This window comes from Heterodontus francisci, chromosome 26 (genome assembly GCF_036365525.1).
Source record: "Heterodontus francisci isolate sHetFra1 chromosome 26, sHetFra1.hap1, whole genome shotgun sequence".
NCBI classification, from domain to species: Eukaryota; Metazoa; Chordata; class Chondrichthyes; order Heterodontiformes; family Heterodontidae; genus Heterodontus; species Heterodontus francisci.
Window position 1 is genome coordinate 14,393,041 of NC_090396.1, and position 72,089 is coordinate 14,465,129.

Consider the following 72,089-nt stretch of genomic DNA (forward strand, 5'->3'; position numbering starts at 1 on the left):
AATTTCATTGTTCATGGCACAGGCCACCAAATAATAACATCACATTGGGGCGGGCAATAAACAAAGAAATAACTAATGCCTGTAAAAATGGTACGGCAATTATCACGGGGGATTTTAATCTACATGTAGATTGGTCGAACCAGCTCAGTCAGGGTCGCCTTGAGGAGGAATTCATTGAGTGTATCCGTGATAGTTTTCTTGAACAGTATGTAATGGAACCGACGAGGGAGCAAGCTATCCTAGATCTAGTCCTGTGTAATGAGACAGGAATAATTAATAACCTCATAGTTAGGGATCCTCTTGGAAGGAGTGATCACAGTATGGTTGAATTTAGAATACAGATGGAGAGTGTGAAGATAAAATCCAATACCAGGGTCCTGCGCTTGAACAAGGGGGACTACAATAGAATGAGGGAGGACTTGGCTAAAGTGGACTGGAAACAAAGATCTTACGGTGGGACAGTTGATGAGCAGTGGAGGACTTTCAAAGCAATTTTTCAAAGTGCTCAGCAAAAGTATATTCCAGTGAAAAGGAAGGACTGGAAGAAAAGGGGTAATCTGCCATGGGTGTCTAAGGAAATAAGGGAGGCTATCAAATTGAAAGAGAAGGCATACAAAGTGGCCAAAAGCAGCATGAAACTAGAAGATTGGGAAAACTTTAAAGGTCAACAGAAAGCCACAAAAAGAGCTATAAAGAAAAGTAAGATAGAACATGAGAAAAAACTAGCACAGAATATAAAGACAGATAGCAAAAGTTTCTATATATATATAAAACGAAAAAGAGTGGCTAAAGTAAATGTTGGTCCTTTAGAGGATGAGAAGGGGAATTTAGTTATGGGATATGATGAAATGGCCGAGGCATTGAACAGGTATTTTGTATCGGTCTTCACAGTGGAGGACATTAATAACATGCCAGTAATTGACAAAGAGACGAACGTAGGTGAGGACCTGGAAACAATCATTATTATGGAAGAGGTAGTGTTGGGCAAGCTAATGGAGCTAAGCATTGATAAGTCTCCTGGCCCTGATGGAATGCATCCCAGGGTACTAAAAGAGATGGCGGGAGAAATAGCAGGTGCACTGACAGTAATTTTCCAAAATTCGCTGGACTCTGGGGTAGTCCCAGCTGATTGGAAAACAGCAGATGTGACGCCACTGTTTAAAAAGGGAGGTAGACAAAAGATGGGGAACTATAGACCGGTTAGCTCAACCTCTGTAGTGGGGAAGATGCTTGAGTCTATTATCAAGGAAGAAATAGCAGGGCATCTCGATAGAAATTGTCCCGTTGGGCAGACACAGCATGGGTTCATGAAGGGCAGGTCATGCTTTACAAATCTTTTGGAATTCTATGATGACATTACGAGCAAGGTGGACAGTGGGGACCCATTGGATGTGGTGTACCTAGATTTCCAAAAGGCCTTCGACAAGGTGCCGCACAAGAGGCTTCTGCATAAGATAAGGATGCATGGCGTTAGGGGTAAAGTATTAGCATGGATAGAGGATTGGTTGACTAACAGGAAGCAGAGAGTGGGGATAAATGAGTGCTATTCTGGTTGGCAATCAGTCACTAGTGGTGTGCCTCAGGGATCGGTGTTGGGACCGCAATTATTTACAATTTATATAGATGATTTGGAATTGGGGACCACGTGTAGGGTGTCAAAGTTTGCAGATGACACTAAGATGAGTGGCAGAGCAAAGTGTGCAGATGACTGTGAAACTTTGCAGAGGAACATAGATACATTGAGTGAGTGGGCAAAGGTCTGGCAGATGGAATACAATGTTAATAAATGTGAAGTCATTCATTTCGGTAGGAGTAACAGTAAAAAGGATTATTACTTGAATGGTAAAAAGTTGCAGCATGCAGAGGGCCCTAGGTGTCCTTGTGCATGAATCGCAGAAGGTTGGTCTGCAGGTACAGCAAGTAATTAGGAAGGCAAATGGAATTTTGTCCTTCATTGCTAAAGGGATTGAGTTTAAAAGCAGAGAGGTTATGTTGCAGCTGTATAAGGTACTGGTGAGGCCGCACCTGGAGTACTGTGTGCAGTTTTGGTCTCCTTACTTGAGAAAGGATATACTGGCACTGGAGAGGGTGCAGAGGAGATTCACTAGGTTGATTCCGGAGTTGAGGGGGTTGGCTTATGAGGAGAGACTGAGTAGATTGGGATTATATTCATTGGAATTCAGAAGAATGAGGGGGGATCTTATAGAAACATATAAAATCATGAAGGGAATAGATAAGATACAAGTAGAGAGGATGTTTCCACTGGCAGGTGGAGCTAGAACAAGAGGGCATAGCCTCAAGATTAGAGGGAGCAGATTTAGGACTGAATTAAGAAGGAACTTCTTCACCCAGAGGGTTGTTAATCTATGGGATTCCTTGCCCAGTGAAGTAGTAGACGCTTCTTCAGTAAATGTCTTTAAAGCTAAGGTAGATATCTTTTTGAACAATAAAGGAATTAAGGGATACGGTGGGAGTGCGGGTAAGTGGATCTGAGTCCACGAAAAGATCAGCCATGATCTTATTGAATGGCGGAGCAGGCTCGAGGGGCTGGACGGCCTAATCCTGCTCCTAGTTCTTATGATCTTATGATCTTATGTGGCTGTCTCTGGCCAGCATTTATTGCCCATCCCTAATTGCCCTTCAAAGGTGATGGTGAGCCGCCTTCTTGAACTATTATAGTCCATGTGGTGTATGTACACCCACAGTGTTGTTCGGGAGGCAGAATTCCCAGCCTCTGACCTGCTCTGGCAGCCACAGTATTTATGCGGCTGGTCCAGTTCTGTTTCAGGTCAATGGTAACCCCCAGGATGTTGATATTGGGGGATTCAGCGATGGTAATGCCGTTGAACATTAAGGGGAGATGGTTAGATTCTCTCTTGTTTGAGATGGTCATTGCCTGGCACTTGTGTGACATGACTGTTACTTGCCACTTATCAATCTAAGACCAAATGTTGTCCAGGTCTTGCTACATGTGGGCATGGACTGCTTCAGTATCTGAGGAGTTGTGAATGGTACTAAACACTGTGCAATCATCAGTGAACATCCCCACTTCTGACCTTTTAATGGAGGGAAGGTTATTGATGAAGCAGCTGAAGATGGTTGGTCCTAGGACACTACCCTGAGGAACTCCTGCAGTGATGTCCTGGAGCTGAGATGATTGGCCTCCAACAACCACAACCATCATCCTTTGTGCTAGGTTTGACCAGCGGAGAGTTATCCCCCTGAATCCCATTGACTTCAATTTTGCTTGGGCTCCTTGATGCCACATTTGGTCAAATGCTGCCTTGATGTCAGGGCAATTACTATCACCTCACATTTGGATTTCAGCTCTTTTGTCCATGTTTGGACCAGGCTGTAATGAGGTCTGGTGCCGAGTGGCCCAGGTGGAACACAAACGGAACATCGGTGAGCAGGTTATTGGTGAGGGCCACTTGATAACACTGTCGCCGACACCTTCCATCACTTTACTGATGATTGAGAGTTGACTGATAGGATAGTAATTGGCCGGGTTGGACTTGTCCTGTTTTTTGTGTACAGGACATACCTGGGCAATTTTCCACATTGCCAGATAGTTGCCAGTGTTGTAGTTGGACTGGAACAGCTTGGCTAGGGGCATGGCTAGCTCTGGAGCACAGGTCTTCAGTACTACAGCCAGGATGTTGTCAGGGCCCATAGCCTTTACTGTTTGTAGTGCACGCAGCCATTTCTTGATATCATGTGGAATGAATAAAATTGGTTGAAGACTGGTATCTGTGATGCTGGGGACCTCAGGGGGAGAGTGAGGTGGATCATCAACTCGGTACCTCTTGCTGGAGAGTGCAGCACAGATTTACTCGAATGTTACCAGGATCCAAGGGTTATATTGAAGAGAGAGTACATAAACCAGGCTTACATTCCCTGGAATATAAAAGGCTAAGGGATGTTTTGATTTAGATTTTTTAGCAATGTGAAAGGAATTGACAGGGTAGATAGAGAGAAGCTTTTTCTGCTGGTGGACAAGTCTAGGACAAGGGGGTCATGACCTGCACATCAGAGCCAGGCTGTTCAGGAGAGATGTTAGGAAACACTTCTTCATGCAAAGGGTGGTAGGAGTGTAGAATTCTCTTCCACCAAAAGCAGTAGATACTAGATCAATTGTTAATTTTCAATCGGAGATTCATAGGTTTTTAGTAGCCGAGAGTGTGAAAGGACTTGGAGCCAAGGCAGGTGGACAGAGTTAAGATACAGATCAGCCATGATCTCATTGCATGTAGGAATAGGCTCAAGGGGCTGAATGGCCTCTCAGTATAAACTTTTAGCTCAATTATGCAGCATTGTAGATGCTGGCACGAGGCAGGAAATTAACTCATGGATTTATGGGACCTGTGTCCAGGGGTCAAGGCCAAATATGAGCCATTCGTAAAACCCAGTACGATGCAGAAAATCTGCATACAATCACTGGATTAGTTTAACTTAAGTGCAGCGTATTGTGATATGAGTTGCTTTATTATTAACGCGGTGTGTAATCAATCTACCGACCTATTACTTTATGCATTTTACTAGAGGGTTGTAATTTAATAGAGTGGGGGTGGGGAGTGGGGTGGTGGGTGGTGGAGAGGCGAGGAGGGGCTGAATGTTCCGGAAATTCTTAGTCCAGCGCTGATTGGATCTTGGGCGCTGAGAAACAAGAAGAGAGAGGTTTGTTGACCCAGATTTTTCATGTTGCAACTGGTAATGATATTTCATTAGCTGATTTTCTCCTGAACTCCACTCCTTTTACCTGAGCAGTGTTAAGGTGCAGGCTCTCGCGACACACCCAGGTTATGTCCTCTGCGGAAGCTCCATTACAATCTGCTTAAGACAGGTAGGAACTGTGATTTAGATCTATTAGGACAAATGGATTTTACTTTCCACAATGTAGGTAAACGTCTACTCCCTCACACCGATGGGATTAAGCTACGTACATGCCTAGTTTCGTGATCTGAGTGCAGATTTTAACATGCGTTGCATTTATCAGGAGTGAGGTCTGTCAGTGTACCTTTGATCTATTGTTGTATTAATTTCGATCTCTCTCCAGTTGGAAATGATTTATTCACCATGGCGGAACTTTGAGAGTTGTGGAATTTAAATTCTCTGCTCTCCTTGTCAACAGTTGGGCTCTCCAGGCTAGTACTGGGATACAATCTCCGTTTAAGTACAGTCTGTATGAAGTCCTCTATGCATGTTAGGAAGCAGCAGCACAGAAGGTGAGTCAGGAAGCAGTGATTTGTTGGGTTTTAAGAGGGTGTCGATTGTCCGATGAAAGGTAGACTGAGTGGGTTGTTGTCCTGGTTAGCATTGGACATGGTGTCACACAAAGCTCAGTGAAAACCTCATAATTCCCACTGTGGATGTCAACTGAAATTTTCAAGACAAGAGATTGATAGATTATTGGTCTGGGAGAGCATCAAGGAATATGGAACAAAGTTGAAGAAATGGGGTTAAGTACAGATCAGCCATGATCTAATTGAATGACCGAACAGCTCGAGGGGCTGAATGGCCTTCTTATTCTCACCTTCCTGTTCTCTCCTTCCTGCTCTCCTGCCTATTCTGTCACTCCTGCTCTCTTCCTCCTGCCTTCTCTTTACCAGGTAATGCCCAGTGACCAGTGATCAGGAGTGGGACCTCTGGCTCCTGTTTCCCCTAGCCCAGGGGCGTGGATATACTGTCAGCTGACTCAGGACCCATTGATTGACTTGTATTCCCTTGGGTTTAGAAGGTTCAGGGGTGAACTGATCAAGGCATTTGAAATGTTAAAAGAATTTGATAGGGTAGATTGAGAGAAACTATTTTCTCTGTTGAGGGAAGTCCAGGACAAGAGGGCATAACCTTCAAATTACAGCCAGGCAATTTTAGGGATGATCTCAGGAAGCACTTCTTTACACAAAACGTAGTAGAGATCTGGAACTCTCTCCCCCAAACAGCTGTTGAGGCTGGGAATAAATTGAAAATGTCAAAACTGAGATAGATAGATTTTTGTTGAGTCGGGGAATCAAGGGATATGGAGCTAAGGTGGGTAAATGGAATTGATCAGTCTTGATCTAACAGAATGGAGAAATAGGTTCAATGGCCTAATCCTGTTCCTAGATCTCTATGACACAGCACAGCCCAGCAATCAAGGGAGCTGGAGAGATTTGAGCTGCTCAGAGGTTGGGTGGGGAAGTGGGGGGAGGGGGGGGGAATGATTCATTTTTGAGCCTGTGCCTGATACAGGCAATCCCTGCTGCCGTGACTAGTCTCTGTCTCCCCCAGTATATTACAGGTGCTTCATCCTGACTTGGTCTTTGCCTTTTGTCACTCTGTAGAGACAGCAGCCGAGTCTGATCTCGAAGAGCTCAGAATATGGCAGAAAGAGAGGAAGCAGGAACAGCCAATGCGGGCACTGAAACCAACTTGCCCGAAAAGCTGGCTTTGGAAAACTTCACGAGTGGGCCAGAAAGCGAGAGAGTTTGCCAGAGTCAAAAAGCAGCTGAGAAAAGCAGCAAACTCTTGTCCGGGCTCCTGGCCATGAACATTGTGTTCCTAGGGACTGCTTTCCTCCTGAGTGCCATCTTCAACCAATCGTCTGTACCAAGAACCCACATCCTCATCTTCCTGATGGCCCTCAGTGCCCTGGCCATGTGCTGGATGTTGTGTCACCAAACTGCTACCTGCTCCGTCCCTCATCAAGACCTGCACGCTGGTGCCATCTGGCTACGGGGTGAGTGAAGAGATTTTGCTTGTAAAGCTTTTGCGGTTTAAAATACGGAGACCTGGTTTGGCCCAGGATTAATGGAGATGCTTTCAGTTTGAGGGGTAGACCTGGGTGGAGGAAGGAAAGGGCGGGAGGAATAGGAAGGAAGAGAGGAATAGGAAAGAAAGCCCAGTAAGGAGGATCAGAAGCCGGTAACAGAAGCTGTAGGCATTTCTTTGTTCTGCCGTGAATGTAGGGGAATCCCCAGCAGGTTCCATTAGGGTGGCAGGATTTCTGTGCCATATTCCCCTTTCTTTGATCTGCCAGGCCGATTCTCAATGCCGAGGCAGTGCGAACCTACCCAGTGAGTTAGTCCAAGCTTTGGCCAGTGACTATAGACACCATGTCATGCAGACCACAGGGTTGCCAACCCAGGCGGGACATATTCTTGGAGATTTCGTCATATAACCTTCCAATCACCTCACCCCCACATTGGTCACCTAACACATCCATCTTCATGATGTCCACACCCTCCCTCACACCAACTGAAAAGTGAACAACCTCTCCTTTACCCAATTAGACGGCTTTTGGCCATCAGTCAAACTGCCTTTCGTCCCATCACCAATATTTTTAGAACTAATAAGTGAAAGTGTTCAAAGAAACTGAAAAAAACTTTTTTTTAGTGCATTTATAATTTTCCTCCTGGGTTGCTGGAAGCCGTGTCCAGGAGATTAATCTTTACATGGTGCAGACTCCTGAACACTTGGCAACACTAACAGACCAGGAAGGTCCCAGCTCTGACTCAGGTGGCCACCTCATATGCCTGAAAAACTCGGTGTTTTAAAATTGCAGTGGAGTGGCCATGGAGCAGATATTTCACTCGCTCCCTCTGCCTCTGCTTGAGTGGGGAGTTTAAACTCTTCCTGTAATAACCCTTGTGATGGCAGTCTAAGTCAATAGACTGCTATTCCATTCATCCATGGTTCAGGTCTCAGTACGCCTGGTTGCTCCAATCTGCATTTACTTTTGTTCAGGTGAGAGTCCTTTCTTACTGGGTGCTTTTGGTCTCCCATTGTCACACAGTGTCTCCAAGCTGAGACAGTGAGCGACTATCCTGCTCCCAAATCTCTGCTATTCTGAAACGAATGGCTGAGAAGTGAGAGCAATTTAGGAGAAATCTTCAACTTTGTCCTGATTTCAAATCCACCCTGACAAATGGAATGCAAGTATCTGTGAAGCTGCGATGAAGCTGTGTGAGATTAATTTGGAAAATCTTAATCCAGTTTACAATCAACATGACTGCCCCTTAATTTGTATTGGTAACCTGGCAATCTCAGGAAAGGCACACAGAAAGATTGGTTAGTGCCGGCCATGGTTCAGTTGTAGCATTCTCACTTCTGAGTAAGAAGGTTGTGTGGTCAAGACCCACTTCAGAGACCTGAGCACGTAATTTAGGCTGATACTCCATTGCAGTATTGAGGGAGTGCTGCACTGTCAGAGGTGCCATCTTGAAAATGAGATATTAAACCAAGGCTAGGCCTACCCTTTCAGCTCAACAACAACAAAAACCTGCATTTGTATATCACCTTTAATGTAATAAAATGTCCCAGGCACTACACAGGAGCATGGTCAAGCAAAATGTGTCACTGAGCCACATAATGAGATATTAGGCTAGATGACCAAAAGCCTGGCCAAGATAGTAGGTTTTAACGACAGGCGGAGAGCTTTAGGGATGAAATTCCAGAGTCTAGGGCCCAGGCAGCTGAAGGCAGAATTAGAGGAGTGCAGCTATCTTGGACGGTTGTAGGAGTGGAGATTACAGAGATAGGGTAGGGGTGAGGCCATGGAGGGATTTGAAAACAAGGATCAGAATTTTAAAATCGAGTTGTGACTGAACCGGGAACCAATGTAAGTCAGCGAGCACTGGGGTGATGGGTGAACGGGATTCTGTGTGAGCTTGGATACAGGTGGTGGAATTTTGGATGAGCTCGAGTTTCTGTAGGGTGCAAGTTGGGAGGCTGCCAGGGAGAGTATTACAGTAGTCAAGTCTAGAGGTAACAAAGGCATGGATGAGGGTTTCAGCAGCAGATGAGCTGCAGCAGGGGCGGAGTCAGGTGATCTTACGAAGGTGGAGGTAAGCAGTCTTGATGATGGTTAGAGGAGTGAACAGGATTTACTATGGGTTAGGACACAGGCAGCAAATTGACGTAAAACATGGCACTATACAAAGAAGGGCATGGGAGTTCTCCCAGTTGTCCTGGCCAATATTTATCAATCAACATCACCAAAACAGATTATCTGATCATTATCACATTGGTGTTTGTGGGATCTTGCTGTGTGCAGATTGGCTGCAGTGTTTCCTACATTACAGCAGTGACTACACTTCAAAAAGTAATTCATCGTCTGTAAAGTGCTATGAGCTGTCCTGAGGATGTGAAAGTCGCTATGCAAATAAAAGTTCTTTTCTTCCTAATGAAAAAATACTATTGTTGGGCCTCACTGATGTAGCCATGGCTAAGATATGCCTGGCATGGACTCCTTCTGTGCTGTAATGACTTTACTGACCCTGTTCTCCCTGCTGACACTGCATAAGTCAGTTATGTTTTCGATCTGATTTCAGGGGCAATGTTGCTGTTTGGGATCTGCAGTGTTCTGCTTGACATTTTCAAGACTGGATTCTATCTTCAGTACAGTAATGCTGCCAACACATTGAAGATTGTTTATCCCATTGTGGAAGCGGTCTTCATCAGTGCACAGGTGAGGCCCTGATCAGTTCCATTGACAGTGTTGGAGCACTCAACCATTGCTTTCTCCAGCTCACAGCAAAACTTCTCCTGTGCTGTGTTAACCATGCAGCTCTCACATGTTCCTTTCACTTGTCAAATAATAGTTTTCTTAACATGTATATATATTTTAATAAGACAACTGGGAGACTACTTTGTATAAACCAAAATGCACAGGTTAATGTTTGGATTGATGATGATTGGTGTTTGGTTGGATGGGTCAATATGTTGGATAGGTTGGTGTTTGTTTGGATGGATTGATAAATCGGATAGGTTTGTGCTCGATTGAATGGGTCTATAGATTGATTAGGTTGATGTTTGATTGGATGGGTCTAGTGTTACAAATATGCTTCCATTTTTTGTTAAATTCTTTGAGGATATTTAAATGGTAATTCGATTTTGGAAGGCTGAAGATTTCATCGATGCTGGACGTTGTTTTGTTGTTGACCGTTCACTGAAAGGACACAGAGATGTTGTGCTTGAAAACAACCTTTACTGGATGTCACATGCCTTATGATAAATAAACAACAGAAACCTTGGTGACCTGGTGAAGATGTTTATAGAGAAGTGACATGTCAAGATTTATGAGTGGTCAGGAGATTCTGACTTGCTGTTTGGTTTCGCTTCTGAGATATTGTTTTGGTTCAGCTGTGGTGTGGACTGTGTTTGAAAAGCAGTTGAAGATCAACCTGCCAAGGACTAAACCCCAGCTTATCTTCCCTGCACCTCTCTAAGAGACCCTGAGTGGTCCAGTGCGTCAGCTCCTTTTTCTTCCTGTCTTTGAAAAAACCCTGCAAAACCAGAGTGTGATAGCAGAAGCCCCTGATTGTGCAATTCTCCTGGAAAGCCTACTAGACTATTTCTCAACATCTCCAGAATGAACTGCTTCTGAAAAGATCCCAGTGATCCTTCACCATATACCTGAATAGCAGACCAAAAAGGACATCAGACATCCTGCCATGTCTTCTCATTTTTCTTACAGAATTAGCAAGTATTTGACCAAACTATTCCTATTTTTGTAACAGAGCTCTGCAGAGTGAATTTCTTTATTTTTTTCAGTGTGTGTGTGAGTGTGTGGGGGAATTTTAAAAGGGAACTTTCATATTTCAATCTGTGTGTTAATACTTTGATTCGTTAGTGGATACATCTTGTTTAATAACAAACTGATAATTTTGTTGTTTATTAAAGAAACCTGGTTGTTGTATTTTGTTCTGGGATAAAGAGTAGAGTGTATGATTGACCGCATCGGTAACTGGGTAAACATTTAAATATATGTTGTGACCTGTGGAGAATTGGAACTAGAAAAGACAGCGCACTCCTCCCACCTCAGTCGTAACACTATAGATTGGATAGGTTGGTGTTTGATTGGATGCATCTATAGATTGGATAGGTTGGTGTTTGATTGGATGGGTCTATAGATTGGATAGGCTGGTATTTGAATGGATGGGTCTATAGATTGGATTGGTTGTTATTTGATTGGATGGGGCTATAGATTGGCTAGGTTGGTGTGTCATTGGATGGATCTATAGATTGGATAGGTTGGCGTTTGATTGGATGTGTCTTTAGATCGGAGCGATTGGTGTTTGTTTGGATGGGTCTACAAATTGGAGAGATTGGTGTTTGTTTGAATGGATCAATAGATCAGATAGGTTGGTGTTTGATTGGCTGGGTCTATAGATTGGATAGGTTGGTATTTGATTGGATGGGTCTATAGATTGGCGAGATTGGTGTCTGGATGGATCAATAGATCAGATAGGTTGGTGTTTAATTGAATGGGTCTATAGATTGGAAAGGTTGGTGTTTGATTGTATGGGTCTATTGATTGGATAGGTTGGTGTTTGGATGGGTCTATCGATTGGAAAGGTTGATGTTTGATTGGCTGGGTCTATAGATTGGATAGGTTGGTATTTGATTGGATGGGTCTATCGATTGGCTAAATTGGTGTTTGTTGTATAAGTCTTATCAATTGGATAAGTTGATGTTTGATTGGCAGATGTGAGAATTGGATACACATTTACATAAAAAGCACACTGCTCCAAGATTTCAGTCCATTCTGATGGCAATCATTTTTCCTATATTTGTGCATGAGACAAGTGTGGTAAAAATTCACCAGCTGAGGAATTTTGACCGAATGTGTGTGTGGATACACGGGAACCCATCAGGAAAATGTTAGGCTTTATCAAATGGAAAAATACTAATTTACTGCTTTCCTATCATCTCCTGTCTTGAAGTTGCTGACTCATGCTGAGGTTTAGCACTCACAACGCCCCACAAGATTGCCCAACAGGCCACTGCACAGATGTGACCCCAACTAGTGAGTGTCAACAGGCTTTTGATTACAGAGTATTAAAGTATTTACAACACAGAAACAGTCCATTCAGCCCAAGTGATCCATCCCAGTAGTTCCAGACAAAGAACAAAGAACAAAGAAAATTACAGCACAGGAACAGGCCCTTCGGCCCTCCAAGCCTGCGCCGATCCAAATCCTCTATCTAAACCTGTCGCCTATTTTCTAAGGGTCTGTATCTCTTTACTTCCTGCCCATTCATGTATCTGTCTAGATACATCTTAAAAGACGCTATCGTGTTCGCATCTACCACCTCCGCTGGCAACGCGTTCCAGGCACCCACCACCCTCTGCGTAAAGAACTTTCCACGCATATCCCCCCAAACTTTTCCCCTCTCACTTTGAACTCGTGACCCCTAGTATTTGAATCCCCCACTCTGGGAAAAAGCCTCTTGCTATCCACCCTGTCTACACCTGTCATGATTTTGTACACCTCAATCAGGTCCCCCCTCAACCTCCGCCTTTCTAATGAAAATAATCCTAATCTACTCAACCTCTCTTCATAGCTAGCGCCCTCCATACCAGGCAACATCCTGGTGAACCTCCTCTGCACCCTCTCCAAAGCATCCACATCCTTTTGGTAATGTGGCGACCAGAAATGCACGCAGTATTCCAAATGTGGCCAAACCAAAGTCCTATACAACTGTAACATGACCTGCCAACTCTTGTACTCAATACCCCGTCCGATGAAGGAAAGCATGCCTTATGCCTTCTTGACCACTCTATTGACCTGCGTTGCCACCTTCAGGGAACAATGGACCTGAACACCCAAATCTCTCTGTACATCAATTTTCCCCAGGACTTTTCCATTTACTGTATAGTTCACTCTTGAATTGGATCTTCCAAAATGCATCACCTCGCATTTGCCCTGATTGAACTCCATCTGCCATTTCTCTGCCCAACTCTCCAGTCTATCTATATTCTGCTGTATTCTCTGACAGTCCCCTTCACTATCTGCTACTCCACCAATCTTAGTGTCGTCTGCAAACTTGCTAATCAGACCACCTATACTTTCCTCCAAATCATTTATGTATATCACAAACAACAGTGGTCCCAGCACGGATCCCTGTGGAACACCACTGGTCACACGTCTCCATTTTGAGAAACTCCCTTCCACTGCTACTCTCTGTCTCCTGTTGCCCAGCCAGTTCTTTATCCATCTAGCTAGTACACCCTGGATCCCATGCAACTTCACTTTCTCCATCAGCCTACCATGGGAAACCTTATCAAACGCCTTACTGAAGTCCATGTATATGACATCTACAGCCCTTCCCTCATCAATCAACTTTGTCACTTCCTCAAAGAATTCTATTAAGTTGGTAAGACATGACCTTCCCTGCACAAAACCATGTTGCCTATCACTGATAAACCCATTTTCTTCCAAATGGGAATAGATCCTATCCCTCAGTATCTTCTCCAGCAGCTTCCCTACCACTGACGTCAGGCTCACCGGTCTATAATTACCTGGATTATCCCTGCTACCCTTCTTAAACAAGGGGACAACATTAGCAATTCTCCAGTCCTCCGGGACCTCACCCGTGTTTAAGGATGCTGCAAAGATATCTGTTAAGGCCCCAGCTATTTCCTTTCACGCTTCCCTCAGTAACCTGGGATAGATCCCATCCGGACCTGGGGACTTGTCCACCTAAATGCCTTTTAGAATACCCAACACTTCCTCCCTCCTTATGCCGACTTGACCTAGAGTAATCAAACATCTGTCCCTAACCTCAACATCCGTCATGTCCCTCTCCTCGGTGAATACCGATGCAAAGTACTCGTTTAGAATCTCACCCATTTTCTCTGACTCCACGCATAACTTTCCTCCTTTGTCCTTGCATGGACCAATCCTTTCTCTAGTTACCCTCTTGCTCCTTATATATGAATAAAAGGCTTTGGGATTTTCCTTAACCCTGTTTGCTAAAGATATTTCATGACCCCTTTTAGCCCTCTTAATTCCTCGTTTCAGATTGGTCCTGCAATCCCGATATTCTTTCAAAGCTTCGTCTTTCTTCAGCTGCCTAGACCTTATGTATTCTTCCTTTTTCCTCTTTGCTAGTCTCACAATTTCACCTGTCATCCATGGTTCCCTGATCTTGCCATTTCTATCCCTCATTTTCACAGGAACATGTCTCTCCTGCACGCTAATCAACCTCTCTTTAAAAGCCTCCCACATATCAAATGTGGATTTACCTTCAAACAGCTGCTCCCAATCTACATTCCCCAGCTCCTGCCGAATTTTGGTATAGTTGGCCTTCCCCCAATTTAGCACTCTTCCTTTAGGACCACTCTCATCTTTGTCCATGAGTATTCTAAAACTTACGGAATTGTGATCACTATTCCCAAAGTAGTCCCCTACTGAAACTTCAACCACCTGGCCGGGCTCATTCCCCAACATCAAGTCCAGTATGGCCCCTTCCCGAGTTGGACTATTTACATACTGCTCTAGAAAACCCTCCTGGATGCTCCTTACAAATTCTGCCCCATCTCGACCTCTAACACTAACTGAATCCCAGTCAATGTTGGGAAAATTAAAATCTCCTATCACCACCACCCTGTTGCTCCTACATCTTTCCATAATCTGTTTACATATTTGTACCTCTATCTCACGCTCGCTGTTGGGAGGCCTGTAGTACAGCCCCAACATTGTTACCGCACCCTTCCTATTTCTGAGTTCTGCCCATATTGCCTCACAGCTCGAGTCCTCCATAGTGCCTTCCTTCAGCACAGCTGTGATATCCTCTTTGATCAGTAATGCAACTCCTCCACCCCTTTTACCTCCCTCTCTATCCCACCTGAAGCATCGGTATCCTGGGATATTTAGTTGCCAATCATGCCCTTCCCTCAACCAAGTCTCAGTAATAGCAATAACATCATACTCCCAGGTACTAATCCAAGCCCTAAGTTCATCTGCCTTACCTACTACACTTCTTGCATTAAAACAAATGCACCTCAGACCACCAGTCCCTTTGCTTTCATCATCTGCTCCCTGCCTACTCTTTCCCTTAGTCACGCTGACTTCATTATCTAGTTCCTTACAGGCTTTAGTTACTACCTCCTTACTCTCCACTGACCTCCTCATTTGGTTCCCATCCCCCTGCCACATTAGTTTAAACCCTCCCCAACAGCATTAGCAAAAGCACCCCCAAGGACATTGGTTCCAGTCCGGCCCAGGTGTAGACCGTCCAATTTGTAATAGTCCCACCTCCCCCAGAACCGGTCCCAATGTCCCAAAAATCTGAACCCCTCCCTCCTGCACCATCTCTCAAGCCACGCATTCATCCTGACTATTCTTTCATTTCTACTCTGACTATCACGTGGCACTGGTAGCAATCCTGAGATTACTACCTCTGAGGTCCTACTTTTTAACTTGGCTCCTAACTCCCTAAATTCTGCTTGTAGGACCTCATCCCGTTTTTTACCTATATCATTGGTGCCTATGTGCACAACGACAACTGGCTGTTCACCCTCCCCCTTCAGAATGTTCTGCAGCCGATCTGAGACATCCCTGACCCGTGCACCTGGGAGGCAACATACCATTCGGGAGTCTCGTTTTCGACCACAGAACCGCCTATCTACTCCCCTTACAATCGAATCCCCTATGACTATAGCCCTTCCACTCTTTTTCCCGCCCTTCTGAACAGCAGAGCCAGCCACGGTGCCATGAACCTGGCTACTGCTGCCTTCCCCTGGTGAGCCATCTCCCTCAACAGTATCCAAAACAGTATACCTGTTGTGGAGGGAGATGACCGCAGGGGACACCTGCGCTGCCTTCCTGCTCTTTCTCTGCCTTTTGGTCACCCAGTCCCTTTCTCCCTCAGCAACCCTAATCTGCGGTGTGACCAATTCGCTAAACGTGCTGTCCACGACCTCCTCAGCATCGCGGATGCTCCAAAGTGAGTCCATCCGCAGCTCCAGAGCTGTCATGCGGTCTAACAAGAGCTGCAGCTGGACACACTTCCTGCATGTGAAGGAGTCAGGGACATCAGCCGTGTCCCTGAGCTCCCACATTGAGCAAGAGGAGCATAACACAGGTCTGAGATCTCCTGCCATTTTTAATCTTAAGCTTAACTTAGTCTGAAACTTAGATAAATGAAAAAGGAACGAAAAGTTTTTACCAATCACACGATAAAAAACAAAGTAGAAAAAGCCTTTCCTTATCTACACACCACCGAGTCCTTTTTTTTTGGTTAGCCTCCTCCCACCCTTCTTCATCTAACCCCATCAACATATCCTTCTATTCATTTCTCCTTCATGTACTTATCTAGCTTCCCCTTAAATGCATCCATGTTTTTCATCTCAACTACACCCTAGCATAGTGAGGATTTATTAGTGACTATCTTCTTTTATGGCCCCTTGTTCTGGTCTCTCCCACAAGTGGAAACATCTCTCTATTTACCCTATGAAACCCATCTTAATTTTAAAGATCCTGCTCTTCTCTTTTCTCATGAAAAGCCTTCCAGCCTTTTCAATCTTTCCTGAGAGGTTATAACTATTATAACTATCATTCTAGTAAATCATTTTTGTACCTTCTCCACTGCCTCTATTTGCATTTTATAATATGGAGACTGGAACTGTTCACAGTATTCCAAGTATTGTCTAAACAAGGTTCTATACATAGTTTAACATAACTTCTCTGCTTTTCAATTCTATTCCTCTAGAAATGATCCCCAGTGCTTTGTTTGCTTTCTTAATGGCTTTATTAACCTGCATCACTACTTTTAGTGATTTGTGTATTTCTACCCCCAGATTCCTGTTCTTCTACCACATTTAGACACTTACTTTCTAAGCAGTCTATAACCTCCTTAGTTTTCCTGCCAAAATGTGCCACCTCACATTCATCTATAGTGAAATTAATTTGTCAATGACACACCCATTCTGCAAGTTTCTTAAAGTCTTCCTGTATTTTGTCACAGTTCTTCTCTGTATTAACGACACTCCCGGCCATGCCCCAATTTGGTGCCAGCCACAAATTTTGAAATGGGGAAGTAGCAGTTACCATAGCAACCCTGATGTTATCCTCACCCAATTTCCACATGGACACATTCCAGCAGGAGATCAGGGGATAGGGATCAGGACTGGAAAAGCTGTTTGCTTTATTTTAAGCTGGGGCATTCAGGACAACAGCAACAACCCCCAGAAGCTGAGCTAACCTTGCTCAGCACAGAGACGTTGCTAAACCGCAGCAAGGAAATGTAGGCCAGATTTTCCTGGGAAGTCACAGGAATACTGGATTATCTCCACCCCTTCTGTCATCCAATTTGACCCCTGCACACAGATGGAAGGAAATTAGAACTTCCTTCAGTCACGGTTACAAATAGCCACATAAAGACAAGGGAGAACTTCAGGAGCTGAACTTCATTAGCTGTTCATTCAAGAACATCTATTGAATCCCATTACAGAATGGTTAATTTTTGCTGTTATTATTTTCAGACCTACTTATTGTGGTTTCGCTCAAAGGATTGCTTCCATACACACCGTCATATCACCAGGTAGGAACTGCTCTTTAATTTCTATGATTGATATTTCAAATGAAAAACGTGCTGCCCCAATGGATTGGAACACAGTCCTTTCACTCCTGGGGCCCACAACAATGGAATGGAGGGACCCCTCTCTCTGTTGACTGTAAGGGTCTCATATAAAATGATCTGTGCAGGTTCAGCTAGTTATATTGGACAATATATCAATAGGCATTGAATTAGCAATCTCATCACTAGAGGTCACTGAGTGGCCGGTGTGATGCATCACTAAGTTCCTAATGGCTGAATTCCCTTTCCTACCAGCTACTGGAACTATTTCCTCAATCACTCCCCAGCACTGTCCCTTTCTGCCGAATACTAAGCATCCAAAACTGGCCTCACACAGGTATCCAAAATTAAAATTAATGGTCGGTAAAGCATGGGTTACACATAAGCATTTCCCCTTTACAACACCTTTACCCCAAGAGGTGAGGCATCACAGTAGGATCGTCCAATTAAACAATTCACTCTATATCTCTAACAACAACAACTTGCATATATATAGCATCTTTTACTGAGTAAAATGTTCTAAAGTAGTTGTCAAAAATTGACACCGAGGCTAAGAATGACCCATTAGGACAGGTGACCAAAAGCTTGGTGAAAGAGGTAAAGGAGAAAAGAGATTTGGCAAGGCAGAGAGATTTAAGGAGGGAATTCCTGGGCTTAAGACTTAGACAGCTGAAGGCATGGCTGCCAATGGCGGAAGTGAAGAAAATGGGGGACACATATGAGGCCAGAATTAAAAGAGTGCTGCAATCTCAGATGGTTGTAGGGCTGCAGGAGATTACAGAGATACTGAGGGGCATGGTGAGTCTGATCCCTGAATCAGACACTTCCTGAAGATGGTGTCCACTGTGACAGCCTCACCTATATAGAATTGGCCTGAACAAGCACAGGGGATCTCAAAGAATCTCAATCACCTATCTCCTCTGTTGTTAAATAGTCATTTAGTAGTACAGAACTTGAGCATTGCTGAAAATAGAGACATATTGTCGAAGCTTTTCATCTTGCACTCAAAATGACAATCACAAGATTAACCATTGAAAGGGAAAGCAACAACTTATACTGCACGATAAGAGAGTGCTGATTGGTTGGAAAGTGAACTCTGATCTAGGCACAGCTCTCGCAAACATCTTTGTTGCGTTCCATGAGAAACGTGTCTTTGAGAGACTGACACTTAACCACCTACCTCTTGCATATTTCCGTTATGTAAATGATGTGTTTGCTATATTTGAATCTGTATTTGCATGCAATAATTTCCTTACACGTCTTAAAGAGCTCCATCCTGCACTTAAATTTACCTTTGAATTGGAGCAGTCAAATGAGCTCCCTTTCCTTGATGTTTTTCTTTCTTTTCTTTTGGGCCTCCTTATCTCGAGAGACAATGGATACGCGCCTGGAGGTGGTCAGTGGTTTGTGAAGCAGCGCCTGGAGTGGCTATAAAGGCCAATTCTGGAGTGACAGGCTCTTCCACAGGTGCTGCAGAGAAATTTGTTTGTTGGGGCTGTTGCACAGTTGGCTCTCCCCTTGCGCCTCTGTCTTTTTTCCTGCCAACTACTAAGTCTCTTCGACTCGCCACAATTTAGCCCTGTCTTTATGGCTGCCCGCCAGCTCTGGCGAATGCTGGCAACTGACTCCCACGACTTGTGATCAATGTCACACGATTTCATGTCGCGTTTGCAGACGTCTTTATAACGGAGACATGGACGGCCTTGATGTACTAGTTGAGAAATCTGCTATGGGGTTCTCTACCATGGTCTACTATAAACCTACCTTCACTGGTCAATACATGCGTTGGGATTCTTACAGTTCCACATTGGTCCTTACATTGGTTATTCTTGCGATTGACCTGATGAGTGCAAGATGAAAAGCTTCGACAACATGTCTCTATTTTCAGCAATACTATTGTTAAACGTTGACATGGCCTCTGCTTTAGTCACTAACTTGCATAGTGTGTTCCACAGCCTCACAAACCTCTGTGTAAAAAAAAAAGTTTCTCCTGCTCCCTATCTTAAATCTGTTGCATTTAACCTTTGACCTACACCCTCTCATTCTAAACTCCACCAGCACTGAAAACAGCCTGTTTTGATCAGTGACCATTATTCTTCCCACATGCCCCTCACTAAAAGTAGCTCTTCAGGATTCAGTCATGCTAGCTTACTAACTTACATGTAGTTAAGGTTAATGCAGCATGATGTCCACTTTCTCCCAGGCGGTTGTAAAGGGGAAATGTTTATGTGTAACCCATGCTTTATTGACCATTAATTTTAATCCCTTTCATTTTGGATGCCTGTGTGGGGCAGTTGTGGATGCTTAGTTTTAGGCAGAAAGGGACAGTGCTGGGGAGCGATGGAGGAGATAGTTACAGTAGCTGGTAGGAGAGGGAATTCAGCTCTTGGGAATTTAGTGATGCATCCCAGTGAACTGGTTCCTTAATGCCCTCTGTCTACGAGGCACGCTGAGTAAATAAATCTCTTATAATTCCTTGGCTCTGCCTTTAATGAGGGTCTCCTGGACAGTGGGCATCAGGTTCCTAACAGACAAGAGTCTCACAGAAAAGCAACAAAAAACCTTGACCTCCAGCTTGTCGGAGTTGATGTTATTCCCATACAGGCTATCAATGGGATTGCCAACTCGGGACTCCTGGAGGTTTCATCAAATGACCCCCTGCCTCCAAACACCCCACTCAATCAAACAGCTTTATCCTCAAATCATATATTTTTAGAACTAGTAAACAAGATGTTCAAAAGATGAAAAAAAAAACACAATATTTTTAATGCCCATATGATTTTTCTCCTGAGTGTTGCTTGCAACAGTGTCCAGGAGATGAATCTTTCCTTCTTGGAGACTCTTGGACAATCCTGGAGTGTTGATAACCCGAGTCAACAAAAGGCTGGCCAACGATGGGCCGAATGGCCTCTTTCTGTGCCATAATGACTCTCTGAAATCTTCATAAATGCTGACAACCCAAACCAGCCCTGGATTTGGGCCTATGACACTTGGTTACACTGGAAGTGCAGTAGCGCCTGACCTGCAGGCGTACCCAACATCCCATCAGTTGTATGGGGAATTCTCGAATACATTCACCTCAAGCTCCTTGCCTCTTTAACTCTGTTGTAGGTGTGGGCTGATGCTGACCGTAGCCACAGACTTGGTGCTGTGGATGACTGCAGTGACTGATGATTCTATTCACATGGAGTTGGATGTTGAAGAGCACAATGGGAGCAGCACACACCTTAGAGGTATTTTTGCTGTCCAGCTGTATGGGCAAACATCCCATAATACTCCAGCTCCTTACTTTGCATTTTTCAGTTTCTTTTGCAAAACAAGAGAATGGTTTTTCATCCAGTTGGTTACTTTATTAGGACAGGAGATCATGTGGAAGGTGGAAAGAGAGGGCACAATGCTTCTCTACTGGGAGAATTGAGGCAGAATAATAAAAAAGAGTTACTTTTATTGGGCATCTTCACCCACAGCTTCATTGCAACATAGGCAGGGAAGCAGTTCCCAGACTACTGTCTGTGAGGAAAGATAGAACCTACATTGATATAGCGCCTTTCACAACCTCAGGATGCCCCAAAGCCCTTTATAGACAATTATGTACTTTTGAAGTGTAATTCCTGTTGTAATGTAGGAAACGTGGCAGCCAATTTGTGCACAGAAAGATCCCACAAATAGCAATGAAATAATGACCATAATTTTAATGATATTGGTTGAGAGATAAATATTTGCCAGAATATTAGGGAGCAGTCCCCTGCTCTTCTTCGAACAGTACCATGGGATCTTTTACATCTAACTGAGGGGGCAGACAGGATCATGGATTAATGCCTCATCTAAAAGACAGCACCTCTGCCAGTGTAGCATTCCCTCAGTACTGTACTGGGGGCATCAGCCTGGATTATAGTTTCCAGTCTCTAGAGTAGGACATGAGCACACAACCTACTGACTCAGAGGTGAAATTGCTACTCGCTGAGCCAATGTTGACAACATTTGCTATGGTGGATGGGTGGTCGATGAGGAGCGAGCAATAGAGAGAAAATCAGAGCATCTTCTCCCTTCAAAGTAAAATAAAAGGCAGAACAGGACCACCCCATGGCTGACCAACAGCTCAGTAGCGCCCCCTAAATAACTTGGACACTGTGCAGGAGATGCACACCTCACCCCACCTAAATGTTAGAACTCAGAAACCTATGATGGCTGACCCATAGACCACTGGCCAAATGGGCAAGTTCCATGGTGAGCTTCAGGGTCTCCATTACTCCCCAGAGATAGTATCCTGCGTCAACAGCAAGATTGCAAGACTGAAAGACTCATTCCCCAACATAGTGTACTCTGTGTACAGTATGTGCTACACAATGGGACAAAATACCATATCGACACACAGATATGCTGCCCCACATATAAGCTACACCCAAACCATAAGCCTCCCCAACCTGAAAAATATCTGAACTCATGTATAAGCTGCAGCCTCAACACACACTGATTTTGTTTAACAATGGAGGCCTTTTTGCAGGTTAATACTGCAATATCAAATGGCACATTGTACTGAGTGAGTAATTACAATAACATACTCCAATAAATTACAACTATCAGCAAACACTGAACAGGCTGGGGTTCATTTCCCTAGAAAAGAGAAGGCTGAGGTGTGACTAGATAGAGGTCTTTAAAATTATGAAGGGATTTGATAGGGTATTCGTAGAGAAGACTTGTGGGGAAGGCCAAAACTAGGGGCCGTATTACAGTAAAGACAGAAAATGCTGGAAGTACTCAGCAGGTCTGGCAGCATCTGTGGCGAGAGAAATTGAGTTAACGTTTCAGGTTCATGACCTTTTGTCAGAACTGTAAAATGTTAGAGACGTAACAGGGTTTAAGCAAATCCAGAGGCAGGGAGAGGGGGGTGGGGAGAACAGAAGGGAAGGTCTGTGATAGGGTGTAAGGCAGGAGAGATAAATATCAAAAAGGATAATGTTGTAAGGCACTATTTTAGATAATCACTAATAAATCCAATAAAGAATTCGAGAGAAACCTCTTTACTCAGAAAGTGGTTATAATATGGAACATGCTACCACGGGGAGCAATTGAAGCAAATAACAGATGCAGTTGAGGGGAAGCTAGAGAAACACAAGAGGGAGAAAAGAATTGGATACATTAATAAGGTGAGATGAAGTGAAGTGGGAGACTCCTGTGCAGCATAAATAGTGGCACAGAGCAGTTAGTGTTTCTGTGCTGTAAATTCTATGTAAGTCAATGCCTTCCAGCAAAAAGTGGGTACAATATTATTCAACTCATCAAATTTGCTTTATCATTATAGGTGACCTGAATATTACAGGCTACAGCTGTCATAGTGAGCTGTGTACCATTTTTCGAAAGGGCGTTGTTATCATGTACCCTTTTAACATAGAGTACTGCCTCATCTCCTCTACCATGCTCTACATCATGTGGACAAACATTGGAAGGACCATAGACCACCACGTAACTCATGCAAGATACAAGTTCAGAGGTTATGGCCTTGTTTTGGGACTACTACTAGGGTTAGTGGCGATAATTGCTGGATTGTGTATCTTTATCCTTTATCAGATAGAGACTGCAATTGATTCTTCAAAGCCCCAACCCTTTGTGCGGTTCTACATTTTCCACATTGTCTTGCTCTCGGTCATGTCTCTCTGCTCTGTAGCTGGTACAGCTGTCCACAGGTGGGAGGAGAGAGATGTCGACACCAGGGAGAACCCGACTCGCAGTCTGGATGTGGTTTTGCTGCAGGTCGCTGCTCTTGGCCAGTTATGCATCTCGTATTTCTCCATCGTGGCTATTGCGTCCACCCATCTCAGGCAGCCTGTGGATGTTCTCAATCTCACTTACTCCGTCTTCATAATCATCGAACATGTGCTGCAGAACCTCTTCATTATCGAGGGTTTACATAGACAACATGCCGCAGAGGAGCTATGCTTAAACTCTGGGGGGTTATATGAAAAGGACTCCACCACTGACCCTCAGAACATCAATGGGCAGGAATCATTTCCCTTAGAGATAGTCCATGGTGTCCATGAACCTACCACAGCAACACTAAAAACAAATACTGATGGACGAGATGAGCTGAGAGATGCTGATGGAACAAGGAACTGTTCTTTCCACCTGGACCTGAAGAGAACTTCCCAAATGTCTCTACAAACGGCTAACAAACTCAACTGGAAACGAAAGTTCCTGAAGGAGATCTCTGTTTTTATGATCATGTCTAACCTAATAGTAAGTTACCTTTGGTATCTTTTATCACAATTTTCCTACTTTCCCCTCTTCTCCTTGGCTAGCTGATACTTCCACAGGTTCTGGCAGCATCCCCAATACTTCATTAAATGATCATTTCTGCGAGGTGGCATGACAACAGGCTCCATCCTGCCCTCACCCTGTGACTACACTCAGCAGGCAGTCACTGCAGAAACTCAGCCTTACTCTCTCCTCCTTAGCTCAGGGCACCGAGGCCAATTGCAGCATCTCTATCACCACAATGGCTGGGATAAGCTACCTGGATCAGTCAGGAATTGAATCTTCCTGCTTGTGTGAAGAGACACCAAGTATCTGTCCAAAAGATCATTAGGAACTAGAACCTTTCTGGCTGCCAGAAGCATCAGGGACAAGTAGGAATATAGGAACAGGAGAGGCCACTGAGCCACTTGAGTTTATTCCTCTATTCTATTAGATCATGGCTGATATATACCTCTGCTGCATTTACCTGTTTTTGACCCATATCCCTCCATAACCTTACCTAACAAAAAAATCTATCGATCACACTTCCGAAATCTCCAAGTATCTTCCAGCCTCCACAGTTTTTTGGGGGAGACAGTTCCAGATTTCCACTCTCCCTTTGTGTGGAAAACTGTTTCCTGGTTTCACTCTTAAATGGTCGAGCTCTAATTTTGAGGTTATGCCCCTTGTTCTGGATTCTCCCACTCGAGAAAGTAATTTCTCGGTATCTAACCTATCAAAGCATTTTCTGATTTTGAACACCTCAGTTAGATCACCCCTTAATCTTTTAAACTCAAGTGACTACAAGCCAAGATTATGTAGTGTTTCCTCACAATTTCACCCATTAAGCCCCAGTATTATTCTGATGAATCTGCTCTGTTAATGCAATGCAAGTAAATAGCCCAAGCGGCAATTCCTCAGAGGTAAGGAGGGACATTGGAAATGTTCCAGATTAACACACTGCCTGAGATGTAAAGCTTGGCCCTTGCAGCATTGTGTGGATAAAATGGTAGCACTGTTGCCTCTAAATCAGAGGATTGTGGGTTCAAGGCCCACTCCAGATTCCTGAGCCCGTAATCTAGGCTGACTGTCTAAGGGAGTGCTGCACTGTCGGAGGCGCTGTCTTTTGGATGCAACGTTAACGCGAGGCCCTGCCTGCTCTCTCGGATGGATGGAAATGATCCCCTGAATCTCTTTCAAAGAAGAGCAGGAGCGTTTTCTGGTGATTTGGCTGATATTTATCCCTCCACCAACGTCACTAAAACAGATTAACGGGTCATTTATCTTTTGGTGGGGGGGGGAGGGGGGGTAATAGTAACCTAAGACTGGATCAACCACCCGATTAACTTCCTATTGGAGTCGATCAAAATTAAATCTGGCAGAGAATAAACAGGCGGCCAATTAGATCCCATTAGTTTCCTGCCGGTCAAGTTAAAATGACCACCACGGCATTTGTGGGATCATGCTGTGTATAAATTGGCTTCCGTGTTTACCTCTAAAACAACAGGGACTATATTTCAAATGCAGTCCATTGGTTATGAAGCACTTCAGGATGTCCTGAGGATGTGAAATCCAAACTCTTTCCACATCAGTCCAATGCCCTTTAAGAATTAGCAAAACTATCTAAACATCCAAACAATAAGCCCAAGGCACACAATGAATGATCAGGGCAGTTTGAACTGACTTCGATATCATTACAGAAGTTTAAGGTGTTGAACAAGCTCATTTGGCCCACCATTACTGGGCTGGCTGTTTGCTACAGCCAGCAGAAGATAATCTCACTGCCCTTCTCTCCAAACAGTCCCGGATCTTTCTCTGCTTCAAATATTTAATCATTATTCCTCAAAAGATGAAACGGTCTCTCTTTCAATACTCCCTGTGGCAAAGCAATCCTTTCCTCCATCAGCCCTCGGTGGAACGAGATTTCTCCTAACCTCTCCTCGCTCTGTGACCATTATATTCATGTCCCTTCATCACTGACTCCCCAACCGGAGGGAATAATCTTTCCCTGTTCACTCTGTCCAAACCCTTCATAATTTTCAAATCTCAATTAAATCTCCTCATCTTTCTCTGTTTCAGTGGAAACTCGTGAATCTTCACTGTACTCTCTCAATGGATTTAATGTGCTTTCAATAATGGTTTGCCAAGCACTGCACACAGTCCTCTAATTGGCCTAACCAATGCTTTTGAACAAATTTATCAGTACATCTTTATTCTTGCACTCAATGCCCCTATTTATAAAGCCCAAAATACTGTTGGTACTTAAGGGTTTATCACAGACTTTCACTATGTATTTCACCTCCTGGGTCTCTCTGTTCAGCTCCAGCCTTCTATATTTTTCTCCTGAGTCTATGCTCCCATTGTTGCTTTCCTTTTCTCCAAACTGGGAGTTCTGGATGTTGGCAATGTGCAACTAACTCAGTAACAGCATGGGTTAGAGACACAGTAAATGTTCCTCTACACTGTCCCATCAAACATTTCCGAAGCAGGTACAACACAGGATAGATATACAGCAAATATCCCTCTACATTGTCCCTGGTCACACTGTTTCAGCGTACAGACTTGGTTACACAGTCCAGGAGTAGAGATGCACTGCAATGTCATAGTCTGCAACTGCTTGGTTTATTTGTGCATAACCCGGTATATTTCTAGTCCTACAATAAATGATTTCAGTTTGTGCCTGATAGCAGATGTGACCACACAGGGTGAGTGACTGAATTTTGTTCTTTTCCAGCTCTGGATTATGCCTGCATTTGGAGCTCATCCCCAGTTTGAAAATGGCCTTGAGAGACAGTTCTATGGCTTTTCTGTCTGGTTTGCCATCCTGAATTTTGGGCTCCCACTGGGAGTTTTTTACCGGATGCATTCTGCTGGCAATCTACTGGAAATCTGTCTCACTGCCTGATTCGTCACTCTCGCTTACTGAAGGGCAAATCGCTGCATGATACTTCACTCTGTTCCTGAAGAGTAAATCACTGCCTCATACTTCAATCTCCATTACTGAAGAGTAATTCACTGCAGATTCTTCACCCTGTCACTGAAGAATAAAACACTGTCTGATTTATCACTCCCTGTTACTGAAGAGCATTCACAAGTTCTCAGATACTGAAGCAGTCCATGTAAAAATGCAGCAAGACCTGGACAATATCCAGGCTTGGGCAGATAAGTGGCAAGTAACATTTGCACCACACAAGTGCCAGGCAATGACCATCTCCAACAAGACAGAATCATACCATCTCCCCTTGACATTCAATGGCACTGAATCCCCCACTATCAACATCCTGGGGATTACCATTGTCCAGAAACTGAATTGGAGTCACCATATACATATCGTGGCTACAAGAGCAGGTCAGAGGCTAGGAATCCTGCAGCGAGTAACTCGCCTCCTGACTCCCCAAAGCCTGCCCACCGTCGACAAGGCATAAGTCAGGAATGTGATGGAATACTCTCCACTTGCCTGGATGGGTGCAGCTCCAACAACATTCAAGAAGCCCGACAGCATCCAGGACAAAGCAGCCCGCTTGATTGGCACCCCATTCACAAACATTCACTCCCTCCACCACCGACGTACAGTGGCAGCAGTGTGTACCATCTACAAGATGCACTGCAGCAATGCACCAAGGCTCATTAGACAGCACCTTCCAAACCTGCGACCTCTGCCAACTAGAAGGACAAGGGCAGCAAATACATGGGAGCACCACCACCTGAAAGTTCCCCTGCAAGCCACACACCATCCTGACTTGGAACTATATCACCGTTCCTTCACTGCCGCTGGGTCAAAATCCTGGAACTCCCTTCCGAACAGCACTGTTAGTGTACCTACCCCACTTGGACTGCAGCGGTTCAAGAAGGCAGCTCACCACCACCTTCTCAAGGTCAATTTAGGGATGGGCAATAAATGCTGGCATAGCCAGGAACGAATAAAAAAAAAATCAGTGTCTGATTCTTCACTCCCTGTTACTGAAGCGCAAATCACCACCTGATTTTTCATGCCCTGTTACTGAAGAGTAAATCCCTGCCTGATTCTTCACTCTGTCACTGAAGAATAAATCACTGTCTGATTCTTCACTCTCTGTTACTGACGAGTAAATGATTGCCTCACACTTCAATCTCCATTACTGATGATTAAATCACTGCCTGATTCTTCACTCTCTTGCTGAAAAGTAAATCATTGTCTCATTCTTCGCTCTCTGTTACTGAAGAGCAACAGATGAGATGTATCCAAGGCTGTTGTGTGAGGCAAGGGAGGAGATAGCAGGGGCTCTGACACAAATTTTCAACTCCTCTCTGGCCACAGGAGAGGTACCAGAGGATTGGAGGACAGTGAATGTGGAACCATTATTCAAGAGGGTTGTAGGGATAAACCAGGTAATTAAAGGCCAGTGAGTCTAACATTAGTGGTAGGGAAATTATTGGAAAGAATTCTGAGGGACAGGATTAATCTCCACTTGGAGAGGCAGGGATTAATCAAGGATGGTCAGCATGGTTTTGTCAGGGAAACATCATGTTTAACAAATTTGATTGCATTTTTCGAGAAGGGGACAAAGTGTGTAGATGAGGGTAACGCAGTTGATGTCGTCTACATGGTACAGTAAGGCTTTTGATAAGGCCCCACATGGGAGATTGGTCAAGAAGGTAAGAGCCCATGGGATCCAAAATTGGCTTAGTGGCAGGAGACAGAGGGTGATGGTCGAGGGTTGTTTTTGCGATTGGAAGCCTGTGACCAGTGATGTACCACAGGGATCGGTGCTGGGACCCTTGTTGTTTGTAGTGTACATTAATGATTTAGACGTGAATATAGGAGGTATGATCAGTAAGTTCGCAGATGATACGAAAATTGGTGGTGTTGTAAATAGTGAGGAGGAAAGCCTTAGATTACAGGGAGATATAGATGGGCTGGTAAGATGGGCGGAGCAGTGGCAAATGGAATTTAATCCTGAGAAGTGTGAGGTGATGCATTTTGTGAGGACTAACAAGGCAAGGGGATATACAATGGATGGTAGGACCCTAGGAAGTACAGAGGGATCTTGGTGTACTTGTCCATAGCTCACGGAAGGCAGCAGCACAGGTAGATAAGGTGGTTAGGAAGGCATATGGGATACTTGCCTTTATTAGCCGAGGCAAAGAATATAAGAGCAGGGAGGTTATGATGGAGCTGTATAAAACACTAGTTAGGCCACAGCTGGAGTACTGTGTACAGCTCTGGGCACCACAATATAGGAGGGATGTGATTGAACTGGAGAGGGTGCAGAAGAGATTCACCAGGAATTTGCCTGGGTTGGAGCATTTCAGCTATGAAGAGAGACTGAATAGGCTAGGGTTGTTTCTCTTAGAGCAGAGAAGGCTGAGGGGGGAACCAAATTGAGGTATACAAAATTATGAGGGGCATCGATAGGATAGATAGGAAGAAGCTTTTTTTCTTAGCGGTGGAGTCAATAACCAGGGGTAACAGATTTAAGGTAAGGGGGAGGAGGGTTAGTGGGGATTTGAGGAAAACAAATTTCACCCAGAGGGCGGTTGGAATCAGGAACGCACTGCCTGAAGGGGCGATAGAGAAAGGAACCCTCACAACATTTAAGAAGTATATAGATGAGCAATTGAAACGAAACAGCATATACGTCTACAGGCCAAGGGCTGGAAAATGGGATTACAACAGACAGGTGCTTGATGGCCAGCAGGGTCATGATGGGCCAAAGGGCCTGTTTCTGTGCTGTATAACTCTATGATTCTAAATCCATGCCTGTTTCTTCACTCCTGGTTGCGGAAGAGTAAATCAGTGCCTGATTCTTCACTCTCTGTTGAAGAGGAAATCACTGCCTAATTCTTCACTCTCTGTTGAAGTGTAAATCACGGCCTGATTCTTCACTCTCTGTAACTGAACAGTAAATCACTGCCTGATTTTTCACTCTCTGTTGAAGAGTAAATCACTGCCTGATTCTTCACTCTCTGTTGAAGTGTAAATCACGGCCTGATTCTTCACTCTCTGTAACTGAACAGTAAATCACTGCCTGATTTTTCACTCTCTGTTGAAGAGGAAATCACTGCCTAATTCTTCACTCTCTGTTGAAGTGTAAATCACGGCCTGATTCTTCACTCTCTGTAACTGAACAGTAAATCACTGCCTGATTTTTCACTCTCTGTTGAAGAGTAAATCACTGCCTGATTCTTCACTCTCTGTTGAAGAGCAAATCACTGCCTGATTCTTCACTCTCTGTTGAAGAGCAAATCACTGCCTGATTCTTCACTCTCTGTTGAAGAGTAAATCACTGCCTGATTCTTCACTCTCTGTTGAAGAGCAAATCACTGCCTGATTCTTCACTCTCTGTTGAAGAGCAAATCACTGCCTGATTCTTCACTCTCTGTTGAAGAATAAATCACTGCCTAATTCTTCACTCTCTGTTGAAGTGTAAATCACGGCCTGATTCTTCACTCTCTGTAACTGAACAGTAAATCACTGCCTGATTTTTCACTCTCTGTTGAAGAGTAAATCACTGCCTGATTCTTCACTCTCTGTTGAAGAGCAAATCACTGCCTGATTCTTCACTCTCTGTTGAAGAGTAAATCACTGCCTGATTCTTCACTCTCTGTTGAAGAGCAAATCACTGCCTGATTCTTCACTCTCTGTTGAAGAGCAAATCACTGCCTGATTCTTCACTCTCTGTTGAAGAATAAATCACTGCCTGATTCTTCACTCTCTGTTGAAGAGCAAATCACTGCCTGATTCTTCACTCTCTGTTGAAGAGCAAAACACTGCCTGATTCTTCACTCTCTGTTGAAGAGCAAATCACTGCCTGATTCTTCACTCTCTGTTGAAGAATAAATCACTGCCTGATTCTTCACTTCCTGGTGACGCGTAATTCACTTCCTGATTCTTCACTCTCTGTTGAAGAGTAAATCACTGCCTGATTCTTCACTCTCAGTTGAATAATAAATCACTGCCTGATTCTTCACTCCCAGTTGAAGAGTAAATCACTGCCTGATTCTTCACTCTCAGTTGAAGAGAAAATCACTGCCTGATTCTTCACTCTCTGTTACTGAAGAATAAATCACTGCCTGATTCTTCACTCTCTGTTACTGAAGAATAAATCACTGCCTGATTCTTCACTCTCTGTTGAAGAGCAGAACACTGCCTGATTCTTTACTCTCTGTTGAAGAGTAAATCGCTATTTGATTCTTCACCCCCTGTTGAAGAGTAGATCAGGGCCTGATTCTTCACACTGTGTGGAAGAGTAAATCACAGCCTGATTCTTCACAAACTGTTGAAGAGCAAATCATTGTCTGACAGTTCACTCACTGTTGAAGAGTAAATTGCTGCCTGATTCTTCTCTCTCTGTTACTGAAGAATAAATCACTGCCTGATTCTTCACTCTCTGTTACTGAAGAATAAATCACTGCCTGATTCTTCACTCTCTGTTGAAGAGCATATCACTGCCTGATTCATTACTCTCTGTTACTGAAGAATAAATCACTGCCTGATTCTTCACTCCCAGTTGAAGAGTAAATCACTGCCTGATTCTTCACTCTCAGTTGAAGAGAAAATCACTGCCTGATTCTTCACTCTCTGTTACTGAAGAATAAATCACTGCCTGATTCTTCACTCTCTGTTGAAGAGCATATCACTGCCTGATTCATTACTCTCTGTTACTGAAGAATAAATCACTGCCTGATTCTTCACTCCCAGTTGAAGAGTAAATCACTGCCTGATTCTTCACTCTCAGTTGAAGAGAAAATCACTGCCTGATTCTTCACTCTCTGTTACTGAAGAATAAATCACTGCCTGATTCTTCACTCTCAGTTGAATAATAAATCACTGCCTGATTCTTCACTCCCAGTTGAAGAATAAATCACTGCCTGATTCTTCACTCTCTGTTGATGAGAAAATCACTTCCTGATTCTTCACTCTCTGTTACTGAAGAATAAATCACTGCCTGATTCTTCACTCTCTGCTACTGAAGAATAAATCACTGCCTGATTCTTCACTCTCTGTTACTGAAGAATAAATCACTGCCTGATTCTTCACTCTCTGCTACTGAAGAATAAGTCACTGCCTGATTCTTCACTCTCTGTTACTGAAGAATAAATCACTGCCTGATTCTTCACTCTCTGTTACTGAAGAATAAATCACTGCCTGATTCTTCACTCTCTGTTGAAGAGTAAATCACTGCCTGATTCTTCACTCTCTGTTGAAGAGTAAATCACAGCCAGATACTTCACTCTCTGTTGAAGAGTAAATCACAGCCTGATACTTCACTCTCTGTGGAAGAGTAAATCACTGCCTGATTCTTCACTCCTGTTGAAGAGTAAATCGCCGTCTGACGCTTCACTCCCAGTTGCAGAGTAAATCACTGTATGACTCTTCGCCCTCTGTTGAAGAGTAAATTACTGCCTGATTCCTCACTCTCTGTTGAAGAGTAAAACAATGCCAGATACTTCACTCTCTGTTGAAGAGAAAATCACTGCCTGATTCTTCACTCTCCGTTGAAGAGTAAATCACTGCCTGATTCTTCACTCTCTTTTACTGAAGAATAAATCACTGCCTGATTCTTCACTCTCTGTTACTGAAGAATAAATCACTGCCTGATTCTTCACTCTCTGTTGAAGAGTAAATCACTGCCTGATTCTTCACTCTCTGTTACTGAAGAATAAATCACTGCCTGATTCTTCACTCTCTGTTGAAGAGAAAATCACTGCCTGATTCTTCACTCTCTGTTACTGAAGAAAAAAATCACTGCCTGATTCTTCACTCTCTGTTGAAGAGTAAATCACTGCCTGATTCTTCACAATCTAAAGAGTAAGTCACTGCCTGAATCTTCACTCCGTGTTGAAGAGTAAATCACTGCCTGATTCTCCACTCCCTCTTGAAGAGTAAATCACTGCCTGATTCTGCACTCTCTGTTGAAGAGCAAATCATTGTCTGACAGTTCACTCTCTGTTCAAGAGTAAATTGCTGCCTCACTCGTCACTCCCTGTTGAAGAGTAAATCACTGCCTGATTCTTCACTCTCTGTTGAAGAGTAAATCACTGCCTGATTCATCACTCCTGGTTGCTGAAGAGTAAAACAATACCTGATTCTTCTCTCTCTGTTGAAGAGAAAATCACTGTCTGATTCTTCACTCTCTGTTGAAGAGTAAATCACTGCCTGATTCTTCACTCTCTGTTACTGAAAAATAAATCACTGCCTGATTCTTCACTCTCTGTTACTGAAGAATGAATCACTGCCTGATTCTTCACTCTCTGTTACTGAATAATAAATCACTGCCTGATTCTTCACTCTCTGTTGAAGAGTAAATCACTGCATGATTCTTCACTCTCTGTTGAAGAGAAAATCACTGCTTGATTTTTCACTCTCTGTTGAAGAGTAAATCACTGCCTGATACTTCACTCTCTGTTACTGAAGAATAAATCACTGCCTGATTCTTCACTCTCTGTTGAATAATAAATCACTGCCTGATTCTTCACTCCCAGTTGAAGAATAAATCACTGCCTGATACTTCTTTCTCTGTTGTAGAGAAAATCACTGCCTGATTCTTCACTCTCTGTTACTGAAGAATAAATCACTGCCTGATTCTTCACTCTCAGTTGAATAATAAATCACTGCCTGATTCTTCACTCCCAGTTGAAGAATAAATCACTGCCTGATTCTTCACTCCCAGTTGAAGAGTAAATCACTGCCTGATTCTTCACTCTCTGTTACTGAAGAATAAATCACTGCCTGATTCTTCACTCTCAGTTGAAGAGAAAATCACTGCCTGATTCTTCACTCTCTGTTACTGAAGAATAAATCACTGCCTGATTCATCACTCTCAGTTGAATAATAAATCACTGCCTGATTCTTCACTCCCGGTTGAAGAATAAATCACTGCCTGATACTTCACTCTCTGTTGTAGAGAAAATCACTGCCTGATTCTTCACTCTCTGTTACTGAAGAATAAATCACTGCCTGATTCTTCACACTCCGTTGAATAATAAATCACTGCCTGATTCTTCACTCCCAGTTGAAGAGTAAATCACTGCCTGATTCTTCACTCTCTTTTACTGAAGAATAAATCACTGCCTGATTCTACACTCTCTGTTGAAGAGCATAACACTGCCTGATTCTTTACTCTCTGTTGAAGAGTAAATCGCTATTTGATTCTTCACCCCCTGTTGAAGAGTAGATCAGGGCCCGATTCTTCACAAACTGTTGAAGAGCAAATCATTGTCTGACAGTTCACTCACTGTTGAAGAGTAAATTCCTGCCTGATACGTCACCCCCTGTTGAAAAGTAAATCACTGCCTGATTCTACACTCTCTGTTGAAGAATAAATCACTGCCTGATTCTTCACTCTCTGTTACTGAAGAATAAATCACTGCCTGATTCTTCACTCTCTGTTGCTGAAGAATAAATCACTGCCTGATTCTTCACTCTCTGTTGAAGAGCATATCACTGCCTGATTCATTATTCTCTGTTACTGAAGAATAAATCACTGCCTGATTCTTCACTCCCAGTTGAAGAGTAAATCACTGCCTGATTCTTCACTCTCTGTTACTAAAGAATAAATCACTGCCTGATACTTCACTCTCTGTTGAAGAGTAAATCACAGCCTGATACTTCACTCTCTGTGGAAGAGTAAATCACTGCCTGATTCTTCACTCCTGTTGAAGAGTAAATCACTGCCTGATTCGTCACTCACTGTTGAAGAGTTAATCACTGCCTGATTCTTCACTCTCTGTTACTGAAGAATAAATCACTACCTGATTCTTCACTCTTTGTTGAAGAGTGTATCACTGCTTCATTCTTCACTCTGTTACTGAAGAATAAATCACTGCCTGATTCTTCACTCTCTGTTCAAGAGTAAATCACAGCCTGATTCTTCACTCTCTGTGGAAGAGTAAATCACTGCCTGATTCTTCACTCTCTGTTGAATAATAAATCACTGCCTGATTCTTCACTCCCAGTTGAAGAATAAATCACTGCCTGATTCTTCACTCCCAGTTGAAGAATAAATCACTGCCTGATACTTCTTTCTCTGTTGTAGAGAAAATCACTGCCTGATTCTTCACTCTCTGTTACTGAAGAATAAATCACTGCCTGATTCTTCACTCTCAGTTGAATAATAAATCACTGCCTGATTCTTCACTCCCAGTTGAAGAATAAATCACTGCCTGATTCTTCACTCCCAGTTGAAGAGTAAATCACTGCCTGATTCTTCACTCTCTGTTACTGAAGAATAAATCACTGCCTGATTCTTCACTCTCAGTTGAAGAGAAAATCACTGCCTGATTCTTCACTCTCTGTTACTGAAGAATAAATCACTGCCTGATTCATCACTCTCAGTTGAATAATAAATCACTGCCTGATTCTTCACTCCCGGTTGAAATATAAATCACTGCCTGATACTTCACTCTCTGTTGTAGAGAAAATCACTGCCTGATTCTTCACTCTCTGTTACTGAAGAATAAATCACTGCCTGATTCTTCACTCTCCGTTGAATAATAAATCACTGCCTGATTCTTCACTCCCAGTTGAAGAGTAAATCACTGCCTGATTCTACACTCTCTTTTACTGAAGAATAAATCACTGCCTGATTCTACACTCTCTGTTGAAGAGCATAACACTGCCTGATTCTTTACTCTCTGTTGAAGAGTAAATCGCTATTTGATTCTTCACCCCCTGTTGAAGAGTAGATCAGGGCCCGATTCTTCACAAACTGTTGAAGAGCAAATCATTGTCTGACAGTTCACTCACTGTTGAAGAGTAAATTCCTGCCTGATACGTCACCCCTGTTGAAAAGTAAATCACTGCCTGATTCTACACTCTCTGTTGAAGAATAAATCACTGCCTGATTCTTCACTCTCTGTTACTGAAGAATAAATCACTGCCTGATTCTTCACTCTCTGTTGCTGAAGAATAAATCACTGCCTGATTCTTCACTCTCTGTTGAAGAGCATATCACTGCCTGATTCATTATTCTCTGTTACTGAAGAATAAATCACTGCCTGATTCTTCACTCCCAGTTGAAGAGTAAATCACTGCCTGATTCTTCACTCTCTGTTACTAAAGAATAAATCACTGCCTGATACTTCACTCTCTGTTGAAGAGTAAATCACAGCCTGATACTTCACTCTCTGTGGAAGAGTAAATCACTGCCTGATTCTTCACTCCTGTTGAAGAGTAAATCACTGCCTGATTCGTCACTCTCTGTTACTGAAGAATAAATCACTACCTGATTCTTCACTCTCTGTTGAAGAGTAAATCACTGCCTGATTCTTCACTCCTGTTGAAGAGTAAATCGCCATCTGACGCTTCACTCCCAGTTGCAGAGTAAATCACTGTATGACTCTTCGCCCTCTGTTGAAGAGTAAATTACTGCCTGATTCCTCACTCTCTGTTGAAGAGTAAAACAATGCCAGATACTTCACTCTCTGTTGAAGAGAAAATCACTGCCTGATTCTTCACTCTCCGTTGAAGAGTAAATCACTGCCTGATTCTTCACTCTCTTTTACTGAAGAATAAATCACTGCCTGATTCTTCACTCTCTGTTACTGAAGAATAAATCACTGCCTGATTCTTCACTCTCTGTTGAAGAGTAAATCACTGCCTGATTCTTCACTCTCTGTTGAAGAATAAATCACTGCCTGATTCTTCACTCTCTGTTGAAGAGAAAATCACTGCCTGATTCTTCACTCTCTGTTACTGAAGACAAAATCACTGCCTGATTCTTCACTCTCTGTTGAAGAGTAAATCACTGCCTGATTCTTCACAATCTAAAGAGTAAGTCACTGCCTGAATCTTCACTCCGTGTTGAAGAGTAAATCACTGCCTGATTCTCCACTCCCTCTTGAAGAGTAAATCACTGCCTGATTCTGCACTCTCTGTTGAAGAGCAAATCATTGTCTGACAGTTCACTCTCTGTTCAAGAGTAAATTGCTGCCTCACTCGTCACTCCCTGTTGAAGAGTAAATCACTGCCTGATTCTTCACTCTCTGTTGAAGAGTAAATCACTGCCTGATTCATCACTCCTGGTTGCTGAAGAGTAAAACAATACCTGATTCTTCTCTCTCTGTTGAAGAGAAAATCACTGTCTGATTCTTCACTCTCTGTTGAAGAGTAAATCACTGCCTGATTCTTCACTCTCTGTTACTGAAAAATAAATCACTGCCTGATTCTTCACTCTCTGTTACTGAAGAATGAATCACTGCCTGATTCTTCACTCTCTGTTACTGAATAATAAATCACTGCCTGATTCTTCACTCTCTGTTGAAGAGTAAATCACTGCATGATTCTTCACTCTCTGTTGAAGAGAAAATCACTGCTTGATTTTTCACTCTCTGTTGAAGAGTAAATCACTGCCTGATACTTCACTCTCTGTTACTGAAGAATAAATCACTGCCTGATTCTTCACTCTCTGTTGAATAATAAATCACTGCCTGATTCTTCACTCCCAGTTGAAGAATAAATCACTGCCTGATACTTCTTTCTCTGTTGTAGAGAAAATCACTGCCTGATTCTTCACTCTCTGTTACTGAAGAATAAATCACTGCCTGATTCTTCACTCTCAGTTGAATAATAAATCACTGCCTGATTCTTCACTCCCAGTTGAAGAATAAATCACTGCCTGATTCTTCACTCCCAGTTGAAGAGTAAATCACTGCCTGATTCTTCACTCTCTGTTACTGAAGAATAAATCACTGCCTGATTCTTCACTCTCAGTTGAAGAGAAAATCACTGCCTGATTCTTCACTCTCTGTTACTGAAGAATAAATCACTGCCTGATTCATCACTCTCAGTTGAATAATAAATCACTGCCTGATTCTTCACTCCCGGTTGAAGAATAAATCACTGCCTGATACTTCACTCTCTGTTGTAGAGAAAATCACTGCCTGATTCTTCACTCTCTGTTACTGAAGAATAAATCACTGCCTGATTCTTCACTCTCCGTTGAATAATAAATCACTGCCTGATTCTTCACTCCCAGTTGAAGAGTAAATCACTGCCTGATTCTTCACTCTCTTTTACTGAAGAATAAATCACTGCCTGATTCTACACTCTCTGTTGAAGAGCATAACACTGCCTGATTCTTTACTCTCTGTTGAAGAGTAAATCGCTATTTGATTCTTCACCCCCTGTTGAAGAGTAGATCAGGGCCCGATTCTTCACAAACTGTTGAAGAGCAAATCATTGTCTGACAGTTCACTCACTGTTGAAGAGTAAATTCCTGCCTGATACGTCACCCCCTGTTGAAAAGTAAATCACTGCCTGATTCTACACTCTCTGTTGAAGAATAAATCACTGCCTGATTCTTCACTCTCTGTTACTGAAGAATAAATCACTGCCTGATTCTTCACTCTCTGTTGCTGAAGAATAAATCACTGCCTGATTCTTCACTCTCTGTTGAAGAGCATATCACTGCCTGATTCATTATTCTCTGTTACTGAAGAATAAATCACTGCCTGATTCTTCACTCCCAGTTGAAGAGTAAATCACTGCCTGATTCTTCACTCTCTGTTACTAAAGAATAAATCACTGCCTGATACTTCACTCTCTGTTGAAGAGTAAATCACAGCCTGATACTTCACTCTCTGTGGAAGAGTAAATCACTGCCTGATTCTTCACTCCTGTTGAAGAGTAAATCACTGCCTGATTCGTCACTCACTGTTGAAGAGTTAATCACTGCCTGATTCTTCACTCTCTGTTACTGAAGAATAAATCACTACCTGATTCTTCACTCTTTGTTGAAGAGTGTATCACTGCTTCATTCTTCACTCTCTGTTCAAGAGTAAATCACAGCCTGATTCTTCACTCTCTGTGGAAGAGTAAATCACTGCCTGATTCTTCACTCTCTGTTGAATAATAAATCACTGCCTGATTCTTCACTCCCAGTTGAAGAATAAATCACTGCCTGATTCTTCACTCCCAGTTGAAGAATAAATCACTGCCTGATACTTCTTTCTCTGTTGTAGAGAAAATCACTGCCTGATTCTTCACTCTCTGTTACTGAAGAATAAATCACTGCCTGATTCTTCACTCTCAGTTGAATAATAAATCACTGCCTGATTCTTCACTCCCAGTTGAAGAATAAATCACTGCCTGATTCTTCACTCCCAGTTGAAGAGTAAATCACTGCCTGATTCTTCACTCTCTGTTACTGAAGAATAAATCACTGCCTGATTCTTCACTCTCAGTTGAAGAGAAAATCACTGCCTGATTCTTCACTCTCTGTTACTGAAGAATAAATCACTGCCTGATTCATCACTCTCAGTTGAATAATAAATCACTGCCTGATTCTTCACTCCCGGTTGAAGAATAAATCACTGCCTGATACTTCACTCTCTGTTGTAGAGAAAATCACTGCCTGATTCTTCACTCTCTGTTACTGAAGAATAAATCACTGCCTGATTCTTCACTCTCCGTTGAATAATAAATCACTGCCTGATTCTTCACTCCCAGTTGAAGAGTAAATCACTGCCTGATTCTACACTCTCTTTTACTGAAGAATAAATCACTGCCTGATTCTACACTCTCTGTTGAAGAGCATAACACTGCCTGATTCTTTACTCTCTGTTGAAGAGTAAATCGCTATTTGATTCTTCACCCCCTGTTGAAGAGTAGATCAGGGCCCGATTCTTCACAAACTGTTGAAGAGCAAATCATTGTCTGACAGTTCACTCACTGTTGAAGAGTAAATTCCTGCCTGATACGTCACCCCTGTTGAAAAGTAAATCACTGCCTGATTCTACACTCTCTGTTGAAGAATAAATCACTGCCTGATTCTTCACTCTCTGTTACTGAAGAATAAATCACTGCCTGATTCTTCACTCTCTGTTGCTGAAGAATAAATCACTGCCTGATTCTTCACTCTCTGTTGAAGAGCATATCACTGCCTGATTCATTATTCTCTGTTACTGAAGAATAAATCACTGCCTGATTCTTCACTCCCAGTTGAAGAGTAAATCACTGCCTGATTCTTCACTCTCTGTTACTAAAGAATAAATCACTGCCTGATACTTCACTCTCTGTTGAAGAGTAAATCACAGCCTGATACTTCACTCTCTGTGGAAGAGTAAATCACTGCCTGATTCTTCACTCCTGTTGAAGAGTAAATCACTGCCTGATTCGTCACTCACTGTTGAAGAGTTAATCACTGCCTGATTCTTCACTCTCTGTTACTGAAGAATAAATCACTACCTGATTCTTCACTCTTTGTTGAAGAGTGTATCACTGCTTCATTCTTCACTCTGTTACTGAAGAATAAATCACTGCCTGATTCTTCACTCTCTGTTCAAGAGTAAATCACAGCCTGATTCTTCACTCTCTGTGGAAGAGTAAATCACTGCCTGATTCTTCACTCCTGTTGAAGAGTAAATCACCGTCTGACGCTTCACTCCCAGTTGCAGAGTAAATCACTGTATGACTCTTCGCCCTCTGTTGAAGAGTAAATTACTGCCTGATTCCTCACTCTCTGTTGAAGAGTAAATCACTGTGTGACTCTTCACTCACTGTTGAAGAGTAAATCGCTATTTGATTCTTCACCCCCTGTTGAAGAGTAGATCAGGGCCTGATTCTTCACACTGTGTGGAAGAGTAAATCACAGCCTGATTCTTCACAAACTGTTCAAGAGAAAATCATTGTCTGACAGTTCACTCACTGTTGAAGAGTAAATTGCTGCCTGATCCTTTACTCTCTGTTACTGAAGAATAAATCACTTCCTGATTCTTCACTCTCTGTTGAAGAATAAATCACTGCCTGATTCTTCACTCTCTGTTACTGAATAATAAACCACTGCCTGATTCTTCAAACTCAGTAACTGAATAATAATTCACTGCCTGATTCTTCACTCTCTGTTACTGAAGAATAAATCACTGCCTGATTCTTCACTCTCCGTTGAAGAATAAATCACTGCCTGATTCTTCACTCTCTGTTACTGAATAATAAACCACTGCCTGATTCTTCAAACTCAGTTACTGAATAATAATTCACTGCCTGATTCTTCACTCTCTGTTACTGAAGAATAAATCACTGCCTGATCTCTCACTCTCTGTTGAAGAATAAATCACTGCCTGATTCATCACTCTCTGTTACTGAAGAATGAATCACTGCCTGATTCTTCACTCTCTGTTACTGAATAATAAATCACCGCCTGATTCTTCACTCTCAGTTGAATAATAAATCACTGCCTGATTCTTCACTCCCAGTTGAAGAATAAATCACTGCCTGATTCTTCACTCTCTGTTGAAGAGTAAATCACTGCCTGATACTTCACTCTCAGTTGAATAATAAATCACTGCCTGATTCTTCACTCCCAGTTGAAGAATAAATCACTGCCTGATTCTTCACTCCCAGTTGAAGAGTAAATCACTGCCTGATTCTTCACTCTCTGTTACTGAAGAATAAATCACTGCCTGATTCTTCACTCTCTATTACTGAATAATAAATCACTGCCTGATTCTTCACTCTCTGTTACTGCAGAATAAATCACTGCCTGATTCTTCACTCCCAGTTGTAGAATAAATCACTGCCTGATACTTCTTTCTCTGTTGTAGAGAAAATCACTGCCTGATTCTTCACTCTCTGTTGAATGATAAATCACTGCCTGATTCTTCACTCCCAGTTGAAGAATAAATCACTGCCTGATTCTTCACTCCCAGTTGAAGAGTAAATCACTGCCTGATTCTTCACTCTCTGTTACTGAAGAATAAATCACTGCCTGATTCTTCACTCTCAGTTGAAGAGAAAATCACTGCCTGATTCTTCACTCTCTGTTACTGAAGAATAAATCACTGCCTGATTCTTCACTCTCAGTTGAATAATAAATCACTGCCTGATTCTTGACTCCCGGTTGAAGAATAAATCACTACCTGATACTTCACTCTCTGTTGTAGAGAAAATCACTGCCTGATTCTTCACTCTGCGTTGAATAATAAATCACTGTCTGATTCTTCACTCTCTGTTGCTGAAGAATAAATCACTGCCTGATTCTTCACTCTCTGTTGAAGAGCATATCACTGCCTGATTCATTACTCTCTGTTACTGAAGAATAAATCACTGCCTGATTCTTCACTCCCAGTTGAAGAGTAAATCACTGCCTGATTCTTCACTCTCTGTTGAAGAGTAAATCACTGCCTGATACTTCACTCTCTGTTGAAGAGTAAATCACAGCCTGATACTTCAATCTCTGTGGAAGAGTAAATCACTGCCTGATTCTTCACTCTCTGTTGAAGAGTAAATCACTGCCTGATTCGTCACTCACTGTTGAAGAGTAAATCACTGCCTGATTCTTCACTCTCTGTTACTGAAGAATAAATCACTGCCTGATTCTTCACTCTTTGTTGAAGAGTGTATCACTGCTTCATTCTTCACTCTGTTACTGAAGAATAAATCACTGCCTGATTCTTCACTCTTTGTTCAAGAGTAAATCACAGCCTGATTCTTCACTCTCTGTGGAAGAGTAAATCACTGCCTGATTCTTCACTCCTGTTGAAGAGTAAATCACCGTCTGACGCTTCACTCCCAGTTGCAGAGGAAATCACTGTATGACTCTTCGCCCTCTGTTGAAGAGTAAATTACTGCCTGATTCCTCACTCTCTGTTGAAGAGTAAATCACTGTCTGACTCTTCACTCACTGTTGAAGAGTAAATCGCTATCTGATTCTTCACCCCCTGTTGAAGAGTTGATCAGGGCCTGATTCTTCACACTGTGTGGAAGAGTAAATCACAGCCTGATTCTTCACAAACTGTTGAAGAGAAAATCATTGTCTGACAGTTCACTCACTGTTGAAGAGTAAACTGCTGCCTGATCCTTTACTCTCTGTTACTGAAGAATAAATCACTGCCTGATTCTTCAAACTCAGTTACTGAATAATAATTCACTGCCTGATTCTTCACTCTCTGTTACTGAAGAATCAATCACTGCCTGATCTCTCACTCTCTGTTGAAGAATAAATCACTGCCTGATTCTCCACTCTCTGTTACTGAATAATAAATCACTGCCTGATTCTTCACTCTCTGTTGAAGAGAAAATCACAGCCTGATACTTCAATCTCTGTGGAAGAGTAAATCACTGCCTGATTCTTCACTCTCTGTTGAAGAGTAAATCACTGCCTGATTCGTCACTCACTGTTGAAGAGTAAATCACTGCCTGATTCTTCACTCTCTGTTACTGAAGAATAAATCACTGCCTTATTCTTCACTCTTTGTTGAAGAATAAATCACTGCCTGATTCTTCACTCTCTGTTGTAGAGAAAATCACTGCCTGATTCTTCACTCTCTGTTACTGAAGAATAAATCACTGCCTGATTCTTCACTCTCCGTTGAATAATAAATCACTGCCTGATTCTTCACTCCCAGTTGAAGAGTAAATCACTGCCTGATTCTACACTCTCTTTTACTGAAGAATAAATCACTGCCTGATTCTACACTCTCTGTTGAAGAGCATAACACTGCCTGATTCTTTACTCTCTGTTGAAGAGTAAATCGCTATTTGATTCTTCACCCCCTGTTGAAGAGTAGATCAGGGCCCGATTCTTCACAAACTGTTGAAGAGCAAATCATTGTCTGACAGTTCACTCACTGTTGAAGAGTAAATTCCTGCCTGATACGTCACCCCTGTTGAAAAGTAAATCACTGCCTGATTCTACACTCTCTGTTGAAGAATAAATCACTGCCTGATTCTTCACTCTCTGTTACTGAAGAATAAATCACTGCCTGATTCTTCACTCTCTGTAGCTGAAGAATAAATCACTGCCTGATTCTTCACTCTCTGTTGAAGAGCATATCACTGCCTGATTCATTATTCTCTGTTACTGAAGAATAAATCACTGCCTGATTCTTCACTCCCAGTTGAAGAGTAAATCACTGCCTGATTCTTCACTCTCTGTTACTAAAGAATAAATCACTGCCTGATACTTCACTCTCTGTTGAAGAGTAAATCACAGCCTGATACTTCACTCTCTGTGGAAGAGTAAATCACTGCCTGATTCTTCACTCCTGTTGAAGAGTAAATCACTGCCTGATTCGTCACTCACTGTTGAAGAGTTAATCACTGCCTGATTCTTCACTCTCTGTTACTGAAGAATAAATCACTACCTGATTCTTCACTCTTTGTTGAAGAGTGTATCACTGCTTCATTCTTCACTCTGTTACTGAAGAATAAATCACTGCCTGATTCTTCACTCTCTGTTCAAGAGTAAATCACAGCCTGATTCTTCACTCTCTGTGGAAGAGTAAATCACTGCCTGATTCTTCACTCCTGTTGAAGAGTAAATCACCGTCTGACGCTTCACTCCCAGTTGCAGAGTAAATCACTGTATGACTCTTCGCCCTCTGTTGAAGAGTAAATTACTGCCTGATTCCTCACTCTCTGTTGAAGAGTAAATCACTGTGTGACTCTTCACTCACTGTTGAAGAGTAAATCGCTATTTGATTCTTCACCCCCTGTTGAAGAGTAGATCAGGGCCTGATTCTTCACACTGTGTGGAAGAGTAAATCACAGCCTGATTCTTCACAAACTGTTCAAGAGAAAATCATTGTCTGACAGTTCACTCACTGTTGAAGAGTAAATTGCTGCCTGATCCTTTACTCTCTGTTACTGAAGAATAAATCACTTCCTGATTCTTCACTCTCTGTTGAAGAATAAATCACTGCCTGATTCTTCACTCTCTGTTACTGAATAATAAACCACTGCCTGATTCTTCAAACTCAGTAACTGAATAATAATTCACTGCCTGATTCTTCACTCTCTGTTACTGAAGAATAAATCACTGCCTGATTCTTCACTCTCCGTTGAAGAATAAATCACTGCCTGATTCTTCACTCTCTGTTACTGAATAATAAACCACTGCCTGATTCTTCAAACTCAGTTACTGAATAATAATTCACTGCCTGATTCTTCACTCTCTGTTACTGAAGAATAAATCACTGCCTGATCTCTCACTCTCTGTTGAAGAATAAATCACTGCCTGATTCATCACTCTCTGTTACTGAAGAATGAATCACTGCCTGATTCTTCACTCTCTGTTACTGAATAATAAATCACCGCCTGATTCTTCACTCTCAGTTGAATAATAAATCACTGCCTGATTCTTCACTCCCAGTTGAAGAATAAATCACTGCCTGATTCTTCACTCTCTGTTGAAGAGTAAATCACTGCCTGATACTTCACTCTCAGTTGAATAATAAATCACTGCCTGATTCTTCACTCCCAGTTGAAGAATAAATCACTGCCTGATTCTTCACTCCCAGTTGAAGAGTAAATCACTGCCTGATTCTTCACTCTCTGTTACTGAAGAATAAATCACTGCCTGATTCTTCACTCTCTGTTACTGAATAATAAATCACTGCCTGATTCTTCACTCTCTGTTACTGCAGAATAAATCACTGCCTGATTCTTCACTCCCAGTTGTAGAATAAATCACTGCCTGATACTTCTTTCTCTGTTGTAGAGAAAATCACTGCCTGATTCTTCACTCTCTGTTGAATGATAAATCACTGCCTGATTCTTCACTCCCAGTTGAAGAATAAATCACTGCCTGATTCTTCACTCCCAGTTGAAGAGTAAATCACTGCCTGATTCTTCACTCTCTGTTACTGAAGAATAAATCACTGCCTGATTCTTCACTCTCAGTTGAAGAGAAAATCACTGCCTGATTCTTCACTCTCTGTTACTGAAGAATAAATCACTGCCTGATTCTTCACTCTCAGTTGAATAATAAATCACTACCTGATACTTCACTCTCTGTTGTAGAGAAAATCACTGCCTGATTCTTCACTCTGCGTTGAATAATAAATCACTGTCTGATTCTTCACTCTCTGTTGCTGAAGAATAAATCACTGCCTGATTCTTCACTCTCTGTTGAAGAGCATATCACTGCCTGATTCATTACTCTCTGTTACTGAAGAATAAATCACTGCCTGATTCTTCACTCCCAGTTGAAGAGTAAATCACTGCCTGATTCTTCACTCTCTGTTGAAGAGTAAATCACTGCCTGATACTTCACTCTCTGTTGAAGAGTAAATCACAGCCTGATACTTCAATCTCTGTGGAAGAGTAAATCACTGCCTGATTCTTCACTCTCTGTTGAAGAGTAAATCACTGCCTGATTCGTCACTCACTGTTGAAGAGTAAATCACTGCCTGATTCTTCACTCTCTGTTACTGAAGAATAAATCACTGCCTGATTCTTCACTCTTTGTTGAAGAGTGTATCACTGCTTCATTCTTCACTCTGTTACTGAAGAATAAATCACTGCCTGATTCTTCACTCTCTGTTCAAGAGTAAATCACAGCCTGATTCTTCACTCTCTGTGGAAGAGTAAATCACTGCCTGATTCTTCACTCCTGTTGAAGAGTAAATCACCGTCTGACGCTTCACTCCCAGTTGCAGAGGAAATCACTGTATGACTCTTCGCCCTCTGTTGAAGAGTAAATTACTGCCTGATTCCTCACTCTCTGTTGAAGAGTAAATCACTGTCTGACTCTTCACTCACTGTTGAAGAGTAAATCGCTATCTGATTCTTCACCCCCTGTTGAAGAGTTGATCAGGGCCTGATTCTTCACACTGTGTGGAAGAGTAAATCACAGCCTGATTCTTCACAAACTGTTGAAGAGAAAATCATTGTCTGACAGTTCACTCACTGTTGAAGAGTAAACTGCTGCCTGATCCTTTACTCTCTGTTACTGAAGAATAAATCACTGCCTGATTCTTCAAACTCAGTTACTGAATAATAATTCACTGCCTGATTCTTCACTCTCTGTTACTGAAGAATCAATCACTGCCTGATCTCTCACTCTCTGTTGAAGAATAAATCACTGCCTGATTCTCCACTCTCTGTTACTGAATAATAAATCACTGCCTGATTCTTCACTCTCTGTTGAAGAGAAAATCACAGCCTGATACTTCAATCTCTGTGGAAGAGTAAATCACTGCCTGATTCTTCACTCTCTGTTGAAGAGTAAATCACTGCCTGATTCGTCACTCACTGTTGAAGAGTAAATCACTGCCTGATTCTTCACTCTCTGTTACTGAAGAATAAATCACTGCCTTATTCTTCACTCTTTGTTGAAGAATAAATCACTGCCTGATTCTTCACTCTCTGTTGTAGAGAAAATCACTGCCTGATTCTTCACTCTCTGTTACTGAAGAATAAATCACTGCCTGATTCTTCACTCTCCGTTGAATAATAAATCACTGCCTGATTCTTCACTCCCAGTTGAAGAGTAAATCACTGCCTGATTCTACACTCTCTTTTACTGAAGAATAAATCACTGCCTGATTCTACACTCTCTGTTGAAGAGCATAACACTGCCTGATTCTTTACTCTCTGTTGAAGAGTAAATCGCTATTTGATTCTTCACCCCCTGTTGAAGAGTAGATCAGGGCCCGATTCTTCACAAACTGTTGAAGAGCAAATCATTGTCTGACAGTTCACTCACTGTTGAAGAGTAAATTCCTGCCTGATACGTCACCCCTGTTGAAAAGTAAATCACTGCCTGATTCTACACTCTCTGTTGAAGAATAAATCACTGCCTGATTCTTCACTCTCTGTTACTGAAGAATAAATCACTGCCTGATTCTTCACTCTCTGTTGCTGAAGAATAAATCACTGCCTGATTCTTCACTCTCTGTTGAAGAGCATATCACTGCCTGATTCATTATTCTCTGTTACTGAAGAATAAATCACTGCCTGATTCTTCACTCCCAGTTGAAGAGTAAATCACTGCCTGATTCTTCACTCTCTGTTACTAAAGAATAAATCACTGCCTGATACTTCACTCTCTGTTGAAGAGTAAATCACAGCCTGATACTTCACTCTCTGTGGAAGAGTAAATCACTGCCTGATTCTTCACTCCTGTTGAAGAGTAAATCACTGCCTGATTCGTCACTCACTGTTGAAGAGTTAATCACTGCCTGATTCTTCACTCTCTGTTACTGAAGAATAAATCACTACCTGATTCTTCACTCTTTGTTGAAGAGTGTATCACTGCTTCATTCTTCACTCTGTTACTGAAGAATAAATCACTGCCTGATTCTTCACTCTCTGTTCAAGAGTAAATCACAGCCTGATTCTTCACTCTCTGTGGAAGAGTAAATCACTGCCTGATTCTTCACTCCTGTTGAAGAGTAAATCACCGTCTGACGCTTCACTCCCAGTTGCAGAGTAAATCACTGTATGACTCTTCGCCCTCTGTTGAAGAGTAAATTACTGCCTGATTCCTCACTCTCTGTTGAAGAGTAAATCACTGTGTGACTCTTCACTCACTGTTGAAGAGTAAATCGCTATTTGATTCTTCACCCCCTGTTGAAGAGTAGATCAGGGCCTGATTCTTCACACTGTGTGGAAGAGTAAATCACAGCCTGATTCTTCACAAACTGTTCAAGAGAAAATCATTGTCTGACAGTTCACTCACTGTTGAAGAGTAAATTGCTGCCTGATCCTTTACTCTCTGTTACTGAAGAATAAATCACTTCCTGATTCTTCACTCTCTGTTGAAGAATAAATCACTGCCTGATTCTTCACTCTCTGTTACTGAATAATAAACCACTGCCTGATTCTTCAAACTCAGTAACTGAATAATAATTCACTGCCTGATTCTTCACTCTCTGTTACTGAAGAATAAATCACTGCCTGATTCTTCACTCTCCGTTGAAGAATAAATCACTGCCTGATTCTTCACTCTCTGTTACTGAATAATAAACCACTGCCTGATTCTTCAAACTCAGTTACTGAATAATAATTCACTGCCTGATTCTTCACTCTCTGTTACTGAAGAATAAATCACTGCCTGATCTCTCACTCTCTGTTGAAGAATAAATCACTGCCTGATTCATCACTCTCTGTTACTGAAGAATGAATCACTGCCTGATTCTTCACTCTCTGTTACTGAATAATAAATCACCGCCTGATTCTTCACTCTCAGTTGAATAATAAATCACTGCCTGATTCTTCACTCCCAGTTGAAGAATAAATCACTGCCTGATTCTTCACTCTCTGTTGAAGAGTAAATCACTGCCTGATACTTCACTCTCAGTTGAATAATAAATCACTGCCTGATTCTTCACTCCCAGTTGAAGAATAAATCACTGCCTGATTCTTCACTCCCAGTTGAAGAGTAAATCACTGCCTGATTCTTCACTCTCTGTTACTGAAGAATAAATCACTGCCTGATTCTTCACTCTCTGTTACTGAATAATAAATCACTGCCTGATTCTTCACTCTCTGTTACTGCAGAATAAATCACTGCCTGATTCTTCACTCCCAGTTGTAGAATAAATCACTGCCTGATACTTCTTTCTCTGTTGTAGAGAAAATCACTGCCTGATTCTTCACTCTCTGTTGAATGATAAATCACTGCCTGATTCTTCACTCCCAGTTGAAGAATAAATCACTGCCTGATTCTTCACTCCCAGTTGAAGAGTAAATCACTGCCTGATTCTTCACTCTCTGTTACTGAAGAATAAATCACTGCCTGATTCTTCACTCTCAGTTGAAGAGAAAATCACTGCCTGATTCTTCACTCTCTGTTACTGAAGAATAAATCACTGCCTGATTCTTCACTCTCAGTTGAATAATAAATCACTGCCTGATTCTTGACTCCCGGTTGAAGAATAAATCACTACCTGATACTTCACTCTCTGTTGTAGAGAAAATCACTGCCTGATTCTTCACTCTGCGTTGAATAATAAATCACTGTCTGATTCTTCACTCTCTGTTGCTGAAGAATAAATCACTGCCTGATTCTTCACTCTCTGTTGAAGAGCATATCACTGCCTGATTCATTACTCTCTGTTACTGAAGAATAAATCACTGCCTGATTCTTCACTCCCAGTTGAAGAGTAAATCACTGCCTGATTCTTCACTCTCTGTTGAAGAGTAAATCACTGCCTGATACTTCACTCTCTGTTGAAGAGTAAATCACAGCCTGATACTTCAATCTCTGTGGAAGAGTAAATCACTGCCTGATTCTTCACTCTCTGTTGAAGAGTAAATCACTGCCTGATTCGTCACTCACTGTTGAAGAGTAAATCACTGCCTGATTCTTCACTCTCTGTTACTGAAGAATAAATCACTGCCTGATTCTTCACTCTTTGTTGAAGAGTGTATCACTGCTTCATTCTTCACTCTGTTACTGAAGAATAAATCACTGCCTGATTCTTCACTCTCTGTTCAAGAGTAAATCACAGCCTGATTCTTCACTCTCTGTGGAAGAGTAAATCACTGCCTGATTCTTCACTCCTGTTGAAGAGTAAATCACCGTCTGACGCTTCACTCCCAGTTGCAGAGGAAATCACTGTATGACTCTTCGCCCTCTGTTGAAGAGTAAATTACTGCCTGATTCCTCACTCTCTGTTGAAGAGTAAATCACTGTCTGACTCTTCACTCACTGTTGAAGAGTAAATCGCTATCTGATTCTTCACCCCCTGTTGAAGAGTTGATCAGGGCCTGATTCTTCACACTGTGTGGAAGAGTAAATCACAGCCTGATTCTTCACAAACTGTTGAAGAGAAAATCATTGTCTGACAGTTCACTCACTGTTGAAGAGTAAACTGCTGCCTGATCCTTTACTCTCTGTTACTGAAGAATAAATCACTGCCTGATTCTTCAAACTCAGTTACTGAATAATAATTCACTGCCTGATTCTTCACTCTCTGTTACTGAAGAATCAATCACTGCCTGATCTCTCACTCTCTGTTGAAGAATAAATCACTGCCTGATTCTCCACTCTCTGTTACTGAATAATAAATCACTGCCTGATTCTTCACTCTTTGTTGAAGAGTGTATCACTGCTTCATTCTTCACTCTGTTACTGAAGAATAAATCACTGCCTGATTCTTCACTCTCTGTTCAAGAGTAAATCACAGCCTGATTCTTCACTCTCTGTGGAAGAGTAAATCACTGCCTGATTCTTCACTCTCTGTTGAATAATAAATCACTGCCTGATTCTTCACTCCCAGTTGAAGAATAAATCACTGCCTGATACTTCTTTCTCTGTTGTAGAGAAAATCACTGCCTGATTCTTCACTCTCTGTTACTGAAGAATAAATCACTGCCTGATTCTTCACTCTCAGTTGAATAATAAATCACAGCCTGATTCTTCACTCCCAGTTGAAGAATAAATCACTGCCTGATTCTTCACTCCCAGTTGAAGAGTAAATCACTGCCTGATTCTTCACTCTCTGTTACTAAAGAATAAATCACTGCCTGATACTTCACTCTCTGTTGAAGAGTAAATCACAGCCTGATACTTCACTCTCTGTGGAAGAGTAAATCACTGCCTGATTCTTCACTCCTGTTGAAGAGTAAATCACTGCCTGATTCGTCACTCACTGTTGAAGAGTTAATCACTGCCTGATTCTTCACTCTCTGTTACTGAAGAATAAATCACTACCTGATTCTTCACTCTTTGTTGAAGAGTGTATCACTGCTTCATTCTTCACTCTGTTACTGAAGAATAAATCACTGCCTGATTCTTCACTCTCTGTTCAAGAGTAAATCACAGCCTGATTCTTCACTCTCTGTGGAAGAGTAAATCACTGCCTGATTCTTCACTCCTGTTGAAGAGTAAATCACCGTCTGACGCTTCACTCCCAGTTGCAGAGTAAATCACTGTATGACTCTTCGCCCTCTGTTGAAGAGTAAATTACTGCCTGATTCCTCACTCTCTGTTGAAGAGTAAATCACTGTGTGACTCTTCACTCACTGTTGAAGAGTAAATCGCTATTTGATTCTTCACCCCCTGTTGAAGAGTAGATCAGGGCCTGATTCTTCACACTGTGTGGAAGAGTAAATCACAGCCTGATTCTTCACAAACTGTTCAAGAGAAAATCATTGTCTGACAGTTCACTCACTGTTGAAGAGTAAATTGCTGCCTGATCCTTTACTCTCTGTTACTGAAGAATAAATCACTTCCTGATTCTTCACTCTCTGTTGAAGAATAAATCACTGCCTGATTCTTCACTCTCTGTTACTGAATAATAAACCACTGCCTGATTCTTCAAACTCAGTAACTGAATAATAATTCACTGCCTGATTCTTCACTCTCTGTTACTGAAGAATAAATCACTGCCTGATTCTTCACTCTCCGTTGAAGAATAAATCACTGCCTGATTCTTCACTCTCTGTTACTGAATAATAAACCACTGCCTGATTCTTCAAACTCAGTTACTGAATAATAATTCACTGCCTGATTCTTCACTCTCTGTTACTGAAGAATAAATCACTGCCTGATCTCTCACTCTCTGTTGAAGAATAAATCACTGCCTGATTCATCACTCTCTGTTACTGAAGAATGAATCACTGCCTGATTCTTCACTCTCTGTTACTGAATAATAAATCACCGCCTGATTCTTCACTCTCAGTTGAATAATAAATCACTGCCTGATTCTTCACTCCCAGTTGAAGAATAAATCACTGCCTGATTCTTCACTCTCTGTTGAAGAGTAAATCACTGCCTGATACTTCACTCTCAGTTGAATAATAAATCACTGCCTGATTCTTCACTCCCAGTTGAAGAATAAATCACTGCCTGATTCTTCACTCCCAGTTGAAGAGTAAATCACTGCCTGATTCTTCACTCTCTGTTACTGAAGAATAAATCACTGCCTGATTCTTCACTCTCTGTTACTGAATAATAAATCACTGCCTGATTCTACACTCTCTGTTACTGCAGAATAAATCACTGCCTGATTCTTCACTCCCAGTTGTAGAATAAATCACTGCCTGATACTTCTTTCTCTGTTGTAGAGAAAATCACTGCCTGATTCTTCACTCTCTGTTGAATGATAAATCACTGCCTGATTCTTCACTCCCAGTTGAAGAATAAATCACTGCCTGATTCTTCACTCCCAGTTGAAGAGTAAATCACTGCCTGATTCTTCACTCTCTGTTACTGAAGAATAAATCACTGCCTGATTCTTCACTCTCAGTTGAAGAGAAAATCACTGCCTGATTCTTCACTCTCTGTTACTGAAGAATAAATCACTGCCTGATTCTTCACTCTCAGTTGAATAATAAATCACTGCCTGATTCTTGACTCCCGGTTGAAGAATAAATCACTACCTGATACTTCACTCTCTGTTGTAGAGAAAATCACTGCCTGATTCTTCACTCTGCGTTGAATAATAAATCACTGTCTGATTCTTCACTCCCAGTTGAAGAGTAAATCACTGCCTGATTCTTCACTCTCTTTTACTGAAGAATAAATCACTGCCTGATTCTTCACTCTCTGTTGAAGAGCATAACACTGCCTGATTCTTTACTCTCTGTTGAAGAGTAAATCGCTATTTGATTCTTCACCCCCTGTTGAAGAGTAGATCAGGGCCTGATTCTTCACACTGTGTGGAAGAGTAAATCACAGCCTGATGCTTCACAAACTGTTGAAGAGCAAATCATTGTCTGACAGTTCACTCACTGTTGAAGAGTAAATTCCTGCCTGATACGTCACCCCCTGTTGAAAAGTAAATCACTGCCTGATTCTACACTCTCTGTTGAAGAGTAAATCACTGCCTGATTCTTCACTCTCTGTTACTGAAGAATAAATCACTGCCTGATTCTTCACTCTCTGTTGCTGAAGAATAAATCACTGCCTGATTCTTCACTCTCTGTTGAAGAGCATATCACTGCCTGATTCATTACTCTCTGTTACTGAAGAATAAATCACTGCCTGATTCTTCACTCCCAGTTGAAGAGTAAATCACTGCCTGATTCTTCACTCTCTGTTGAAGAGTAAATCACTGCCTGATACTTCACTCTCTGTTGAAGAGTAAATCACAGCCTGATACTTCAATCTCTGTGGAAGAGTAAATCACTGCCTGATTCTTCACTCTCTGTTGAAGAGTAAATCACTGCCTGATTCGTCACTCACTGTTGAAGAGTAAATCACTGCCTGATTCTTCACTCTCTGTTACTGAAGAATAAATCACTGCCTGATTCTTCACTCTTTGTTGAAGAGTGTATCACTGCTTCATTCTTCACTCTGTTACTGAAGAATAAATCACTGCCTGATTCTTCACTCTCTGTTCAAGAGTAAATCACAGCCTGATTCTTCACTCTCTGTGGAAGAGTAAATCACTGCCTGATTCTTCACTCCTGTTGAAGAGTAAATCACCGTCTGACGCTTCACTCCCAGTTGCAGAGGAAATCACTGTATGACTCTTCGCCCTCTGTTGAAGAGTAAATTACTGCCTGATTCCTCACTCTCTGTTGAAGAGTAAATCACTGTCTGACTCTTCACTCACTGTTGAAGAGTAAATCGCTATCTGATTCTTCACCCCCTGTTGAAGAGTTGATCAGGGCCTGATTCTTCACACTGTGTGGAAGAGTAAATCACAGCCTGATTCTTCACAAACTGTTGAAGAGAAAATCATTGTCTGACAGTTCACTCACTGTTGAAGAGTAAACTGCTGCCTGATCCTTTACTCTCTGTTACTGAAGAATAAATCACTGCCTGATTCTTCAAACTCAGTTACTGAATAATAATTCACTGCCTGATTCTTCACTCTCTGTTACTGAAGAATCAATCACTGCCTGATCTCTCACTCTCTGTTGAAGAATAAATCACTGCCTGATTCTCCACTCTCTGTTACTGAATAATAAATCACTGCCTGATTCTTCACTCTCTGTTGAAGAGAAAATCACAGCCTGATACTTCAATCTCTGTGGAAGAGTAAATCACTGCCTGATTCTTCACTCTCTGTTGAAGAGTAAATCACTGCCTGATTCGTCACTCACTGTTGAAGAGTAAATCACTGCCTGATTCTTCACTCTCTGTTACTGAAGAATAAATCACTGCCTTATTCTTCACTCTTTGTTGAAGAGTGTATCACTGCTTCATTCTTCACTCTGTTACTGAAGAATAAATCACTGCCTGATTCTTCACTCTCTGTTCAAGAGTAAATCACAGCCTGATTCTTCACTCTCTGTGGAAGAGTAAATCACTGCCTGATTCTTCACTCCTGTTGAAGAGTAAATCACCGTCTGACGCTTCACTCCCAGTTGCAGAGGAAATCACTGTATGACTCTTCGCCCTCTGTTGAAGAGTAAATTACTGCCTGATTCCTCACTCTCTGTTGAAGAGTAAATCACTGTCTGACTCTTCACTCACTGTTGAAGAGTAAATCGCTATCTGATTCTTCACCCCCTGTTGAAGAGTTGATCAGGGCCTGATTCTTCACACTGTGTGGAAGAGTAAATCACAGCCTGATTCTTCACAAACTGTTGAAGAGAAAATCATTGTCTGACAGTTCACTCACTGTTGAAGAGTAAACTGCTGCCTGATCCTTTACTCTCTGTTACTGAAGAATAAATCACTGCCTGATTCTTCAAACTCAGTTACTGAATAATAATTCACTGCCTGATTCTTCACTCTCTGTTACTGAAGAATCAATCACTGCCTGATCTCTCACTCTCTGTTGAAGAATAAATCACTGCCTGATTCTCCACTCTCTGTTACTGAATAATAAATCACTGCCTGATTCTTCACTCTCTGTTACTGAATAATAAATCACTACCTGATCTCTCACTCTCTGTTGAAGAATAAATCACTGCCTGATTCTTCACTCTCTGTTACTGAATAATAAATCACTGCCTGATTCTTCACTCTCTGTTACTGAATAATAAATCACTGCCTGATTCTTCACTCTCTGTTGAAGAATAAATCACTGCCTGATCCTTTACTCTCTGTTTCTGAAGAATAAATCACTGCCTGATTCTTCACTCTCTGGTGAAGAATAAATCACTGCCTGATTCTTTAGTCTCTGTTACTGAAGAACAAATCACTGCCTGATTCTTCACTCCCAGTTGAAGGATAAATCACTGCCTGATTCTTCGCTCTCTGTTGAAGAGAAAATCACTGCTTGATTTTTCACTCTCTGTTGAAGACTAAATCACTGCCTGATTCTTCACTCTCTGTTACTGAATAATAAATCACTGCCTGATTCTTCACTCTCTGTTGAAGAATAAATCACTGCCTGATTCTTTACTCTCTGTTACTGAAGAATAAGTCACTGCCTGATTCTTCACTCCCAGTTGAAGAGTAAATCACTGCCTGATTCTTCATTCTCTGTTGAGCAGTAAATCACTGCCTGATTCTTCACTCTCTGTTGAGCAGTAAATCACTGCCTGATTCTTCACTCTCTGTTGAAGAGAAAATCACTGCCTGATTCTTCACTCTCTGTTGAAGAGCAAATCACAGCCTGATTCTTCACTCTCTGTTGAAGAGTAAATCACTGCCTGATTCTTCACTCTCTGTTGAAGAGTAAATCACTGCCTGATTCTTCACTCTCTGTTGAAGAGTAAATAACTGCCTGATTCTTCACTCTCTGTTACTGAAGAATAAATCACTGCCTTATTCTTCACTCTCAGTTGAAGAGAAAATCACTGCTTGATTCTTCACTCTCTGTTACTGAAGAATAAATCACTGCCTGATTCTTCACTCTCTGTTGAAGAGACAATCACTGCCTGATTCTTCACTCTCTGTTGAAGAGCATATCACTGCCTGATTCTTTACTCTCTGTTACTGAAGAATAAATCACTGCCTGACTCTTCACTCTCTGTTACTGAAGAATAAATCACTGCCTGATTCTTCACTCTCTGTTGAAGAGTATATCACTGCCTGATTCTTCACTCTCTGTTACTGAAGAATAAATCACTGCCTGATTCTTCACTCTCTGTTACTGAAGAATAAATCACTGCCGGATTCTTCACTCACAGTTGAAGAGTAAATCACTGCCTGATTCTTCACTCTCTGTTGAAGAGTAAATCACTGCCTGATACTTCACTCTCTGTTGTAGAGAAAATCACTGCCTGATTCTTCACTCTCTGTTGAAGAGAAAATCACTGCCTGATTCTTCACTCTCTGTTACTGAAGAATAAATCACTGCCTGATTCTTCACTCTCTGTTGAGGAGCAAATCACAGCCTGAATCTTCACTCTCTGTTGAAGAGTAAATCACTGCCTGATTCTTCACTCTCTGTTGAAGAGTAAATCACTGCCTGATTCTTCACTCTCTGTTGAAGAGTAAATCACTGCCTGATTCATCACTCTCTGTTACTGAAGAATAAATCACTGCCTTATTCTTCACTCTCAGTTGAAGAGAAAATCACTGCTTGATTCTTCACTCTCTGTTACTGAAGAATAAATCACTGCCTGATTCTTCACTCTCTGTTGAAGAGACAATCACTGCCTGATTCTTCACTCTCTGTTGAAGAGTATATCACTGCCTGATTCTTTACTCTCTGTTACTGAAGAATAAATCACTGCCTGATTCTTCACTCTCTGTTGAAGAGTAAATCACTGCCTGATTCTTCACTCTCTGTTGAAGAGCATAACACTGCCTGATTCTTTACTCTCTGTTGAAGAGTAAATCGCTATTTGATTCTTCACCCCCTGTTGAAGAGTAGATCAGGGCCTGATTCTTCACACTGTGTGGAAGAGGAAATCACAGCCTGATGCTTCACAAACTGTTGAAGAGCAAATCATTGTCTGACAGTTCACTCACTGTTGAAGAGTAAATTCCTGCCTGATACGTCACCCCCTGTTGAAAAGTAAATCACTGCCTGATTCTACACTCTCTGTTGAAGAGTAAATCACTGCCTGATTCTTCACTCTCTGTTACTGAAGAATAAATCACTGCCTGATTCTTCACTCTCTGTTGCTGAAGAATAAATCACTGCCTGATTCTTCACTCTCTGTTGAAGAGCATATCACTGCCTGATTCATTACTCTCTGTTACTGAAGAATAAATCACTGCCTGATTCTTCACTCCCAGTTGAAGAGTAAATCACTGCCTGATTCTTCACTCTCTGTTGAAGAGTAAATCACTGCCTGATACTTCACTCTCTGTTGAAGAGTAAATCACAGCCTGATACTTCAATCTCTGTGGAAGAGTAAATCACTGCCTGATTCTTCACTCTCTGTTGAAGAGTAAATCACTGCCTGATTCGTCACTCACTGTTGAAGAGTAAATCACTGCCTGATTCTTCACTCTCTGTTACTGAAGAATAAATCACTGCCTGATTCTTCACTCTTTGTTGAAGAGTGTATCACTGCTTCATTCTTCACTCTGTTACTGAAGAATAAATCACTGCCTGATTCTTCACTCTCTGTTCAAGAGTAAATCACAGCCTGATTCTTCACTCTCTGTGGAAGAGTAAATCACTGCCTGATTCTTCACTCCTGTTGAAGAGTAAATCACCGTCTGACGCTTCACTCCCAGTTGCAGAGGAAATCACTGTATGACTCTTCGCCCTCTGTTGAAGAGTAAATTACTGCCTGATTCCTCACTCTCTGTTGAAGAGTAAATCACTGTCTGACTCTTCACTCACTGTTGAAGAGTAAATCGCTATCTGATTCTTCACCCCCTGTTGAAGAGTTGATCAGGGCCTGATTCTTCACACTGTGTGGAAGAGTAAATCACAGCCTGATTCTTCACAAACTGTTGAAGAGAAAATCATTGTCTGACAGTTCACTCACTGTTGAAGAGTAAACTGCTGCCTGATCCTTTACTCTCTGTTACTGAAGAATAAATCACTGCCTGATTCTTCAAACTCAGTGACTGAATAATAATTCACTGCCTGATTCTTCACTCTCTGTTACTGAAGAATCAATCACTGCCTGATCTCTCACTCTCTGTTGAAGAATAAATCACTGCCTGATTCTCCACTCTCTGTTACTGAATAATAAATCACTGCCTGATTCTTCACTCTCTGTTGAAGAGAAAATCACAGCCTGATACTTCAATCTCTGTGGAAGAGTAAATCACTGCCTGATTCTTCACTCTCTGTTGAAGAGTAAATCACTGCCTGATTCGTCACTCACTGTTGAAGAGTAAATCACTGCCTGATTCTTCACTCTCTGTTACTGAAGAATAAATCACTGCCTTATTCTTCACTCTTTGTTGAAGAGTGTATCACTGCTTCATTCTTCACTCTGTTACTGAAGAATAAATCACTGCCTGATTCTTCACTCTCTGTTCAAGAGTAAATCACAGCCTGATTCTTCACTCTCTGTGGAAGAGTAAATCACTGCCTGATTCTTCACTCCTGTTGAAGAGTAAATCACCGTCTGACGCTTCACTCCCAGTTGCAGAGGAAATCACTGTATGACTCTTCGCCCTCTGTTGAAGAGTAAATTACTGCCTGATTCCTCACTCTCTGTTGAAGAGTAAATCACTGTCTGACTCTTCACTCACTGTTGAAGAGTAAATCGCTATCTGATTCTTCACCCCCTGTTGAAGAGTTGATCAGGGCCTGATTCTTCACACTGTGTGGAAGAGTAAATCACAGCCTGATTCTTCACAAACTGTTGAAGAGAAAATCATTGTCTGACAGTTCACTCACTGTTGAAGAGTAAACTGCTGCCTGATCCTTTACTCTCTGTTACTGAAGAATAAATCACTGCCTGATTCTTCAAACTCAGTTACTGAATAATAATTCACTGCCTGATTCTTCACTCTCTGTTACTGAAGAATCAATCACTGCCTGATCTCTCACTCTCTGTTGAAGAATAAATCACTGCCTGATTCTCCACTCTCTGTTACTGAATAATAAATCACTGCCTGATTCTTCACTCTCTGTTACTGAATAATAAATCACTACCTGATCTCTCACTCTCTGTTGAAGAATAAATCACTGCCTGATTCTTCACTCTCTGTTACTGAATAATAAATCACTGCCTGATTCTTCACTCTCTGTTACTGAATAATAAATCACTGCCTGATTCTTCACTCTCTGTTGAAGAATAAATCACTGCCTGATCCTTTACTCTCTGTTTCTGAAGAATAAATCACTGCCTGATTCTTCACTCTCTGGTGAAGAATAAATCACTGCCTGATTCTTTAGTCTCTGTTACTGAAGAACAAATCACTGCCTGATTCTTCACTCCCAGTTGAAGGATAAATCACTGCCTGATTCTTCGCTCTCTGTTGAAGAGAAAATCACTGCTTGATTTTTCACTCTCTGTTGAAGACTAAATCACTGCCTGATTCTTCACTCTCTGTTACTGAATAATAAATCACTGCCTGATTCTTCACTCTCTGTTGAAGAATAAATCACTGCCTGATTCTTTACTCTCTGTTACTGAAGAATAAATCACTGCCTGATTCTTCACTCCCAGTTGAAGAGTAAATCACTGCCTGATTCTTCACTCTCTGTTGAGCAGTAAATCACTGCCTGATTCTTCACTCTCTGTTGAGCAGTAAATCACTGCCTGATTCTTCACTCTCTGTTGAAGAGAAAATCACTGCCTGATTCTTCACTCTCTGTTGAAGAGCAAATCACAGCCTGATTCTTCACTCTCTGTTGAAGAGTAAATCACTGCCTGATTCTTCACTCTCTGTTGAAGAGTAAATCACTGCCTGATTCTTCACTCTCTGTTGAAGAGTAAATAACTGCCTGATTCTTCACTCTCTGTTACTGAAGAATAAATCACTGCCTTATTCTTCACTCTCAGTTGAAGAGAAAATCACTGCTTGATTCTTCACTCTCTGTTACTGAAGAATAAATCACTGCCTGATTCTTCACTCTCTGTTGAAGAGACAATCACTGCCTGATTCTTCACTCTCTGTTGAAGAGCATATCACTGCCTGATTCTTTACTCTCTGTTACTGAAGAATAAATCACTGCCTGACTCTTCACTCTCTGTTACTGAAGAATAAATCACTGCCTGATTCTTCACTCTCTGTTGAAGAGTATATCACTGCCTGATTCTTCACTCTCTGTTACTGAAGAATAAATCACTGCCTGATTCTTCACTCTCTGTTACTGAAGAATAAATCACTGCCGGATTCTTCACTCACAGTTGAAGAGTAAATCACTGCCTGATTCTTCACTCTCTGTTGAAGAGTAAATCACTGCCTGATACTTCACTCTCTGTTGTAGAGAAAATCACTGCCTGATTCTTCACTCTCTGTTGAAGAGAAAATCACTGCCTGATTCTTCACTCTCTGTTACTGAAGAATAAATCACTGCCTGATTCTTCACTCTCTGTTGAAGAGCAAATCACAGCCTGAATCTTCACTCTCTGTTGAAGAGTAAATCACTGCCTGATTCTTCACTCTCTGTTGAAGAGTAAATCACTGCCTGATTCTTCACTCTCTGTTGAAGAGTAAATCACTGCCTGATTCATCACTCTCTGTTACTGAAGAATAAATCACTGCCTTATTCTTCACTCTCAGTTGAAGAGAAAATCACTGCTTGATTCTTCACTCTCTGTTACTGAAGAATAAATCACTGCCTGATTCTTCACTCTCTGTTGAAGAGACAATCACTGCCTGATTCTTCACTCTCTGTTGAAGAGTATATCACTGCCTGATTCTTTACTCTCTGTTACTGAAGAATAAATCACTGCCTGATTCTTCACTCTCTGTTGAAGAGTATATCACTGCCGGATTCTTCACTCTCTGTTACTGAAGAATAAATCACTGCCTGATTCTTCACTCCCTGTTACTGAAGAATAAATCACTGCCGGATTCTTCACTCTCTGTTGAAGAGCATATCACTGCCTGATTCTTTACTCTCTGTTGAAGAGTAAATCGCTATTTGATTCTTCACCCCCTGTTGAAGAGTAGATCAGGGCCTGATTCTTCACACTGTGTGGAAGAGTGAACCACAGCCTGATTCTTCACGAACTGTTGAAGAGCAAATCATTGTCTGACAGTTCACTCTCTGTTGAAGAGTAAATTGCTGCCTGAATCGTCACCCCCTGTTGAAGAGTAAATCACTGCCTGATTCGTCACTCTCTGTTGAAGAGTAAATCACTGCCTGATTATTCATTCCTGGTTGAAGAGTAAATCAGTGCCGGACTCTTCACGAGAAGTTGAAGAGTAAAACAATGCCAGATTCTTCACTCTCTGTTGAAGAGAAAATCACTGCCTGATTCTTCACTCTCTGTTGAAGAGTAAATCACTGCTTGATTCTTCACTCTCTGTTACTGAAGAATAAATCACTGCCTGATTCTTCACTCTTTGTTGAAGAGTGTATCACTGTTTCATTCTTCACTCTGTTACTGAAGAATAAATCACTGCCTGATTCTTCACTCTCTGTTGAAGAGTAAATCACAGCCTGATTCTTCACTCTCTGTGGAAGAGTAAATCACTGCCTGATTCTTCACTCTCTGTTACTGAAGAATAAATCACTGCCTGATTCTTCACTCTCTGTTGAAGAGTAAATCACTGCCTGATTCTTCACTCTCTGTTACTGAAGAATAAATCACTGCCTGATACTTCACTCTCTGTTGAAGAGTAAATCACTGCCTGATTCTTCACTCTCTGTTACTGAAGAATAAATCACTGCCTGATTCTTCACTCTCTGTTACTGAATAATAAATCAATGCCTGATTCTTCACTCTCTGTTACTGAATAATAAATCACTGCCTGATTCTTCACTCTCTGTTGAAGAATAAATCACTGCCTGATTCTTTACTCTCTGTTACTGAAGAATAAATCACTACCTGATTCTTCACTCCCAGTTGAAGAGTAAATCACTGCCTGATTCTTCACTCTCTGTTGAGCAGTAAATCACTGCCTGATACTTCACTCTCTGTTGTAGAGAAAATCACTGCCTGATTCTTCACTCTCTGTTGAAGAGAAAATCACTGCCTGATTCTTCACTCTCTGTTGAAGAGAAAATCACAGCCTGATTCTTCACTCTCTGTTGAAGAGTAAATCACAGCCTGATTCTTCACTCTCTGTTGAAGAGTAAATCACTGCCTGATTCTTCACTCTCTGTTGAAGAGTAAATCACTGCCTGATTCATCACTCTCTGTTACTGAAGAATAAATCACTGCCTTATTCTTCACTCTCAGTTGAAGAGAAAATCACTGCTTGATTCTTCACTCTCTGTTACTGAAGAATAAATCACTGCCTGATTCTTCACTCTCTGTTGAAGAGACAATCACTGCCTGATTCTTCACTCTCTGTTGAAGAGTATATCACTGCCTGATTCTTTACTCTCTGTTACTGAAGAATAAATCACTGCCTGATTCTTCACTCTCTGTTGAAGAGTATATCACTGCCTGATTCTTCACTCTCTGTTACTGAAGAATAAATCACTGCCTGATTCTTCACTCCCTGTTACTGAAGAATAAATCACTGCCGGATTCTTCACTCTCTGTTGAAGAGCATATCACTGCCTGATTCTTTACTCTCTGTTGAAGAGTAAATCGCTATTTGATTCTTCACCCCCTGTTGAAGAGTAGATCAGGGCCTGATTCTTCACACTGTGTGGAAGAGTGAACCACAGCCTGATTCTTCACGAACTGTTGAAGAGCAAATCATTGTCTGACAGTTCACTCTCTGTTGAAGAGTAAATTGCTGCCTGAATCGTCACCCCCTGTTGAAGAGTAAATCACTGCCTGATTCGACACTCTCTGTTGAAGAGTAAATCACTGCCTGATTATTCATTCCTGGTTGAAGAGTAAATCAGTGCCGGACTCTTCACGAGAAGTTGAAGAGTAAAACAATGCCAGATTCTTCACTCTCTGTTGAAGAGAAAATCACTGCCTGATTCTTCACTCTCTGTTACTGAAGAATAAATCACTGCCTGATTCTTCACTCTCTGTTGAAGAGAAAATCACTGCTTGATTCTTCACTCTATGTTACTGAAGAATAAATCATTGCCTGATTCTTCACTCTCTGTTGAAGAGACAATCACTGCCTGATTCTTCACTCTCTGTTGAAGAGTATATCACTGCCTGATTCTTTACTCTCTGTTACTGAAGAATAAATCACTGCCTGATTCTTCACTCTCTGTTGAAGAGTATATCACTGCCTGATTCTTCACTCTCTGTTACTGAAGAATAAATCACTGCCTGATTCTTCACTCTCTGTTACTGAAGAATAAATCACTGCCGGATTCTTCACTCACAGTTGAAGAGTAAATCACTGCCTGATTCTTCACTCTCTGTTGTAGAGAAAATCACTGCCTGATTCTTCACTCTCTGTTGAAGAGAAAATCACTGCCTGATTCTTCACTCTCTGTTACTGAAGAATAAATCACTGCCTGATTCTTCACTCTCTGTTGAAGAGCAAATCACAGCCTGATTCTTCACTCTCTGTTGAAGAGTAAATCACTGCCTGATTCTTCACTCTCTGTTGAAGAGTATATCACTGCCTGACTCTTCACTCTCTGTTGAAGAGTAAATCACTGCCTGATTCATCACTCTCTGTTGAAGAGTATATCACTGCCTGATTCTTCACTCTCTGTTACTGAAGAATAAATCACTGCCTGATTCTTCACTCTCTGTTGAAGAGTATATCACTGCCTGATTCTTCACTCTCTGTTACTGAAGAATAAATCACTGCCTGATTCTTCACTCCCTGTTACTGAAGAATAAATCATTGCCGGATTCTTCACTCTCTGTTGAAGAGCATATCACTGCCTGATTCTTTACTCTCTGTTGAAGAGTAAATCGCTATTTGATTCTTCACCCACTGTTGAAGAGTAGATCAGGGCCTGATTCTTCACACTGTGTGGAAGAGTGAATCACAGCCTGATTCTTCACAAACTGTTGAAGAGCAAATCGTTGTCTGACAGTTCACTCTCTGTTGAAGAGTAAATTGCTGCCTGAATCGTCACCCCCTGTTGAAGAGTAAATCACTGCCTGATTCGTCACTCTCTGTTGAAGAGTAAATCACTGCCTGATTATTCATTCCTGGTTGAAGAGTAAATCAGTGCCGGACTCTTCACGAGAAGTTGAAGAGTAAAACAATGCCAGATTCTTCACTCTCTGTTGAAGAGTAAATCACTGCCTGATTCTTCACTCTCTGTTACTGAAGAATAAATCACTGCCTGATTCTTCACTCTTTGTTGAAGAGTGTACACTGCTTCATTCTTCACTCTGTTACTGAAGAATAAATCACTGCCAGATTCTTCACTCTCTGTTGAAGAGTAAATCACTGCCTGATTCTTCACTCTCTGTTTCTGAAGAATAAAGCAGTGCCTGATTCTTCACTCTCTGTTCCTGAAGAATAAATCACTGCCTGATTCTTCATTCTCTGTTGAAGAGGAAATCACTGCCTGATTCTTCACTCTCTGTTACTGAAGAATAAATCACTGCCTGATACTTCACTCTCTGTTGAAGAGTAAATCACTGCCTGATTCTTCACTCTCTGTTACTGAAGAATAAATCACTGCCTGATTCTTCACTCTCTGTTACTGAATAATAAATCAATGCCTGATTCTTCACTCTCTGTTACTGAATAATAAATCACTGCCTGATTCTTCACTCTCTGATACTGAAGAATAAATCACTGCCTGATTCTTCACTCTCTGTTACTGAAGAATAAATCACTGCCTGATTCTTCACTCTCTGTTACTGAAGAATAAATCACTGCCTGATTCTTCACTCTCTGTTACTGATGAATAAATCACTGCCTGATTCTTCACTCTCCGTTGAAGAATAAATCACTGCCTGATCCTTTACTCTCTGTTACTGAAGAATAAATTACTGCCTGATTCTTCACTCTCTGTTGAAGAAAAAATCACTGCCTGATCCTTTACTCTCTGTTACTGAAGAATGAATCACTGCCTGATTCTTCACTCTCTGTTGAAGAGCAAATCACAGCCTGATACTTCACTCTCTGTTGAAGAGTAAATCACTGCCGGATTCTTCACTCTCTGTTGAAGAGCATATCACTGCCTGATTCTTTACTCTCTGTTGAAGAGTAAATCGCTATTTGATTCTTCACCCCCTGTTGAAGAGTAGATCAGGGCCTGATTCTTCACACTGTGTGGAAGAGTGAACCACAGCATGATTCTTCACGAACTGTTGAAGAGCAAATCATTGTCTGACAGTTCACTCTCTGTTGAAGAGTAAATTGCTGCCTGAATCATCACCCCCTGTTGAAGAGTAAATCACTGCCTGATTCGTCACTCACTGTTGAAGAGTAAATCACTGCCTGATTCTTCACTCTTTGTTGAAGAGTGTATCACTGCTTCATTCATCACTCTGTTACTGAAGAATAAATCACTGCCTGATTCTTCACTCTCTGTTGAAGAGTAAATCACAGCCTGATTCTTCACTCTCTGTGGAAGAGTAAATCACTGCCTGATTCTTCACTCTCTGTTGAAGTGTAAATCACTGCCTGATACTTCACTCTCTGTTGTAGAGAAAATCACTGCCTGATTCTTCACTCTCTGTTGAAGAGAAAATCACTGCCTGATTCTTCACTCTCTGTTACTGAAGAATAAATCACTGCCTGATTCTTCACTCTCTGTTGAAGAGCAAATCACAGCCTGAACCTTCACTCTCTGTTGAAGAGTAAATCACTGCCTGATTCTTCACTCTCTGTTGAAGAGTAAATCACTGCCTGATTCTTCACTCTCTGTTGAAGAGTAAATCACTGCCTGATTCATCACTCTCTGTTACTGAAGAATAAATCACTGCCTTATTCTTCACTCTCAGTTGAAGAGAAAATCACTGCTTGATTCTTCACTCTCTGTTACTGAAGAATAAATCACTGCCTGATTCTTCACTCTCTGTTGAAGAGACAATCACTGCCTGATTCTTCACTCTCTGTTGAAGAGTATATCACTGCCTGATTCTTTACTCTCTGTTACTGAAGAATAAATCACTGCCTGATTCTTCACTCTCTGTTGAAGAGTATATCACTGCCTGATTCTTCACTCTCTGTTACTGAAGAATAAATCACTGCCTGATTCTTCACTCCCTGTTACTGAAGAATAAATCACTGCCGGATTCTTCACTCTCTGTTGAAGTGCATATCACTGCCTGATTCTTTACTCTCTGTTGAAGAGTAAATCGCTATTTGATTCTTCACCCCCTGTTGAAGAGTAGATCAGGGCCTGATTCTTCACACTGTGTGGAAGAGTGAACCACAGCCTGATTCTTCATGAACTGTTGAAGAGCAAATCATTGTCTGACAGTTCACTCTCTGTTGAAGAGTAAATTGCTGCCTGAATCGTCACCCCCTGTTGAAGAGTAAATCACTGCCTGATTCGACACTCTCTGTTGAAGAGTAAATCACTGCCTGATTATTCATTCCTGGTTGAAGAGTAAATCAGTGCCGGACTCTTCACGAGAAGTTGAAGAGTAAAACAATGCCAGATTCTTCACTCTCTGTTGAAGAGAAAATCACTGCCTGATTCTTCACTCTCTGTTGAAGAGTAAATCACTGCCTGATTCTTCACTCTCTGTTACTGAAGAATAAATCACTGCCTGATTCTTCACTCTTTGTTGAAGAGTGTATCACTGTTTCATTCTTCACTCTGTTACTGAAGAATAAATCACTGCCTGATTCTTCACTCTCTGTTGAAGAGTAAATCACAGCCTGATTCTTCACTCTCTGTTACTGAAGAATAAATCACTGCCTGATTCTTCACTCTCTGTTGAAGAGTAAATCACTGCCTGATTCTTCACTCTCTGTTACTGAAGAATAAATCACTGCCTGATACTTCACTCTCTGTTGAAGAGTAAATCACTGCCTGATTCTTCACTCTCTGTTACTGAAGAATAAATCACTGCCTGATTCTTCACTCTCTGTTACTGAATAATAAATCAATGCCTGATTCTTCACTCTCTGTTACTGAATAATAAATCACTGCCTGATTCTTCACTCTCTGTTGAAGAATAAATCACTGCCTGATTCTTTACTCTCTGTTACTGAAGAATAAATCACTACCTGATTCTTCACTCCCAGTTGAAGAGTAAATCACTGCCTGATTCTTCACTCTCTGTTGAGCAGTAAATCACTGCCTGATACTTCACTCTCTGTTGTAGAGAAAATCACTGCCTGATTCTTCACTCTCTGTTGAAGAGAAAATCACTGCCTGATTCTTCACTCTCTGTTGAAGAGAAAATCACAGCCTGATTCTTCACTCTCTGTTGAAGAGTAAATCACTGCCTGATTCTTCACTCTCTGTTGAAGAGTAAATAACTGCCTGATTCTTCACTCTCAGTTGAAGAGAAAATCACTGCTTGATTCTTCACTCTCTGTTACTGAAGAATAAATCACTGCCTGATTCTTCACTCTCTGTTGAAGAGACAATCACTGCCTGATTCTTCACTCTCTGTTGAAGAGTATATCACTGCCTGATTCTTTACTCTCTGTTACTGAAGAATAAATCACTGCCTGATTCTTCACTCTCTGTTGAAGAGTATATCACTGCCTGATTCTTCACTCTCTGTTACTGAAGAATAAATCACTGCCTGATTCTTCACTCTCTGTTACTGAAGAATAAATCACTGCCGGATTCTTCACTCACAGTTGAAGAGTAAATCACTGCCTGATTCTTCACTCTCTGTTGTAGAGAAAATCACTGCCTGATTCTTCACTCTCTGTTGAAGAGAAAATCACTGCCTGATTCTTCACTCTCTGTTACTGAAGAATAAATCACTGCCTGATTCTTCACTCTCTGTTGAAGAGCAAATCACAGCCTGATTCTTCACTCTCTGTTGAAGAGTAAATCACTGCCTGATTCTTCACTCTCTGTTGAAGAGTAAATCACTGCCTGATTCTTCACTCTCTGTTGAAGAGTAAATCACTGCCTGATTCATCACTCTCTGTTGAAGAGTATATCACTACCTGATTCTTCACTCTCTGTTACTGAAGAATAAATCACTGCCTGATTCTTCACTCTCTGTTGAAGAGTATATCACTGCCTGATTCTTCACTCTCTGTTACTGAAGAATAAATCACTGCCTGATTCTTCACTCCCTGTTACTGAAGAATAAATCACTGCCGGATTCTTCACTCTCTGTTGAAGAGCATATCACTGCCTGATTCTTTACTCTCTGTTGAAGAGTAAATCGCTATTTGATTCTTCACCCCCTGTTGAAGAGTAGATCAGGGCCTGATTCTTCACACTGCGTGGAAGAGTGAATCACAGCCTGATTCTTCACAAACTGTTGAAGAGCAAATCGTTGTCTGACAGTTCACTCTCTGTTGAAGAGTAAATTGCTGCCTGAATCGTCACCCCCTGTTGAAGAGTAAATCACTGCCTGATTCGTCACTCTCTGTTGAAGAGTAAATCACTGCCTGATTATTCATTCCTGGTTGAAGAGTAAATCAGTGCCGGACTCTTCACGAGAAGTTGAAGAGTAAAACAATGCCAGATTCTTCACTCTCTGTTGAAGAGAAAATCACTGCCTGATTCTTCACTCTCTGTTGAAGAGTAAATCACTGCCTGATTCTTCACTCTCTGTTACTGAAGAATAAATCACTGCCTGATTCTTCACTCTTTGTTGAAGAGTGTACACTGCTTCATTCTTCACTCGGTTACTGAAGAATAAATCACTGCCAGATTCTTCACTCTCTGTTGAAGAGTAAATCACAGCCTGATTCTTCACTGTCTGTGGAAGAGTAAATCACTGCCTGATTCTTCACTCTCTGTTTCTGAAGAATAAAGCAGTGCCTGATTCTTCACTCTCTGTTACTGAAGAATAAATCACTGCCTGATTCTTCACTCTCTGTTGAAGAGGAAATCACTGCCTGATTCTTCACTCTCTGTTACTGAAGAATAAATCACTGCCTGATTCTTCACTCTCTGTTACTGAAGAATAAATCACTGCCTGATTCTTCACTCTCTGTTACTGAAGAATAAATCACTGCCTGATTCTTCACTCTCTGTTACTGAATAATAAATCAATGCCTGATTCTTCACTCTCTGTTACTGAATAATAAATCACTGCCTGATTCTTCACTCTCTGTTACTGAATAATAAATCAATGCCTGATTCTTCACTCTCTGTTACTGAAGAATAAATCACTGCCTGATTTTTCACTCTCTGTTACTGAAGAATAAATCACTGCCTGATTCTTCACTCTCTGTTACTGAAGAATAAATCACTGCCTGATTCTTCACTCTCTGTTACTGAAGAATAAATCACTGCCTGATTCTTCACTCTCTGTTACTGATGAATAAATCACTGCCTGATTCTTCACTCTCCGTTGAAGAATAAATCACTGCCTGATCCTTTACTCTCTGTTACTGAAGAATAAATCACTGCCTGATTCTTCACTCTCTGTTGAAGAAGAAATCACTGCCTGATCCTTTACTCTCTGTTACTGAAGAATAAATCACAGCCTGATACTTCACTCTCTGTTGAAGAGTAAATCACTGCCGGATTCTTCACTCTCTGTTGAAGAGCATATCACTGCCTGATTCTTTACTCTCTGTTGAAGAGTAAATCGCTATTTGATTCTTCACCCCCTGTTGAAGAGTAGATCAGGGCCTGATTCTTCACACTGTGTGGAAGAGTGAACCACAGCCTGATTCTTCATAAACTGTTGAAGAGCAAATCATTGTCTGACAGTTCACTCTCTGTTGAAGAGTAAATTGCTGCCTGAATCGTCACCCCCTGTTGAAGAGTAAATCACTGCCTGATTCGTCACTCACTGTTGAAGAGTAAATCACTGCCTGATTCTTCACTCTTTGTTGAAGAGTGTATCACTGCTTCATTCTTCACTCTGTTACTGAAGAATAAATCACTGCCTGATTCTTCACTCTCTGTTGAAGAGTAAATCACAGCCTGATTCTTCACTCTCTGTGGAAGAGTAAATCACTGCCTGATTCTTCACTCTCTGTTTCTGAAGAATAAATCACTGCCTGATTCTTCACGCTCTGTTACTGAAGAATAAATCACTGCCTGATTCTTCACTCTCTGTTGAAGAGTAAATCACTGCCTGATTCTTCACTCTCTGTTACTGAAGAATAAATCACTGCCTGATACTTCACTCTTTGCTGAAGAGTAAATCACTGCCTGATTCTTCACTCTCTGATACTGAAGAATAAATCACTGCCTGATTCTTCACTCTCTGTTACTGAATAATAAATCACTGCCTGATTCTTCACTCTCTGTTACTGAATAATAAATCAATGCCTCATTCTTCACTCTCTGTTACTGAATAATAAATCACTGCCTGATTCTTCACTCTCTGATACTGAATAATAAATCACTGCCTGATTCTTCACTCTCTGTTACTGAAGAATAAATCACTGCCTGATTCTTCACTCTCTGTTACTGAAGAATAAATCACTGCCTGATTCTTCACTCTCTGTTACTGAAGAATAAATCACTGCCTGATTCTTCACTCTCTGTTACTGATGAATAAATCACTGCCTGATTCTTCACTCTCCGTTGAAGAATAAATCACTGCCTGATCCTTTACTCTCTGTTACTGAAGAATAAATCACTGCCTGATTCTTCACTCTCTGTTGAAGAAAAAATCACTGCCTGATCCTTTACTCTCTGTTACTGAAGAATAAATCACTGCCTGATTCTTCACTCTCTGTTGAAGAGCAAATCACAGCCTGATACTTCACTCTCTGTTGAAGAGTAAATCACTGCCGGATTCTTCACTCTCTGTTGAAGAGCATATCACTGCCTGATTCTTTACTCTCTGTTGAAGAGTAAATGGCTATTTGATTCTTCACCCCCTGTTGAAGAGTAGATCAGGGCCTGATTCTTCACTCTGTGTGGAAGAGTGAACCACAGCCTGATTCTTCACGAACTGTTGAAGAGCAAATCATTGTCTGACAGTTCACTCTCTGTTGAAGAGTAAATTGCTGCCTGAATCGTCACCCCCTGTTGAAGAGTAAATCACTGCCTGATTCGTCACTCACTGTTGAAGAGTAAATGACTGCCTGATTCTTCACTCTTTGTTGAAGAGTGTATCACTGCTTCATTCTTCACTCTGTTACTGAAGAATAAATCACTGCCTGATTCTTCACTCTCTGTTGAAGAGTAAATCACAGCCTGATTCTTCGCTCTCTGTGGAAGAGTAAATCACTGCCTGATTCTTCACTCTCTGTTTCTGAAGAATAAATCACTGCCTGATTCTTCACTCTCTGTTGAAGAGCAAATCACAGCCTGATTCTTCACTCTCTGTTGAAGAGTAAATCACTGCCTGATTCTTCACTCTCTGTTGAAGAGTAAATCACTGCCTGATTCTTCACTCTCTGTTGAAGAGTAAATCACTGCCTGATTCATCACTCTCTGTTGAAGAGTATATCACTGCCTGATTCTTCACTCTCTGTTACTGAAGAATAAATCACTGCCTGATTCTTCACTCTCTGTTGAAGAATAAATCACTGCCTGATTCTTCACTCCCTGTTACTGAAGAATAAATCACTGCCGGATTCTTCACTCTCTGTTGAAGAGCATATCACTGCCTGATTCTTTACTCTCTGTTGAAGAGTAAATCGCTATTTGATTCTTCACCCCCTGTTGAAGAGTAGATCAGGGCCTGATTCTTCACACTGTGTGGAAGAGTGAACCACAGCCTGATTCTTCACGAACTGTTGAAAAGCAAATCATTGTCTGACAGTTCACTCTCTGTTGAAGAGTAAATTGCTGCCTGAATCGTCACCCCCTGTTGAAGAGTAAATCACTGCCTGATTCGACACTCTCTGTTGAAGAGTAAATCACTGCCTGATTATTCATTCCTGGTTGAAGAGTAAATCAGTGCCGGACTCTTCACGAGAAGTTGAAGAGTAAAACAATGCCAGATTCTTCACTCTCTGTTGAAGAGAAAATCACTGCCTGATTCTTCACTCTCTGTTGAAGAGTAAATCACTGCCTGAT

General features: G+C 41.7%; 1 protein-coding gene across 1 annotated transcript; it reads left to right on the plus strand.

Annotated features, from left to right (window-relative positions):
- Positions 1-6,360: 6,360 nt before the first annotated feature.
- On the plus strand, positions 6,361-26,481 carry LOC137384530 (proton channel OTOP3-like). The gene is made up of 6 exons (XM_068058670.1): positions 6,361-6,718; positions 9,312-9,448; positions 17,251-17,309; positions 20,457-20,578; positions 22,648-23,579; positions 26,311-26,481. The coding sequence occupies exons 1-6, from the start codon at positions 6,361-6,363 to the stop codon at positions 26,479-26,481; spliced, it is 1,779 nt and encodes a 592-aa protein (XP_067914771.1).
- Positions 26,482-72,089: the final 45,608 nt, after the last annotated feature.

Coding starts and splice junctions, on each gene's coding strand:
- LOC137384530 (XM_068058670.1), top strand. CDS start 6,361: ATGGCAGAAAGAGAGGAAGCAGGAACAGCCAATGCGGGCACTGAAACC. Junction 9,449..17,250: donor CGGTCTTCATCAGTGCACAG/GTGAGGCCCTGA, acceptor TATTATTTTCAG/ACCTACTTATTGTGGTTTCG. Junction 20,579..22,647: donor GAGCAGCACACACCTTAGAG/GTATTTTTGCTG, acceptor TTATCATTATAG/GTGACCTGAATATTACAGGC.